This window comes from Eucalyptus grandis, chromosome 5 (assembly GCF_016545825.1).
Source record: "Eucalyptus grandis isolate ANBG69807.140 chromosome 5, ASM1654582v1, whole genome shotgun sequence".
Classification (NCBI taxonomy): Eukaryota; Viridiplantae; Streptophyta; class Magnoliopsida; order Myrtales; family Myrtaceae; genus Eucalyptus; species Eucalyptus grandis.
The window spans coordinates 12,343,350-12,403,287 of NC_052616.1; the positions used below are offsets into that span (position 1 = coordinate 12,343,350).

Sequence of the window (59,938 nt, forward strand, 5' to 3'; positions counted from 1 at the left end):
AAATCGATAAAACTCCTGCGATAGCTCATAAATCCCGTGACAAATTATCTTGGCGAGAATACAACACATTCCAAATACTCCCATAGTTCTCATTTTGTATCAATATGAGTTACAATGTCAACTACATTACTCTTTATAGAATTCAGCATTTGACCAAGAATACGTGTCAACACCATCTCAAGTTATATCATCTAGGCTTAAACTCGGTTAAGTGTCTATGTTGATTCTTGCCAATCAAAGTAAGTTTCGATTTTCTTCCATTGGTGGAAGTTAGCACTATCTGTGACTTCTTATCGATTACTTTGATTTAGATGAAAAGGAAATCACCTGGAGTCATCACAGTATTATTCTTCTCAGGATCTACTTCAATTATACTCTTCGAGCGATTGCCCATTTTCTAAATAATAATAAGCAAACTCTGACCTTAGCTTCTGTCAAACAACTCAGCCTCAATAATTTAATAACCCAATATTACCACACAAGATCTCCACAACCCACATAAAGTAATAGAGACTACCACCAATTCACAGACCCTCAAATTAACAAATTTATAATCTGAAAATGGTCAGTAAACTTCCCAGCCATCAAAGCCGAAGCAACACAGGGCCCGAAACTCCAGAAGATCAATGTAAAGGGACAAAAAAGAATTTCTCCTTTCAGTCAAAAAAAACACCTCAGAGTCCTTTCCTGCATGAGGGCACTAGTGCCTGTGCTTTGCGCTCCATTATATCTTGTCTGTCCTCATGCGAATCAAGCAAGTCAACAATCAAAATTTGCCCAGCAAGCTGTGTGAGACGTGATGGAACTGTGCGACCAAAATCTATGACCCAGCTGTGTGGGTCACGCGATGGAGCCATGAGATGGTGCCGCACCAGCTGCGTGAGGTAACGCACCAACCGTGCAAGCCGCGCGAGCGGTAGTAGGTCACGCGATGGGTTAAGCAAGCTGCACAGGTTGCACGACTCGTGCGAGGCATGCGAGCCGCGCAAACCGCGAGAGGGAGCCACACGAAAGGTCAAGAAAGAATCGTGCAAGAAAGAAGAAGGGAGACACTCGCGGTGACAAGCCACGGCCACGCGGCCGGCTATTCCGGCGAGTTGAGCGGCGGCGAGTGGCTACTCTGTCGACTAGAGTTAATCCCAAAGCTTTGATACCATGTGAGGAAAACGTACATGAGTATTATTTAATAAATTTTAATATATATACATCAAATAAATCTTAAAAGTAGTAAAGACCCATTTACCCTTCTTACTTCTAATAATTTTTAAGCATTTGGAGAGAAAACAGTAAAAAATAAATCCTATCAATATCACAATGGGAAAAAGTGAAATGGAAAGGGTCAATTTTGTAATTTTGGCTTGCATGTGCAATCCGCATTGCTTGGTTTGTTTCTCTGATGCTCACTAGGTAAATTTTGAAGGCTTCTGTTTAGCTGTATCTCTAGTTTGAACCTTTATGGAGAAAGCAAAAAGTGAGGGAGACCAAGAAAAATTACAGTAGTTGAAGGCCTGAAAATGATTGGCAATTTCCAAATTAGAGTTATTGCTGCTCTAGTAGCGGAGAAGAAAACAGCAAAGATACTTTGAATGTACTCGCAATTAGAGAAACAAATAAGTAGTTTGACTCTTCTCCTTTATCTAGTGACATTATTGCGAGAGATCAAATTTTATGGTGATAATTCCCAAGAATTTCCTTGTTATAGATGCCGGTTGCAAATGCTACATTCTAAATATCTTGGTGACTTGCAACCATTGCTCATGTAGCTGGTACTTTTGTTTTTGTCCACTAAGATCTGGTTACTCAATTTTACCATCCCTGTTACAGGTTTATGGAATGCTGATGGCTAGATCTACGTATGAAGGGCATTAAATCATCTAGCGAAAACAAACGTCCATTTGTCCTTACTAGAGCTGGATTCGTCGGTAGCCAGAGGTATGCAGCTACTTGGACTGGTGATAACATTTCAAACTGGGAGCACCTGCACATGAGCATCTCAATGGTACTTCAGCTGGTAAGTGAATTATGGAGGCTATGCTGCTTGTTTTTGCTTGAAGAAATTCCGTTTACTTTTGGTTTTCGCTGAACTTATTGCATTTTCCTGTCCAACTTTCATCTTTTATAACTTAAGATGGATTACTTCAAGGGGATGACAGTAGCAAATTTAGGTCTTTCCTTCCAAGATTGTGTACTCAAGGTGGAGCTCAAGTGTCTGTAAATATCAGGGTAATTATGATATTGTAACTGCAGTGTGCAGCATGGACATAGAAATTTGGTTTTCATCATCAATCACGTGGTAATCATTGTGCATATCATCAAAAAGAATGAGCAAGCGGTAACCTTAATTTCTATTTCCCTACGTAGGTGATGCTCCAATATTGGATAGGTATAGTTGTTGTATGGCATGCTGACACTTTGATTTAAATAAGTAAGCTTGCGGTTGACAAGGCATGACAAAGCAGTAACTCTAAATAATTGGGTTCTATTGTTTGTGGGCATTTCTTTGCAGACTTAATTCTCTAATGTATTTGAAGTTATTTAGACCCTTTGAAGCACCGGATCCTGGTTTCGTTTGCCCTTTCTTTGGTATGACTTTAATTGTGATATTCATCATATTTTGATTCCAAATTGACGGTTTACTATGAGCTTATCCATGCATTTATGCACTCTTTGAATAGGAATCCATTTTTTTGAAAGATCCTAGCTTTCATCCTCTGGTGGGTCTTGGACAACCCAAAGTTCTAGCTTTTATGTACAGATTTTGGACTCCGTCTACAAATTTGATGCGGTGTTTTGAGAATAATTCACATAATTCACAAATGTACAGATCATCCATCCTGACTAATTTTAATTTTGTTCAGGGTCTCAGTGGTCAACCACTTTCAGGACCTGATATCGGTGGATTCGTAGGAAATGCGACACCCAAGCTTTTTTGGAAGGTGGATGGGTATAGGTGCAATGTTTCCATTCTGTCGTGGACACTCTGAAATGGACACCAATGACCATGAGCCTTGGTCATTTGGTGAGGAGGTATGTGCTGCTTTTCCTTGGTGACGTGCTCATGTCATGTGCATGAACTTTGTCCTGATGATTTTTATTTCACTCATTCGAATTAAATTCTCTCAATAAAGCACTTCTGTCCGCTGACCTTGCTCCCAGTGTTTTGAAAGAAAAGGTTTCCTCTTCTGTTACTGATAGACCCGTCATCAGAAAGACTCCAAATTTCTTAAATGGCTATGAAACATGTGAAATAAATCATGTCTCTCAGTCCGTAGGGAACCTCTGGACCTTCCTTTCTTGTAAAATATATGAAATCATGACCAATTTAGCAAGCTGACTCTTTAGTATCAGATTCTCTACCTTCAGATTGCTGGAATGTATAGATTCCTCTAATTGTCGTTGGTGCTTATTTTGTAAATTCATTGGTTCCCTTGGAAGATTTTACAGAAATGATCTTTTACTTTCTTTTTTGTCTCTCTTGCACTAGTGTGAGGAAGTCTGTCGCCTGGCACTGAAGCGGCGCTACGCTTTCTTCCCCACATATATACTCTTTCTACATGGCTCATAAAACGGGCACTCTTGTGGCAAGTCCGACCTTTTTGCTGGTGCGTTAGCTTGGTGTTGGATAGCATTCTTGCCTTCGTACCCATGTATTACTGTTCTTATTTGCGTAGAGGATATCTAAGCTTAACAAGTTCTTGTGCAGATCCCAAAGATCCCAGGTTAAGGACACTGGAAAATTCATTTCTATTAGGGCCACTCTTGGTTTGTGCAAGGTTATCCTCTCTTCATTATAAAATTAAAAATTTGACCTTGCACATGTCATGAGGATACATGCAACGTGAGCTCCTCGCTGCTTCTCCATATTGTATTGCAGTTACTAGTGTCTTTTTCCCTTTTTTTTTGTCTTTGCTGATCTAGTTAGCATCTTCCTCAGAGTTTCAGAAAGAGAATATATTTTTCAACTTTTGAGATTACAACTTAAATATACTGTAGTCTAATCATGTCATTAGGTATAATTGCTGTCCACGCCTTATGTAGCGTGATCACATGACGTATGCATGTTTCTGCACTCATGCAATATGGTATTCTATCAATGTTCTCACTACTAGCGGACCTGGAGGGGCTGGTGGTGGCCCTCATCCCCTTAGGCTCAGTAGCCATCGCCGCTTACAAATTACATAGATTTCCTACATATCTATGTTATTAATGTTTGAGTGTACGTGTCCCACTGTGAGAGGAAAATCCCTATTAATGAGAGATTGATTGAGTTAACGTATCAGTACCTTCAATGTTATGTCTTACTTTTAAAGGTCTTCTGCATTTTGTAGCATTGTCATCATAAAGATATGCCATCTGGTAAGTTAATGGGAAAAGTGAGCAAAAGATGTGATGGTTATTAAATCTTGAGACTGTTCTTGTTAGTCCTCAAAATAAGAGATGATTCTTTGGATTCTTTTGCCTAAGTTTCTTGGCCTTATTGATGGTTCTGCAAGGGTTTAATAGATTGCGTTTAAAAAGGCTTTAAGCCGAACATAAATCCATATGCATCTGCTAATGTCATTTAATCTTGATCAGCTCTATGCCACATCAGGAATCAAATGACTTGCAGCATGTGTTGCCCAAGGGTATTTGGCTGACCTTTGATTTCGATGATGCACACCCGGTACCACAAGTTCTTAGTTTCTCTGTAATGCTCTTCATGATAATGGTTTGCCGGCAGTTAACGTTATTTTTGCTTTAACTTGATAGGATCTGCCCTTATTATTTCTACAAGGTGGTTCAATCATTCCTTTGGGTCCTCCCCACCAACATGTTGGTGAAGCTAATCTTTCAGATGACTTGACCTCCTTGTGGCTTTGAATGAGCACGGTATATCTCTTCCACTTGAATTTTCTTGTTTGACTTGAATTTTTCTTGGGTAGTGTTGTATTGATGGTTACAGGTCATGAACATATATAACTTGTGAAAATTCATCTTTGGAACACGTCAAGTTGCTGATTAGAAGTCTAATTATCATTGTCCATCGCTTTCAATTGAAAAATTTATTGTTTCCTCTATGGATTCTTATAATTATCATTATGTTGTTTGTTGAATGAACCGCTAATGCCAGATGTCTATTTAATAGATAATTTCTGGTTGCTCAAGCTTAGAACAACTTAAGCATGCCATTAACTCAATCTTGTTAAATGTACTTTGCTAAATTGTGTCCGATTGTTTTCTTTCCGTCTTTCCAATAAGTAAGCTCGTCTAATTCTGTATTTTCCTATCTCGTGAGTCTATGGCATGCTTCTTTGTCACACACTACTGTTGACGAGCATCGAAATTTTTTTTCCACAAAAGTTCTTAATCGATACTGTAAGTTGACAGCAAAGTGAGGCAATGGGTTTACATTTTTGTTGCTATTAGGCTTAAGTCAAAAAGCACTTGCAAGAGGATCTTTTTGTTAAGAAAAATTGGAAGGTTGAATATATGATAAATAGCATGTGACTACCGAGTGTTTCATCCATATCTTTCTTTTTTCCTGCTGTAAAGAAGACTGGTTTAATTTTATCCATATATTGGTATGTATCTTCTCTGCCAAACAGGGACCGCGAAGGGCATTCTTTATGAAGATGATGGTGATGGATATAAGTATTTGGAGGAGAATATCTGCTAACTCACTATATTGCAGAGCGTGAATCTTCGCTGGTTACCATAAGAGTGTACACAGAAGAAGGTTCATGGAAGAGGCCAAAACGTCGTCTGCATGTAATGTTGTTACTAGGTGGAGGGGCAATGGTAAATTCCTTTTCATAAGGAAGGGCGCTTGTTTTATCTGATTTAAGAATTTGTTATTAAGCACCACTGGACTTGTTATTTGGAAATTGTGAGCAAATATGATCATACACAGGTTGATGCGTGGGGCATGGATGGCGACACTATCCAAATTACATTGCCTTCAGAGGACGAAGTGTCTAAGATGGTAGCTGCAAGTGAGAAGAAATATAATGCACGCTTAGGTAATGCTAGTTTGCAAGTTGGAAACCCTATGATGTGTCTACGTCTCTGAGGATGAATTCGTTACTTTTTTTGGCAAAATGGAATCGTGTTCTGCTGTGAACGTGGCTGGACCTCTCTCATTATCAAGTTCTTATCAAACCAATTTCATAAGTTTATGTTCGTATCTATATTTGTTTTTGTCTTGATACTGCCTATTCCTTTTGCGATGATTAGAGCCGAAGATTAATATTCAATAGGCCACGTCTTCTTTTCACAGTTTTTTATCCTGGAAAAAATGCTGGTGAGATATCCCTAGCTGCAGCAATTTGTGGGTTTATTGGCTTTTTCCAATGGAAAACGGATACAAATTCCCATTTTCACATTGGTATAGTAAATATGCTATCCATAAGAATTGATTCAGTCTGTGAACATGTTAACAACATGGAACTTTAATGTTTGTTTATCAGATTTATAGTCATAAATGCAAATTTAAATCAAGAACCATGGTTTGGTAGAGATACTTTGTGCTCATTCATATCCACACACAGGAAAGTTGCCTCCTTAATGACTGCTTACACTTGTTTCAACTCTTATTGATTGCCATGCATCAACTTTAAAAAGTTTACATGGATGATATTTCCAGGACATCTTTTAGAAACTTTTTGCTGTGGGAAGGAGAGAATTGGTAAATCCATGAACTTTACTGCACATCCTGTAGCAGCTTTTCCAACTTTTTGCTGATATTCGAGGAAGGTGGCTCCTCCTTGACTGGGGATGTCATTCTTCCTCATGGATTATTATGGGCTCCGAAGAAGAATGTTTGAAAATCACTGCATTTGTTGATATCATATCACGACTTTGCCTATGTCTTCTGCATCTTCTCCATGTACCCTTATTGATGCAAGTGATTCTTGCATGCAGAGAGCTGTAAGCGCATTCCAGACGTTGAAGAGATCTCAAGCCATAAGGGTGTAGAACTTCGAGGACCCCTATTGAGCTAAAAAGTGGGGAATGGATAGCCAAAGTTGTTCCTTGGATTGGGGGAAGGATCATATCAATGGAGCATGTCCTTCAGGTGATTTGACTGGGTTCTTAACCATCCTGATACTACTACAACTATTTAAACGTTTTTGAATTCCAACTTTTGAAAGTGAAAGCTTGCTGATATATTAAAGAGTTCGTGCAGCGATAGTGCTGATTTTCCTTATCAGTAAGTTTAAACTAAATGTCGATTCTCTTCAGCAAAAACCAGTTCTGCAAAAGTTGAATTGTTTGGACATGGGTGATGCTTTTTGGTAGCTACATAGCTGACAATCAGATATACGAGAGGTTCAGTTCAATTCCACAGAGATTCCTTTTGCACTTGATCACAAGTATCGTTTTTTTTTCTTTGCTCAAGAAGTAAATTAATGTGCTTGAATAGATTTTGGGTTAGTATTGTCTACAAAAGTTTGCTTACTTTTGTCCCTCCTTCTTTATCAGGATATGTGTGATGCTGCTTCTCTGCATATGTGACAATTTAGCGCATAAGAAGTTCAATTCAAATAGAAATAGAATATTTAACTCTGGACTGGTAGGAGTTTCTTTTTCCTTTGATTGGTAGTAAATTAAGTTATTGGAGAGACTTATTGGCATTGCCCACAACATTTGCATAACTCCTATCACATCTATATCAACATGGATACATCTTGTCTTGCTCAATCTAAGAAGGGATGAACATGACAGCTTATCGTTAACTTACACTGGCCATGAAGCAGCTTGTCATAGACCAGATATTTCTTGATGTTATAGGCAATTCTGGATTGTGTCATGGCCATAATGATAATTATGCCAGCACTGGTAAGACAGCCACTTCAATTGGTATTTTCTCATGAAAAGCAAACATGAAGTAATCTAGCATCATTATAGTATGCAAAAGCTGAGACTTTGTTAATCATTGAGTTTTTTCCTATTTCATACTTGTATGATCTACACAATTGTGACCTGTATGCTGTCACTGCCACGACAATTATGACCATTACAGTTGATCCTCTATATCGCTCTATGCTGAGGAAGGTTGAGGTTGATTTTATGATTAGTAAAGCATGAAGGCAAATGCTATAAGATATGTGAAAACATATATAAGTTATCAGAATTTCAGATAGAACCTCGAATTTTATTTGGCTGTATGGCAGGTACACAATGGCTTCATAGCAGAATTGAAATAAATGGATATGAAGAGTATAGTGGAAGAGAGTATAGGTCTGCTGGATGTACTGAGGGCTATGCTGTCATCGAGTAAGTTTCTCAACTTCTGTCTCAGTTTTGGTGATTGCCTCTCTGCAGCATGAAGAAAATGAGCCAAATAGTTGTTTAAGATATTTCATGTATTAGGAGGAAGAAACAAGAGTTTAGATTATAGCAGTGTTGATTATTAGGAACAAATAGTTTGCTTGAATTAATGAAAGATTTAATTTCGTCTTTGTTTGGACTTATTATTCTGGGTCTGAGTATGTTATTGGACCATTAATTGCGAAGCATGAGCCAAACATGGCAGTTGCAGGGGTATTATTGCTGAATCTCGCAAATACTGAAGAATTTTGTTTGTCATATCTGTCAACGCATGTTCATCAAGTTTTCCTGAGGAGGTCCCAAGTTTAAATTTTTTGGGCCTCATTTGCCATCTTTATCATATATTTCACAAAGTCCAGCCTACGCATGAGGAAAGTATTTAAGTATTAGTCTACATTGTCAAGTAACTCATTAAAATTTTAGAAAGGGACCCAAGGTTTATCTTTCTTCTTTCCATCAATCGCTGCTTGTCATCAAGGGAATCGCTGTTCGTCCAGATCAAGTAAACTTGTCGTTTTCGTCGGTTTTTCGTTGTTATCAAGGAGTTGCTGCTCCTTTGTTCCTCTGAGTCGCTGTCTATTGACCACCCGTCTCAATCTGTTGCCATTGATCTTGTCTTTTCCAGTGAGCTGAAGTCTACAATCACAAACTTTTCTCAAGCCACTGTCACGAATCTGCACTGCTCCCCATCACTTCACAGGCTGTTCTTTGTCACTCTTCCTTGTCTTAATGGCTAGTGGAAACTCTCAATCAAGTCCCTTTGTTCTCTAGTATAGGGTTCCATCAAGTCCTTCATTCAGTAGCTGTCTCCTTTGTCGTCCTCTGTCGTTTCTGGTTTGTGTATCAGTCAAGCTTTACGCATTTGCTCCGGTTCATGTGCTTTTGTTTCTTTAATAGAGCTCTCTCACTTATAAAAAAAGACGAGTCAAGAAAAAGGCTTTATCCAGTAGCAACTCATCTTTAACAACTTCCTCAATTGTGGTCCTTTGAAATCTTAAGAAGCCTACTGTTGATGTTATTTATTGTGAGACTCATCTTCAATTGATAGCGTCATCGGCGAGTGAGGTTGTTGTCAAGTTTCAAGCAAAAGCTGTGAGCACCGGATATTAGCATACCTTCATTGAGCTGCCAAAGTCAAGTGTTGTGGGGTGATGGAGTTTAGCTTGCTGCAATTCAAGTCGAGTTTTCACACGTTTAACCTTTGTTATATGACAAAGAGAGGTTTCAATATTTTGATCTTAATTTGTTTCTTCAGCGCTTTCATCAAAAGTGGTGTTAACGTGGACTATATTCAGTTTGTCCTGTAAGGTCTGGACATAATTGTCATTATCTCAAATCCGGTTCGATATAATCAACATCCATTTTCTAGTTGAGGTCCAGTTTACACAGTGTTTTAGTCACAAACTTTGGATGAGAGTTGCAACTATCATATGCAAGGCGGATGCTCCAGCTTGAGGGAATTGTTGAAATACATTTATAATGTTAGGCTATTAGCTAGTAGTTAGTAGGTGGTCATATATAAGGAAATTAAGGTTTTGCTAGTGTCTCTATTGATCTATAAATAGAGCCATCTATTTACTTTGTTATTTAGTAATTGAGTAAAGGTGTAGTCTTTATTTATATTCTCCTTTTACTCTCTATTGAAGATTGTAGAATATATACACTTGTAACAGGGTTCTTTTTGTCACAACATGAGTTATACTACATCCTTTAATGGCTTTGGTACAATAGGAAGTGAATCAGAATTCTTCTAGTCTGTGTATGTCTGCATCAGTATTTTCAATAGGCCTCAGAATACTTCTTAGTAAATCCAGCAGTTTGCAAATTGGACCAGAGTAGAACTTGACTTTTCAATTACGTAGAAGCGTTTGACCACTTGTAATCTGCCGAATTATTTATTTATCAACATTGTTGTCTTTTGTTTTGCAAAACATAAGAATATTATTTTCTTGCACTAGATTTACCTCACGTGTGCTCATTACCTGTAGGAGAAATCTTGAGCACGCTGGAGAGGAGGAATCTCTTATGATGGAAGGTGAAATTGGTGGTGGACTGGCTATTCAACGACTCATATCTATCAGAAAGGACAACCTAAGGTGTTTCAAATTGACTCTAGCCTTGTAGCCAGGAAAGTTGGTGCTGGTTCTGGTGGATTTTCAAGGTCAGCCCAAACACAGTCTTGGAGAAAGTTACACAACTACAAAGGACTTCTGATAACAGGCCTTTATGAAATGAGCAATTATGTTAATGCTAAGAAAATGTTATGAAAAACTCATTGCTCGTCACTATTGAGAGTACATGCTTAAGTTGAGCCTGCATTTTTCTTACAGTGAATAAATATAATCAGAAAATTAAATGGAGATATCATTAGAGGACTGCATTTTATGCTTTTTGGTTTTTGTCGTCATATATTCACCCCATATTCACCCTTTTGCACCCTAAACTTTCAGATTGGTGATGATCACCTATAATGGTTGTTTATATTCTGCTGTAGGTTGGTCTGCTTGAGAGTACACCCCACATTCGCCCTGTTGCACCCTACAGAATCTTTTATCTCATTTACAGCTGTTGACGGTTCTAAGCACGAACTTTGGCCCGATTCTGGCGAGCAGACTTTTGAAGGGAATCTTCTACCTAAGGGTAATCGTTTTTTCTTACCTTTTCTTTTGGTTCTGCATTTTGTTATCTTCTGCAAAGGCCTGGGTAACTGGAGAGCTATACTCCATAATAAACCAAGATCGGTTGCATCACTCCACTTTTGAAACTCTTACACTGGGTTGTCAAAAACTTGCATGGGATTACAAATACCTTAGTAAACCAAGATCCAAGTGCATTGTTCAAGATTTTGGTACTTCTACCGTCTTGGATCACCCAAAGTTGGTTTGCATCGACTTTTTAACACTGGTATTAGTTTAACAGAAATATTCCAGAAACCATTGATGCTTTAAGTGATTAACAAGAAATAAAAGAGCTGAGTTAACAAAACTGAGCTAAGTATACTCCCCTCTTCAAGTACTACCAGCCCAGCCTCCAGCAAGCTGAGTCCACTTCCTCCAAATACCTTACTACTCATACCATCTGTTCCACACAGCTTCAGCATCAGTCGCTTCTATAGTAAACCCTTGTACAGAACCAGCTGCTCTATAAAACGGAACAGTGGTCTCCTATCAATGCCCCCATATAGTTAAGCCTCTCCCTCTCATATAAATTTGTAAACACACTCCGCTTACTAGAGATGAGATGATACAAAGACAGTTCAAAATACACTTGAGGTCTTTCTAAGTTCAGCACAAGTGGAAGTACAAGAATCAAGGTGTAGACTCTTCATATTGGTAGTATTCTCGTTATAGCCTATTCTCGTCTCCTGCTTCGAATTCCAGTCCTCAATTCTCGTTGACCCAAATGCCAGAGGTCCTTTAGCCAGCCATCAGTGTCATCCTTCTCCATCCTTGTGTATATCTTCATATGGCCTTGCATTAATCAATGTCAATTGATAGGTCCATGAATTTCCTTCCATGAAAGCACCTATCAGCTTTGATTCCTCTATATCCGATTTCATTCAATTAGCTACTGCATATCTGGACGTTCCATTTCATCAATAGGTTGAGTATGGCGATGTTCTTCACTTTCTTCAGATGCTTATACCTACATATGCTTAAAATCTTCATCAAGTGGATCTCCAATCACCATAGATAATTTCTGTACATCTTTTGAAGATCCATACATCTGCTTTGGCATAAATTCTAATTTTCTCACTCTTTTCCATGATAAATGAATATCTAGTTTTTAGGTTGGGTTAAATTATATCTGATTGAGTATAATTTCATCAATCAAGTGTCAGATCTTCAGATTGAATCATTCAAAACTCAATTCGAATTTTGAAGTTGCAGGTTTGTTAAGCACATTTTGCTCCTGGGATAGAATGTCCTACTTCTGTTGTTGGCAAACTTCCTTCCACTGTTTACAACACTTCTTGCTCTGTAACCCTTCCAGCTTCTATTTTCCTGTCCTCTGTGGAATATTTTCTTCTTTGACTACCTAACTTAGATGTCGTTAACTATAGCATTCACTCAAATGAACTTGATTAACCCAAATTTAGTTTGTTGTCATTAACGTATTTTTCTCCTAGTGTTCGAAAAATTCCTTTAAGGATGATGACCTTTTGGATAGAACAACCATTAATTGGTCATCGAACCAGCACCCAGTCGTTTTTGACGTTTTCTTTTTCCCTAACAAATGAGGATGTTCTTTATCTTGGTGCCTGACGGTCTTTTTTTTTTTTTTTCAGGTGAATGGTCGCTCTGGGACAAATGCCTTGGTGTGGGACTAGTCAATCGGTTCAATGTCAGTGAGGTCGTCAAGTGTTTGATCCACTGGGGAACCGAAACAGTTAATCTGGAACTGTGGTCGGAAGAGCGGCCCGTTTCAAAGAGTCCCCTTGAAGTTGTCCCATGAATATGAGGTTGTAAGAATGTCCTGAATTTTCCATATTCCACTGTGACGCTAAGAAAACTGAGAAGTCTGAATAAATATTTGAGCTTGCTCTGGTTGTCGTTTCGCATGTCTAGAAAATCATGTCGTCGCAGTGTTTTGACTGAACAACAGGAGCATTATCGCGAAGGAGAAAATGAATTTATGTGCGCTATGCTAAGGCTCCGTCTATCGCCTGTCTGTGGTCATTTTCACTGAATTCCAATCACAGGCTTGTCACAATTGCACAAATCTTGCTTTTCATCTATGACCATTGGATGGCCAAGTCTTGTTACCATCTCTGTTTATGCTTCCAAAAGTTTGCATCTTTTCGAGCAACATGTCAACTACAAATTCAGTGGAAAATCAGCAGAATCATCACAATTAGCCTAAAAAAAAGGAGAATATGCATCTTTGTTAACATGTGTCGATAAGCTTCACCAAAATATACATAAATCAGTTCAACAAATTTTATCATCAGCGAATCTACTCATTTCTGGTTTAGCCAATCTAAGCACTCAATCAGCTTTTGCCGTTGGTTATACTTTCAGTCGCCTAGCGAAGTTCCAGGGTCTTCACGGGCCCATCTTCAAAATGTCGGGCCGATTCCTTCCAATGAATGAGCTTCTATCGAAGAAGCTAATATACTGCTTTGTCGCAGGTGATCTCGACAAAAATCAAATGTGATCCTATTTTAAAAAAATTATTGTAGTATAAGCACCATAGCACAACACATGGCTTCTCTTCTGGTTTGACCCGCGTTGACGCTGGTTCATCTTGTCCTTTTATTTTGCTAAGCATGGTGGTGTGTGATTAGAGAAAAACATTTGCCCTATAACATAGGAAAAATGATATAAATGGTCCCCAGACTTCGATTCAATTAGCAATTTCATCTCTTAACTTTTAAGTTGTTCATATAGTTCATGAACTTTAGCTTAATATGCAATGTTGCCCTTGAACTTTTAATTTGTCTAATATGGTCTTTCAATCTATAGGATAGGTTCAATCTAGTCCATAAACTATATTAAAATATCCAATATTATCTTTTTCATTAATTCAAGTTTATGGTCAATATTGAAAATTTTAAATATAATTTAGTGACTAGATTGAATATGCACAAAAAGGTCAAATTAAAAGTATATGGAAAATATTACACATCAAGATAAAGTTCAAGATAGTATTGAACAAATTGAAACTTTAGGAATGACATTGCACAATATGCTAAAGTTCACGAATTATTTGTATATTTTCCCTATGACCTTCATGCAAAACAATAGTAGGGCCCGATGCTTATACTCTTACACTAAGATTGATCATATATCCTTGTGATTTTTCAACATCTCCCAGTCATGGGATATGTCTTGAAATTGAGGTAGTTGCCTATTGTTCATGGGAACTGCCACCACCATATTGAATCATTGCCGTCCCTATAACCATCTCGCCGTTTCGCATAGTACTTGCTTCAATTTAATTGAATCTATCCTTCCGTTTGAAGGAACTAACATAAATTTACATTTTGCTGTAAAGATGTTGCTAGATTTTGTAATATCTAAACCCATCCTAGTTGACACGATAGTAGTCAGTCAGTGACTGCTATTCTCCAATTCTCAAATTCTAAAAGGTTCGACTCTAAAATTGGCCATGCCTAAGAAGAGCACCCTGTATTGCACTTACCATTTGGGCTACCTTGGAGTTGCAGGAGAGAAGACATGGCTTGAACATTTTATCATTCGCTTCAAGCAGAAAGCTTCTCCCCAGACGAACTCCAATTCTTCGATCAACCGCAAACCAGTCCCTTTTCTATCTCATAAATCTGCCATTTGGAAAGTACCATCGTGAATTAGAACGGATGATCTTGGTCAAACACGAGTTCTTTATTCAGCAACAGCAAGATGGGGTTATTTTTTTTTTTTTTTGTCTAAAAGTGAATTTTTATTTATCATATACGCGGAGAACCGCGATGGCCCGCTACCGGGGCGTCGATACATAAAAGAGCCCATAGGCTTGAGGGAGGAGAGGCCCACCAATTCGGAGGAATGGTCTTCAGGCGTTGGTTACGTGCGGCCCAGTCCGCAGCTTGGTTCGCTGAGCGGGGACAGAAAGCAAGGCCCAGTCGCGGCATCTGCTGGAGAAGAAGTCGACAGCTCCTCACCGCCCCACGTGCGTTCACTTCAGTTTGCTGTTCATTCTTCAAGCTAGTTAACACGGTTTTACTGTCAGTTTCCAAGACAGCTTCGCAGAAGTGTTTCTCCTTTAAAAACTTTAGGGCTTCAAGGACCCTAGGGTTTCAACTTGCACGCTTGATTCCGCCCAGACGTTCTTCGAGAATCCATCTACTAGGGTGCCGAAGGAGTCCCGCACAACGCAGGCAACCGCTCCCTCCGTCGATCCTTCGCCTAACGATCCGTCAACGTTCAGCTTGAGGCAGCCGGGCTTTGGAGCTCGCCAGGTGGGTTCTTTCTCCGGTTCTTCGGTTTTCTTCACTAGTTCCTCTCCAGATCCCCATTTTTGGTAGCTGATTTGCTGAGATCTTGCTAGATCTATCACTTTGTTGGCATCCGGTTTGGTTCCTCGGAAGATGAAATCGTTTCGGCCCTTCCATACCTGCCATAGGAGAGTGCCGACTTTCTCTAGAGAGGGGAGGTGTGGGTCTTTGCTTGTAAATTTTGTCAGCCATTCATCTAAGCGTCTGATTTCATGTGCTTCGGTTTGCTGATTTGTTTCCATGTGATTCCATACCCCTGCAGCCCAAGGGCAGAGGAGGAGAGTATGTTCGGCCGTTTCCGTGGCTTTGCATAGGTCACATAGCGGGTCAGGTGAGATCTTTCTCTTCCAGAGATTCTCCTTAGTTGGTAGGGCGTTTTGACAAGCCCACCATATGAAAAACTTCACTTTCGGAGTGGTTTTCATGTGCCAAATTGCGTTCCATAATGCTGTTGGGGTTTGGTATGAGGAGGAGGGGTGTTGATTGGCTGTGTTTTCTGTGATGTTGTCTCTCAACAAATTGTACCCATTTTTGACTGTAAATGATCCATGTTGTGTGCCCGTCCATACTAGCTCATCAGTAAAAAAAGGACCATTTATTGGTATTGCAAGAATTTCCTGTGTAGTCTGAGTATCAAACAAATTTCTTACCAATGGTTCATTCCACATTTGTGTCCCCGGTAGTATTAACTCAGAGACTTGCTTGGGATCGTTTCTGTTTGCCGGTCCCCCTATTAAACCTCTTCTCAGCCACTTATCTGTTCTTATATTTACTGATTCTTCACAAGGGGGAAAAGGAATCGAAGTACAATTACCATGAGGTTCACGACGATGAACTCCTGTAGCCAGAATCATTTTGATGAACACAACAGTGGATTCTAAACATTGTAATGAGTACCGAAATTATTTAATAGTAAAAGACATAGTCCTCGAGCATATAACGAACTTTTGATCCTTCGCAGCACTTTAGGGCTTGCATGTTTATGTGTTTTTTTTTTTTTGTTTATGAACAAAAATTTTTTTTTGTTAGGGAAAAAAAAAGAAACGGCTTACGCGTTTGTTTGCGTTTTGTTCAAAATTTATTTTTTTCCTAGAACAAAATTGGAACAGAAATAAGAAACAAAAAAAAAGTTATTTTTTGTTCCAGAAAATAGAACAAATTTTCTATCTCCTCTCTTTTCTTCTTCTTTTTCTTTGGCCGGTCGCCGGCCTTGGCCATGCGGCGACCGGTCGTTGAGGGCGGCGATCTCGCGGAGCGTCGCCGGCCCTTGGAGAGGCTCGGCCTCGCCCAACCACGGCGAGGCTCGACCTCGCTAGGGGCCGGCGAGCCTCATCGTGGTGGGCAAGGCTGCTATCCCCGTTGTTGGTGTAGGCCTCGGCATGGCCGGCGATCGGCCAATAGAAAAAAAAATAAAGAAAATTAAAATTAAAAAATTAAAAGAAACAAAAAAAGAATATAAATTTACCAAACGTGTTTCTATTTATTTTTTTTTAATTTTCGGAACAAGTTTACTAAACGCGTCTTTCTGGTCAAAAATTGTTCTTGAATAGAAATAGTTTTTATATTTCCGTTCCCGGAACAATTTTTGAACATAAACTCAAACACAGCCTTAGTGACCTGGAATATTTCAATGATACCCTAGTAGAGCAGGAGCTTCCTTCAGCTCACGTCCCTGATAATGTATGTCCTGAAACAATTCATCCATTTCAACCAGTCAAGATCAGATTGAGTATACAGTCCGATTGATAAATCGCACAAGTGCTATAAAAATTTGAGAGGTGCTGTGAATGAGATCATTACCGATGCAAAGTGGTTCACATCCCGGTGATGTGCCTCATCAGCTCTCACCACGAGCACGACATCCCTCAGAGTGGATCCTTCGGGGAGCTGCCAATAGTCGATGGCGAGGGCCGGAGCCGGGACATTCTCGATATTTTCATTGTCCAACTCCTTCAGGAACTCGGTGTAGGAGTGTATGGCCTCTTCTTCAAGGTAGCCAACCACCCGGTGGGCAAATTTGGGAGAGATCAGATAGCCCAGGAAGTAGGCGTTGAAGAAGACGCCCTGGACTGCAAACACGAGGGCGCGCTCGTACCACCTTGGCTGCGAAACCTCCATGAAGGTCATGAGGTGCATGCGTTCATTCTCAGCTTCTTCTAGCAAGGCTTTGATCCAACCACCACTGTGCTCGAACCGCCTCAGCGATTTGCGGTGCAGAAGCAATCCTCCGACCATGCCGGGCACTGCTGCCACGGTCTCCAGCATCATCGCTCCGCAGCCATATCTTCTCTGTTCACAAGCTCAAAACTCTCGGGAGCGAATCGCGCGTTTAGCCTCTTACGCCCTTACATATCAAAGATAAAATTTAACATAAAAAAAAAAGGTCTAGCTCCCACGATGGACAGTGGCTGGAAAGAAGACAATTTACCCCTAATTACCAATTAGACACATAAACTCGTATTTTAAATTCATAAATAAGATGAAAAAAAGGAAATTACTTTGATATTTAATTTAAAAAGAAGTCCAACATCAACTTCACATGATTTTATAAAAATTCGAGGTGTTCTGTTAAAATAAAAATTAAATCTTTAAATTCAGAACCAAATATAAAAACCCCCTCGAAAAACAAAGAGAGAAAAAAAAAGTGGAAAAGAAAAGGCCGAAGGCACAATCAGCAATTTCAAACGCAACCTAAAACTTTTTGTCCAAGAAATCTCCGTCCATTTCAAAGAGCGAGGTCACCCTGACTCCTTCTGTCTCTACAGGTACAACTCCATATCAAACATCGACTAGTCCATGCACGATGGAACACCAACCAAGACCATGCGCGTTCTAAGTTATATGTTCTAATAGATCTCGACACGCCGAGGGCTGGTGTACGTGTAGATCGGCCAACGATACAACTATCCGATCTTTAGGATTAGATGGAGAACCAGGCGTCGAACCGCCAGATGTGCAGAACTCGCCGGATCATAAGCTGAAGCTGAGGACGTACCTGGAAGAATATGTCCGTGGGGTATCTCAAGGATTTGACCGTCCAGAAGGCCAACTTGTCCAGGAACGTCAGCGGCGCATGGTGCTTCTTCAGATCTATCGACAGGTCCGCCTTTTGTACGTCTCCGTCGGCTTCGTCCACCGTCAAAACACGCATCAGCAACAAAAGCAGACTCGACGCAAACAAGGCAAGACGAAATCGCCACAGAAAAAAAAACGTTGCACGTTACCCGAAAGCAAGTCCACCTCCACTTGGTGCCGTCGCCCCTGGTGACCTTCGAAGGCTCCACGCCCCAGTAAAATGTTGTGCAAGGTGGAAGTAGAGAGTGTGGATTTCTGAAGATGGTGCAGGTTGACTTATGATATCTTGTCCCGGTCTTATGATTGTCATTATTGAAATATATGAAAAAAAAGCAGTAAATTTTCATTATACAGCGAAATTTAAATTCCAATCCCTTGGTCGTGATTTTATTTATTTGTGTCAAAAGGCACTAATGAGTTGAGTCAAGAGGATCTGCTTACCAAGTAAGGCAATGCTGAATTACTTAATGTTTCTGCTCTTAGCTAGGGGATCTGGTGCAATCAATTAGTATCTCTGATTGAACCAATCAACCATTGAATTAGTTTCTCCATGTGCTTGGTGGCTGGCAAATCATTGCTAGATAGGCATATGAATGAGTTTGTTAAGTTGGGATTTTGTAACTCTTTGGCATGGTTGATGAGCTCTAGTGGTGGCAAATATATATATTTTTAATTATTTTTTACTTTTTTTTTTTTTTGGGGTTGAAGTGGTGGCAAAAGTTTAAAAACTGATGAAGCTGCTATCTGTTAAGGCTGATTTTATTTGGTCTCAGGTTGTAGAAGTTTTCTGTTAAACTTATTTGTTGGGGTTCCCCTACTTGTGTTAACTTGATAAACCTAACCAAATTGATAGTATTTGTTAAGGAAATAATTTTGTTATCAACAGTAAGACTATTATCCCTCTTTCTCGCACCTAATGAAAATTGTCATAGCTAATGAATTTTCTATGTATTTGCAGCTTGCATTTTTCCTTTATGTTTTTCTATAATGGAAATAATTTTCTAGCTTGATGTTAGCAATTAAATGAAACTCACTACTTAGCTTAGAGCCACATCTCTTAAATGAACTAAGTTCATGGTTTGGTTTGACTTTAAACCTTATTAAATTGATTATGGTGAAATTTCTAACTGAAATTCGTTGTTTTTTGCTTTTAATTTAAAGTATACTCCAAACAGACCCACGAACCATAAACATCCTTGTTAACAGGAAATGCGATATTCTATTTTTTCTTTTTTTTAAGTACAGTTGAAACAAATTGATATTAATGCAGTTCAACTCTATTTTTAGTGCCCGCTTTTTCTTGCTTACTCATGAGTGTTTGCGTTTTGCTCTTTTATCTGGAATGGAAGACATTGAAAGGACCAGAAGGAAAAAAAAGAAAAAGAAAAAAGAACCTGCTCGCAATGATTCTATTATCTGGCTAACTACAACGGAATGGAAGGAAATTCATTTACTTACTGGTGGACCCAAAGAAGGTATCTCCAAAGTCAGAGGTAAATGGATGGAAGTTGACTTGTGTCTGATAGATATAAATATAATCACAAGAGTATACTTAGTGAAAGTGGTAAGCAAGAAGCAAGAGAAAGAAAAAGGCTACTCAAGTCTATCACTCAATTTTATTTTCCCCCGCACAGTTTTCTCCATTATGCATCTAAACAAGGGAAGGAATTACAGATTTTGTCCAGTGTCTACGTTTTACCTTCCTATATTTAATTTTTTCCCCACAATACTTGACTTTCGCCGCATTATTGCTTTTCTGCGTACCTCGCCGCTTTTTTCTTATGCTTCATATCCAATTATCAGGGTTCTCGCTAGTATTTGCTCATGGAGAATTGGATCAGTTGCTCTTCAGGGATGGGTATATGATGCAATTGAATCACAGGGCCATGGCAAACATTTGCTGAACGCCTAAAATGTTCTGACGAGCAGCAGATGACCACCCAAGATTTGATACGGATACTACCTAAATATTCATCGAACCATCTGTGTTTGGATCTTGACATCCACAATTCTCCGTAGTTCACTTGTGTGCGTAGCTCCGTGATGGAACATCCCATCAAAAGTTGGATGTTCAGCCGATTTTGATCAGCACAACTGACATCCAGGTTGCCATAAAAATGAGAAGACTGCAGGCTGCTATGTAACTAGTCCAGATTACTTCCAGGTGATGGAAGTGAGGAGCTTCTTGCCTCCCTTGTTTCTGTCTCTTTTCCAGTATCCTTTATTGGAGGAGAAAAAGAGGTTTGCTGGATACGTTTGCTGTATTTTCCTCCACTGTGCAGACACAATATCTGCTTCTGTGAGCATTGCGGCGCGGTTTTATCCAGCGTTCGTTCTGGACATGCATTGAGTTTGTCCACAGCGAATATCCTGTACATCGCGCTTGTTTTCCGGACCTAGCTGCGACTCTGGTTTGATGACTTGGAGGTTGTATTTTCCCCGTTGTTTCCAACTAGTGCCGCTTCTCGGCTTCCCGGTAGTCATGTATTACCTTAAGATCTTCTCAACCCCTTGTTAGAAGGGGCGAGTGGATTTAATTCGGTACCTTGAAAGGTTTCATATTTAAGAGACCAAGCAGCGACTCTGCCATAACTCGGATGCGACGAACGGCGACATTCCCAAATGGGTCTCCCCCTTTGTAGTGGTTTTGTTAAGGTAGGGGCGGGCCGGGCGTTCAGCTTTCTGACTAGAAATGATGCTTGAATGAGAGCGGCTGATTGTCGAACGGCTGGTCTTGGCCCCTCCCCCTTTGATAAAAGTCTCTAAGTAGCACCGATATCCTCACATGAGATATGATACGTTGACATGCCGTTTTTTAAAAAATAAAAAATTTGGATACATTGGTATACAACTATTATATATTGTTGTGTATGTATATATGATAAATTATCATTTTTATGTTATTTTAATTAAATTAATTTGATTTAAATTCACAAATAAATAAATAATAAAAAAGAGCCTAGAATGAATTTACACTAAAATATTAATCCGCTATTTGTTAATATTATTCATTATTTCAATTTGACAAATTCAATTTCATTTCAATAATTTATAAAACTTGGAAGATAAAAACAAGCAATTTACATTTGAGATTTGTATGTCAGAGTGTGTTGGAAAGAAGAGGTAAAAAAAAATTGGGGGAATGAATTATGTGTTACGGAAACGAGAGTTGGAAGAGAACAAAAGACTATGTTTTTTTTTCTTACTTTTTCATTTATTATTTTTATCTTCTTTTTTTTTTTTTCAAATTTACATTTTGATACTTCATTTATTGAAAAATTTTAAAATTGATCCCGTGTGCCTCGGTATTATGTGTTGGAATTCTGGAATTGTATGTTGAAATTTCAAACTCAAGTATCGGGAGAGTTGATCATATATCAAATTTTCTTATATGTATTGATCAAGTGTTGAACATATCGAAGTGTTTAATATAATACAAAGACTTTTGGAAATGTCGATACTTCATAGGTTTTAAATTATTGCTCATGGAGTTGGTTGAATCAATAACATCGGCGAGATCGTTATTTAGAGCCAAGTTCACTCTTGTGATTTGCCACTGGCCGCCCTCATATACGCCTGTGGAATCTAATTGATCATATGGAATTAATCAGGGTCGGTGAAAGATTACATGAGCAAAATCAAATGATGGTCTATTCGGCCACTCTTTCTAGTGGATGAATGTATGGTTTGACTTTGAGATAGGTTGCTTTTGTTTATGTCGGCAAGCGCAGGCAACGTTAGCATCGTTACCGACTGATGGGGCCGCACACTGATGTGTCTTTTTTTGGCTCGTATCGAAAGGAGCATCACTTTAATAGAGAATCGATTTAGTATATGATGTTATGCACGTCCAACCAATGCGCGAAATCATCTATGACTATGACTCGTCTAAAATAATAATCACGAGATTCCCACAGTACAGAGAGGCGATATGGTTGGTTTGTGAGCACTTTATTGTCCAAAAACGATTGTCCCATTTCCTCTAATCAAAGAAATGCATGAAAAATTTGAGAATGAATGGTCTCACGGCACATTTGTAACTTTAAGATGTTTCGTCATATTAGGTATAACATTCAAGTGATTGTTTTGTTTTTGTCCCTACGGTGTTTTTGTTGTGTTTTCGTCCCTATGGTGTTTTATTATATCTATTATAGATGTGATGCATAGAACTGCCCAATGCCAAATGGGCAAAGCAATTACGTGGATGAAGGACGACTTTTGTAGGTCCAGCTATAGTCCCAAGTGGTTCGGAATCTCTCTCTTACTCACATATTTGAATTCTTTTGATCGTTTCTTAATTGCAAGAATTCTTTTTTTCCGAATAATTCCTACGCTATAGTCTCAAGTGGTTCGGAATCTCTCTCTTACTCACATATTTGAATTCTCCGATCGTTTTTCAATTGCAAGAAATCTTTTTTCCGAATACTTCCTACTTTACTCCAACTTGCATTCACGCTAGTGGTAATGGGTTCCTTCTAAAATATGCCGAATCAAATTGATAAGACTTCTTCTTTTTTATGAGAATTTTGATAGGACCATTGAGTTTTTTAGAATAATTAGTAGTTGTATTATAAATTTTCACTTAATTTTAGAGTTACAGATTTTGAGTTCAAATCTTAAGCAAAATATATATATATATATATTAAATATGAGGAAGAATATTAAAATATTTAAATATCAAATTGCCTCTTCCAAGAACTTTCATATATAAAAAATTAGATTAATTATGAGGAAAAATATTAAAATAATTAAATATCAAATTACGTATTTATTTAGTTTTAGTCGTTCCACAAAATCTAATATATCTCAAATGAGCAACTTCCAATTGGTAGTCAGAATGAAGCCCCGGAATGGGTGCTTGAAATTGTGGGTTCCACGAGTACAGGTGTCGCGTTTTCACCGTCTTCTTATTTGACACGCTAGAGCATGAGACGTACTTAATATGTTCTCCTGCACGAGACCTGTGACGACGAAATGGGCAAGTCCCAGTCCCACCACCAACTCAATCCCGCCACGTGTCCACCTCTCACCTCCCTCCATCTCCTCCATCATTCGAGCCCCTCACTTTTCACTCTCTCTCTCTCTCCCCTCAAAAAGGCAAAAGAGAGGACGAAAAGAAGAGAGAGACGGAGGAACCTCTCTCTCCATTTCCGCCTCCTAGAAAAAGCAAGCCAGTTGCTACTGCTGCTGCACGCGATTCGCAGCAAAAGGCAACTCAAGTCAAGTCGCGTCCCCGCACCTCCCCACCATTTTCTCTCTCTCATTTTAATTTATACATTTCCTTTTATTGCCAATTTATTTATTTATTTATTTATTAAATTTCTTTAAATACTCACTCCCCCGGTGGCGGACAAAATGGAGGACCTGCTACTGCTCAGTCGCACTAGCACCATCGTCGTCCCACTACGTGCAGCATCTTCTTCATCGTCGCTCCCGCCCCGTCGTCGCTCTCGCCTTCACGCGCCTCCATCGGGAGCCGCGTCGCTCGGCCGCTCGCGCTCCTTAAAGCGTCCTCTCCGTCCTCCGCCCGATCGCCTCTTCTCCGCCGCCGCAGCAGCAGCAGCAGCAGCTCCGTCGTCGTCGTCTCCGTTCAGTCCGTCCGTCCGTCCGTCCGTCCGTCCGTCCGCCCGCCTTCGCCTGCTCTCCGGTGCGTCGTCCGATCGTGCATGTTCTTTTCGGCGACCGATTTTGGTTTCTGCACGGCGAGTTCACGTCAACGGAGGGGAAAAGTGGAGTCGCGCGTCTTTCGTCGGGCATTTTGAGGTCCGTACTGGAGCGAGTGATCGAGCTTGCGATTCTCGTTGTGGCGCGCTTTTGATTGCTTGCGAGAGAGAATGGGTGAAGTCGAGAGGATTGCATGGATGCGCTGTGCTGCCTTTTCGGAGCATCGACGCTTTTTTTCTTAATCTGAAGTTGCGATGGGATTAGACGAGTAATTGGACGGTGACATGAAAATCTCCTCGCGATCACGACCGTGTGTTCGAAATTCGAGTTATGGCGAGATGAATCTGCGTGTAATTGGAGTCACGGGGGTAGGACCGTTGATGAAAGTAGGTACATGCGCGAAGTCCACGAGCTGGATTGCTGTTGTATTGGCTTCCTACTGCTTCAAATTTTTTTCCACGTCAGATTGGTTGTGCTGCGACAGATTTCGATACGCAACATGCGCGATGCTTCTCTGATGTGGAAGTCCCTGCATGTCACAAGCTCCCCTGCCTTTGTTATATACTTTCATATATAACATGCATGATGTTTCTCTGATGTGCACACGAGGTTTTAGATCTTGATTCTTACACTATAATCAGTACTCTTCGATGGCGTTTAGCATTTTTGGTTCTTGGCATTTGGAAAAATGATAAATTGGTGTAATGCCTGTGCGAATTTTTTTTTTTTTTTTGATCTAATACCTGTGCGAATTTGTGGCATGTAGAGACGGGTCGAGATTGAAAACTAAAATGACTATTCGAGAAGGTCAGGCGGTTGCTGCGGATGTCACTGCGGGAGATATGATCTTTGAGCCTATTTTGGAGGAAGGAGTTTTCCGCTTCGATTGTTCTGCAAACGACAGAGCCGCGGCATTTCCTAGCCTTTCTTTTGTCAACGGCAAGGATAGGGACACGCCAATAACAATTCATCATGTCCCATCTTATATCCCGACTTACCAATGTCTCTTTGGCCAGCAGATTGTCAAACTTGAGGTCAGTCACTGCATGCTCTTATTTCTTTCTCTTAAATTATTTGAATCACTTGTTGGTTTTGTTGTGCTCCCTGGACTGTGACATTTCCAATACTTTTAGGAGCTTCATCTGCTTGATTTCTGTTTTCCAAGTGTGTATGTATTTATCGAAGCCTTAATAACGTTATTTTACATATGATGTAGCTACCTGCTGGGACCAGTTTTTACGGGACTGGCGAAGTCAGTGGACAGCTTGAGCGCACTGGAAAAAGAGTTGGTTCTCTTTCCTTGACTTTGCATGCTAGCATATGTGTTTTCTCTCCTTGAATTCTCAATGATCTCTCTTGTTTTAGGTGTTTACATGGAACACAGACGCATGGGGTTATGGCCCCGGTACTACATCTTTGTACCAATCTCATCCTTGGGTGCTAGCTGTTCTTCCGAGTGGAGAGTCACTGGGGATTCTTGCTGACACGACACGTCGTTGTGAGGTGTTGTGAACTCATGACTGTGATCACATATTGGAGTAGTTTCTTGGAAGATCCGATTCAAACTTGTTTTAAGCTTACGAGTGATATTTTCTCATGGGCAGATTGATCTGAGAAACAAGTCAATAATACAGTTCACGGCTCCATCCTCATACCCTGTCATTACATTCGGTCCATTTGCTTCACCTGGCGCAGTTTTAACATCCTTGTCTCATGCAAGTGGTAATAATGCTGTGCATGTCAGCTTCTTTCCACATGTGTGCTATTCTGCTTAATTCTATTCTCCCAATCATTTTTAATGTGTGGCCACTTTTCGTAGATGCTACTCACTATGTTGGAAAGTGTGTCGATGAATGAGCCGACCTCAAAACAAATTTACCAAAAATCCCTAAGAACATGGAAGTCCATTTTGTTAGCTTACCGGATACTTCAGTTTAGAAGCAAGGTTTTTGTGCTTCCTATACTGCAAATTCTACTGCCTCTTTTATCTGGTCTTTTTCCTTTTGTGGACAAGTGATACTTCAAATTCTTAGAATCTTTTCTACAGATGCTCTCTAAACTTTGAGATCTTGATTTTGACATTTGATGCCAAAACACTCGAGGCATGTCTATTGCTTTTTTTGACCATTTGCTTTTTATTACAAATTTAGGCTTCACTTAATTGGTTTTCCTGAGGAGTATGCATGTTATGCTGTTAAAATTACAGACACAGAAAAGTTGAATGTATTAATTTTATCAGGATATCTTGCATAATTCTTATTACCATGAACTCTCTGTTTTTCCATCTTTAAATGAAGAAAAAGCTTCATGCTAATGAGTGAAGTTGTCAGAATAATTTTTTCTGTCATTCTATGACTTTTCTTTTCTCTGGAAACATCCATCTGTGGATTTTAAGTTTAGTACTAAATGGACTTTACAAGACCACCAGAATGATTAGACAATTTTCTTGATAGTCTGTTTATTACTATTATTGCTTGAATTAACAACATACCTTGCATATATTGTCAGGAACCGTGTTTATGCCACCAAAGTGGTCCTTAGGCTATCAACAATGCCGCTGGAGCTATGACTCTGATAACAGAGTTAGAGAGGTTGGCCCTTTTGATGCATCTTGCTTGATTCTACAATCTTTCTTCCTCAACCCTCGTTTCCTTCTACCTGATTTGATAACAATGATTAACTTTCACTGTATGCTGTCGGCATGTCATTCATGAGTTGATGCATGACAGTTCTTTAGCTCTAATTTTTGTCCACTTATTGCAGATCACAAGTACATTCAGAGAAAAGAAGATTCCTTGTGATGTCGTATGGATGGATATAGATTATATGGATGGGTTTCGCTGCTTCACTTTTGACAAGGCATGGACTCCTGTTTTGTTTTAACCCTGTTATTGCCTTGTTTAAAAAAAATTACAGACTACCTTCCTCTAAATAGGACTAATTTCACATCATCTACCTCACTTTCAATAGGTATGAAGCCACTTGCAACTTATGTCCGGATGAAAATTCACAGTTTTAGCCAATTTCAAAAAGAAGTCACATACATATCATGAAAATTCACTTAAAACAAAGCATAACTACATATCTACATCATGAAAGTTCACCTGAAGCGAAGCATATATCTACATCTACATGTAAGATGTGAGAATTTTGTCAAATATGAATGAAGATCTGTTTTCCATCTAGAAATAATCTGGAGGAAGATGGTGTTATTCATTTTGGAAGTGAGGTAGGTTGTGTGGAATATGTTGTCGATTAATTCACTTTGTAGGTACTGCAATGATCAATGTTCTTTTGATATTCTAATCTCAACCTTAGGTATGGTTCTTGATGCAGACTTGCCATGCATTTCTGTTTTGTCCATTGCTTCCATATGTTTAATCCACCAAGTCCTTTGAGATTGGTATTCACTTTATGTTCGAATCCTCCTAAGCGCATTCATGTCTAGGACTTTTTGCCTTGCTGACTTGTCTAATAGTAAAAGGACTTAGGTTCAATGCTTAGTCAACAGTAGACACCTCTACTAAATAAAGAGTGCTATTTTCAGCATGGAAACTGAGACAAAGTATTTATACTCAGGACCGCTTCTCTGATCCAAAATCTTTGGTAGATAGTCTCCACCGAGACGGGTTTAAAGCCATCTGGATGCTTGATCCTGGTATCAAACGCGAAGAGGGGTATTTTGTCTTTGACAGTGGTTGCAAAAGTGATGTCTGGATAAAAGCAGCAGATGGGACTCCATTTGTTGGTACTTTGCTGTCTTTTACTGTGGTTTTGGCTATCTTTGTCATTGTCTATTTGGTTTTGCTTTTTCCTTTTCATCTTTTTCTTTTTTGTAGCATTTGAAATGTAAGTAATCCCTAAGATCTTTCAAAACATACAAATGTAGACATTCTCATTCATTTTGAAGGTATATGTATGTATATAATCAAAATTCTGGAAGGCAGAAATTGATCAGACAATGCTGATTAACGTATATGTATGTATATAATCAAAATTCTGGAAGGCAGAAATTGATCAGACAATGCTGATTAACTGTTTGCTTGTCAGGGAGGTGTGGCCTGGTCCTTGTGTTTTCCCGACTTTACACAGTCAAAAGTCCGTCACTGGTGGGCTCAGTTAGTTCAGGATTTCATTTCTAATGGAGTTGATGGTATATGGAATGATATGAATGAACCGGCTGTCTTTAAGGTAACTAGTACTTTTAGTTTCTGTCATTTTCTCTTGTTGGACTATGGCTTACAACTTCTCTTTCAGTCTGTGACGAAGACCATGCCTGAGAGCAACATTCATAGGGGAGATGATGAACTTGGAGGTGTCCAGAATCACTCACACTATCATAATGTATGTTTTCCAACCTTTTGCTATTTGTAGTTTGTGTTTCATCTTTTTGAGTTATATAAAAATAGATATTAAGCAATTTTGTAATGTATCCACTGTGCTTGTACTGGAAAAGCAAGGGGGGTTAAGAGTTAAAGAATGAGTTGTTGATTTGGGGTCAAGTGCTAAATGCTTTCTATTGAACATAGTAGGATAAAATATGATAACTTCTGGCTTTCGACATTTTAGCACAAGTAATGTTATGCTTCAACTTTTGGTTAGTTTATCCTACCTGTACATTTGGCTTCATCCAAAATGAATGGTGAGGCTAGCAAAATAAGATTGTGCCTTGCTTTCCACCTCCTTGTCTGAGGATCTTCTCTGCCAAATTTGCATTGTGTGCTTTGAGAACCTTCTCTCCCATGACCTAAGTATTCTCTTCCATGTGTAAAATCACAATCAAACCATTAGATTTAAGAAAATTGAGACTGGGCCAATGGAAGAAGAGTTATATCTTTGTAAAGCATTAGCAACACCACCATTGCAAGTGTGAGATTTTGTGGAACCGCTGCCAAATATTCTAAAAGTTTAAGTTGTTAGATGAAGGCATGGTTTAATATTTAATTACTCTAACATCAAGATTGGGCAATAGTTTTATCTTTGATCATTTGGTACTTTCATCAAGTTGAGAGTATTTTGCTAATAGGGGTATATTTGTCTATTTACTTTATTATTTTATGTATGGGGGCAATAAGGACGTTGTAATTTTTGACCTTTTGACTTTACTATAAATAGATAGCTTGGGGTCAGATTGATCTAACTAAGCATTCAGTTTAGTTTTTGTCTTTCAACACATCATTTATAAGGGTTGCATGCCTTGTCCTTCATAAAACACATGCATGAGTGGGTTGAAATTCCCACACAAAAATCAGCGGTTCTGTAACTACGGTACCAACGGTGTGAAGAGATCAGCAAATAATCGTAACCTTTTCATTCATCAGTAAGTTTGCTGTCTGAAGGATATAAGGACTGAGGAAAATTATCATTTTCATAGCTCTAGAATAGACATATGTGGCTTGTGATCGCATTAAACAGCAGTCCAGTGATATGGAGATTGAAATCAAGTGATTTATTTGCAATAATCCGACAGTGGCATGAGTTACAAACTTTAACCTTAAACATGTAAGATTCGAAAAAGATCCACAGTATTGGAGATTGAAGAGTATAGAGGCTTTGGTTGGCTCATCTTTATCAAACAATAGCCTGTGCAGGTTATGAGATTGGATGAAGAACCAAACAGCTAATCAATAACTTCCAAGCATTTGGAGAGAAAACAGTAAAAAATTAATCCTTCAATATCACAAAGGGAAAAAGTGAAATGTAAAGGGTCCATTTTGTAATTTTGGCTTGCATGTGCAATCCACATTGCTCGGTTTGTTTCTCTGATGCTCACTAGGTAAATTTTGAAGGCTTCTGTTTAGCTATAGCTCTAGTTTGAACTTTTATGGAGAAAGCAAACAAGTGAGGGAGATCAAAGGAAAAATTACAGTAGTTCAAGGCCTGAAAATGATCGGCAATTTACCAAATTAGAGTTATTGCTGCTCTAGTGTAGCGGAGAAGAAGACAGAAAAGATACTTTGAATGTACTCGCAATTAGACAAACAAATAAGTAGTTTTACTCTTCTCCTTTATCTAGTGACATTATTGCGAGAGATCAAATTTTATGGTGATAATTCCCAAGAATTTCCTTGTTATAGACGCCGGTTGCAAATGGTACATTCTAAATATCTTGGTGACTTGTAACCATTGCTCATGTAGCTGGTACTTTTGTTTTTGTCCACTAAGATCTGGTTACTCAATTTTACCATCCCTGTTACAGGTTTATGGAATGCTGATGGCTAGATCTACGTATGAGGGCATGAAATCATCTAATGAAAACAAACGTCCTTTTGTCCTTACTAGAGCTGGATTTGTCGGTAGCCAGAGGTATGCAGCTACTTGGACTGGTGATAACCTTTCAAACTGGGAGCACCTGCACATGAGCATCTCAATGGTACTTCAGCTGGTAAGTGAATTATGGAGGCTATGCTGCTTGTTTTTGCTTGAAGAAATTCCGTTTACTTTTGGTTTTCGCTGAACTTATTGCATTTTCCTGTCCAACTATCATCTTTTATAACTTATGATGGATTACTTCAAGGGAATGACAGTAGCAAATTTAGGTCTTTCCTTCCAAGCTTGTGTACTCAAGGTGGAGCTCAAGTGTCTGTAAATATCAGGGTAATTATGATATTATAACTGCAGTGTGCAGCATGGACATAGAAATTTGGTTTTCATCATCAATCACGTGGTAATCATTGTGCATATCATCAAAGAGAATGAGTAAGCGGTAACCTTAATTTCTATTTCCCTACATAGGTGATGATCCAATATTGGTTAGGTATAGTTGTTGTATGCCATGCTGACACTTTGATTTAAATAAGTAAGCTTGCGGTTGACAAGGCATGCCAAAGCAGTAACTCTAAATAATTGAGTTCTATTGTTTGTGGGACTTTCTTTGCAGACTTAATTCTCTAATGTATTTGAAGTGATTTAGACCCTTTGAAGCACTGGATCCTGGTTTTGTTTGCCCTTTCTTTGCTATGACTTTAACTGCGATATTCATCATATTTTGATTCCAAATTGACAGTTTACTATGAGCTTATCCATGCGTTTATGCACTCTTTGAATAGGAATCCATTTTTTGGAAGATCCTAGCTTTCATGCTCTGGTGGGTCTTGGACAACCCAAAGTTCCTAGCTTTTATGTACAGATTTTGGACTCCCGTCTACAAATTTGATGCGGTGTTTTTGAGAATAATTCACATAATTCACATATGTACGGATCATCCATCCTGACTAATTTTAATTTTGTTCAGGGTCTCAGTGGTCAACCACTTTCAGGACCTGATATCGGTGGATTCGGAGGAAATGCGACACCCAAGCTTTTTGGAAGGTGGATGGGTATAGGTGCAATGTTTCCATTCTGTCGTGGACACTCTGAAATGGACACCAATGACCATGAGCCTTGGTCATTTGGTGAGGAGGTTTGTGCTGCTTTTCTTGGTGACATGCTCATGTCATGTGCGTGAACTTTGTCCTGATGATTTTTATTTCACTCATTCGAATTAAATTCTCTCAAATCTAAAGCACTTCTGTCCGCTTCTGTTACTGATAGACCTGTCATCAGAAAGACTCCAAATTTCTTAAATGGCCATGAAACATGTGAAATAAATCATGTCTCTCAGGCCTTAGAGAACCTCTGGACCTTCCTTTCTAGTAAAATATATGAAATCATGACTAATTTAGCATGCTGACTCTTTAGTATCAGATTCTCTACCTTCAGATTGCTGGAATGTATAGATTTCTCTAATTGTCGTTGGCGCTTATTTTGTAAATTCATTGGTTCCCTTGGAAGATTTTACAGAATTGATCTTTTACTTTCTTTTTTGTCTCTCTTGCACTAGTGTGAGGAAGTCTGCCGCCTGGCACTGAAGCGGCGCTACCGCTTTCTTCCCCACATATATACTCTTTTCTACATGGCTCATAAAACGGGCACTCTTGTGGCAAGTCCGACCTTTTTCGCTGGTGGGTTAGCACAGTGTTAGATAGCATTCTTGCCTTCATACCACATGTATTACTGTTCTTATTTGCATAGGTATCTAAGCTTAACAAGTTCTTGTGCAGATCCCAAAGATCCCAGGTTAAGGACACTGGAAAATTCATTTTTATTAGGGCCACTCTTGGTTTGTGCAAGGTTATCCTCTCTTCACTATAAAATTAAAAATTTGACCTTGCACGTGTCATGAGGATACATGCAACGTGAGCTCCTTGCTGCTTCTCCATATTGTATTGCAGTTACTAGCGTCTTTCCCTTTTTCTTTTGTCTTTGCTGATCTAGTTAGTATCTTCCTCGGAGTTTCAGAAAGAGAATATATTTTTTCAACTTTTGAGATTACAACTTAAATATACTGTAGTCTAATCATGTCATTAGGTATAATTGCTGTCCACGCCTTATTTAGCGTGATCACATGACGTATGCATGTTTCTGCACTTATGCGATATGGTATTCTATCAATGTTCTCACTACTAGCGGACCTGGAGGGGCTGGTGGTGGCCCTCATCCCCTTAGGCTCAGTAGCCATCGCCGCTTACAAATTACATAGATTTCCTACATATCTATGTTATTAATGTTTGAGTGGACATGGCCCACTGTGAGAGGAAAATCCCTATTAATGAGAGATTGATTGAGTTAACGTATCAGTACCTTCAATGTTATGTCTTACTTTTAAAGGCCTTCTGCATTTTGTAGCATTGTCATCATAAAGATATGCCATCTGGTAAGTTAATGGGAATAGTGAGCAAAAGATGTGATGGTTATTAAATCTTGATACTGTCCTTGTTAGTCCTCAAAATAACAGATGATTCTTTGGATTCTTTTGCCTAAGTTTCTTGGCCTTATTGATGGTTCTGCAAGGGTTTAATAAATTGCGTTTAAAAAGGCTTTAAGCCGAACATAAATCCATATGCATCTGCTAATGTCATTTAATCTTGATCAGCTCTATGCCACATCAGGAATCAAATGACTTGCAGCATGTGTTGCCCAAGGGTATTTGGCTGACCTTTGATTTCGATGATGCACACCCGGTACCACAAGTTCTTAGTTTCTCTGTAATGCTCTTCATGATAATGGTTTGCCAGCAGTTAATGTTATTTTGCTTTAACTTGATAGGATCTGCCCTTATTATTTCTACAAGGTGGTTCAATCATTCCTTTGGGTCCTCCCCACCAACATGTTGGTGAAGCTAATCTTTCAGATGACTTGACACTCCTTGTGGCTTTGAATGAGCACGGTATATCTCTTCCACTTGAATTTTCTTGGGTAGCGTTGCATTGATGGTTTTGATTATAGACAGGTCATGAACATATATAATTTGTGAAAATTCATCTTTGGAACGCGTAAAGTTGCTGATTAGAAGTCTAATTATCATTGTCCATCGCTTTCAATTGGAAAAATTTACTGTTTCCTCTATGGATTCTTATAATTTATCATTATGTTGTTTGTTGACAGAATCGCTAATGCCAGATGTCTATTTAATAGATAATTTCCGGTTGCTCAAGCTTAGAACAACTTAAGCATGTCATTAAGTGAATTAATTTTCAATCTTGTTAGATGTACTTGCTAAATTGTGTCCGATTGTTTTCTTTCTGTCTTTCCAATAATTAAGTGTGTCTAATTCTGTATTTTCCTATCTCGTGAGTCCATGGCATGCTTCTTTGTCACACACTACTGTTGACCAGCATCGAAATTTTTTCCACAAAAGTTCTTAATCAATACTGTAAGTTGACAGCAAAGTGAGGCAATCGGTTTACATTTTTGTTGCTATTAGGCTTAAGTCAAAAAGCACTTGCAAGAGGATCTTTTTGTTAAGAAAAATTGGAAGGTTGAATATATGATCATGTGACTACCGAGTGTTTCATCCATACCTTTCTTTTTTCCTGCTGTAAAGAAGACTGGTTTAATTTCATCCATATTTTGATTTGTATCTTTTCTGCCAAACAGGGACCGCAAAGGGCATTCTTTTTGAAGATGATGGTGATGGATATAAGTATTTGGAGGGAGAATATCTGCTAACTCACTATATTGCAGAACGTGAATCTTCACTGGTTACCATAAGAGTGTACACAGAAGAAGGTTCATGGAAGAGGCCAAAACGTCGTCTGCATGTAATGTTGTTACTAGGTGGAGGGGCAATGGTAAATTCCTTTTCATAAGAAAGGGCGCTTGTTTTATCTGATTTAAGAATTTGTTATTAAGCACCACTGGAGTTGTTATTTGGAAATTGTGAGCAAATATGATCATACACAGGTTGATGCGTGGGGCATGGATGGCGACACTATCCAAATAACATTGCCTTCAGAGGACGAAGTGTCTAAGATGGTAGCTGCAAGTGAGAAGAAATATAATGCACGCTTAGGTAATGCTAGTTTGCAAGTTGGAAACCCTATGATGTGTCTACGTCTCTGAGGATGAATTTGTTACTTTTTTTGGCAAAATGGAATCGTGTTCTGCTGTGAACGTGGCTGGACCTCTCTCATTATCAAGTTCTTATCAAACCAATTTCATAAGTTTATGTCCATATCTATATTTGTTTTTTGTCTTGATACTACCTATTCCTTTTGTGATAATTAGAGCCGAAGATTAATATTCATTAGGCCATGTCTTCTTTTCACAGTTTTTTATCCTGGAAAAAATGCTGGTGAGATATCCCTAGCTGCAGCAATTTGTGGGTTAATTGGCTTTTTTGATGGAAAACGGATACAAATTCCCATTTTCATTGTTATAGTAAATATGCTATCCATGAGAATTGATTCATTCTGTGAACATGTTAACAACATGGAACTTTAATGTTTGTTTATCAGATTTATAGTCATAAATGCAAAGTGAAATCACGAACCATGGTTTGGTAGAGATACTTTGTGCTCATTCATATCTACACAGAGGAAAGTTGCCTCCTTAATGACTGCTTACACTTGTTTCAACTCTTATTGATTGCCATGCATCAACTTTAAAAAGTTTACATGGATGATATTTCCAGGACATCTTTTAAAAACTTTTTGCTGTGGGAAGGAGAGAGTTGGTAAATCCATGAACATTACTGCACATCCTGTAGCAGCTTTTCCAACTTTTTGCTGATATTCGAGGAAGGTGGCTCCTCCTTGACTGGGGATGTCATTCTTCCTCTTGGATTATTATGGGCTCCAAAGAAGAATGTTTGAAAATCACTGCCTTTGTTGATATCATGCTGCGACTTTGCCTATGTCTTCTGCATCTTCTCCATGTACCCTTATTGATGCAAGTGATTCTTGCATGCAGAGAGCTGTAAGCGCATTCCAGACGTTGAAGAGATCTCAAGCCATAAGGGTGTAGAACTTGCGAGGACCCCTATTGAGCTAAAAAGTGGGGAATGGATAGCCAAAGTTGTTCCTTGGATTGGGGGAAGGATCATATCAATGGAGCATGTCCCTTCAGGTGATTTGACTGGGTTCTTAACCATCCTGATACTACTACAACTATTTAAACGTTTTTGAATTCCAACTTTTGAAAGTGAAAGCTTGCTGATATATTAAAGAGTTCGTGCAGCGATAGTGCTGATTTTCCTTATCAGTAAGTTTAAACTAAATGTCGATTCTCTTCAGCAAAAACCAGTTCTGCAAAAGTTGAAATGTTTGGACATGGGTGATGCTTTTTGTAGCTACATAGCTGACAATCGGATATATGAGAGGTTCAGTTCAATTCCGCAGAGATTCCTTTTGCACTTGATCACAAGTATCGTTTTTTTTTTCTTTGCTCAAGAAGTAAATTAATGTGCTTGAATAGATTTTGGGTTAGTATTGTCTACAAAGCTTTGCTTACTTTGGTCCCTCCTTTTTTATCGGGATATGTGTGATGCTTCTTCTCTGCATATGTGACAATTTAGCGCATAAGAAGTTCAATTCAAATAGAAATAGAATTATTTAACTATGGAGTGGTAGGTGTTTCTTTTTCCTTTGATTGGTAGTAAATTGAGTTATTGGAGAGACTTATTGGCATTGCCCACAACATTTGTATAACTCCTATCACATCTATATCAACATGGATACATCTTGTCTTGCTCAATCTAAGAAGGGATGAACATGACAGCTTATCGTTAACTTACACTGGCCATGAAGCAGCTTGTCATAGACCAGATATTTCTTGATGTTATAGGCAATTCCGGATTGTGTCATGGCCATAATGATAATTATGCCATCACTGGTAAGACAGCCACTTCAATTGGTATTTTCTCATGAAAAGCAAACATGAAGTAATCTAGCATCATTATAGTATGCAAAAGCTGAGACTCTGTTAATCATTGAGTTTTTTCCTATTTCATACTTGTATGATCTACACAACTGTGACCTGTATGCTGTCGCTGCCACGACAATTATGACAATTGATCCTCTATTTTGCTCTACACTGAGGAAGGTTGAGGTTGATTTGATGATTAATAAAGCATGAAGGCAAATGCTATAAGATATGTGAAAACATATATAAGTTATCAGAATTTAAGATAGAACCTCAAATTTTATTTGGCTGTATGGCAGGTACACAATGGCTTCATAGCAGAATTGAAATCAATGGATATGAAGAGTATAGTGGAAGAGAGTATAGGTCTGCTGGATGTACTGAGAACTATACTGTCATCGAGTAAGTTTCTCAACTTCAGTCTCAGTTTTGGTGATTGCCTCTCTGCAGCATGAAGAAAATGAGCCAAATGGTTGTTTAAGATATTTCATGTATTAGGAGGAAGAAACAAGAGTTTGGATTATAGCGGTATCGATTATTAGGAACAAATAGTTTGCTTGAGTTAATGAAAGATTTAATTTCGTCTTTGTTTGGACTTATTATTCTGGGTCTGAGTATGTTATTGGACCATTAGTTGCGAAGCATGAGCCAAACATGGCAGTTGCAAGGGTATTATTGCTGAATCTCGCAAATACTGAAGAATTTTGTTAGTCAAATCTATCAACGCATGTTCATCAAGTTTTCCTGAGGAGGTCCTGAGTTTAAATCTTTTCGGGCCTTATTTGCCCTCTTTATCATATATTTCACAAAGTCCAGTCTATGCATGAGGGAAAGTATTTAAATATTAGTCTACATCTTCAAGTAACTCATTAAATTTTAGAAAGGGACCCAAGGTTTATCTTTCTTCTTTCCATCAATCGCTGCTTGTCATCAAGGGGAATTGCTGTTCATTCAGATCAAGTAAACTTGTTGTTTTTGTTGGCTTTTTCGTTGCCATCAAGGAGTTGCTGCAACTTTGTTCCTCTGAGTCGCTGTCTATTGACCACCCGTCTCAATCTGTCACCATTGATCTTGTCTTTTCCAGTGAGCTGAAGTCTACCATCGCAAACTTTTCTCAAGCCACTGTCACGAGTCTGCATTGCTCCCCATCACTTCACAAGCTGTTCTTTGTCACTCTTCCTTGTCTTCATGGCTAGTGGAAACTCGCAATCAAGTCCCTTTTTTCTCTAATATAGGGTTCCGTCAAGTCCTTCATTCCAGTAGCTGTCTTCGTCTCCTTTGTTGTCCTCTGTCGTTTCTGGTTTGTGTATCAGTCAAACTTTACGCATTTGCTCCGGTTCATGTGCTTTTGTTTCTTTAACAGAGCTCTCTCACTTATAAAAAGAGATGAGTCAAGAAAAAGGCTTTATCCAGTAGCAACTCATCTTTAATAACTTCCCCAATTGTCGTCCTTTAAAATTTTAAGAAGCCTACTGTAGATGTTTATTGTGAGACTCATCTTCATTTGATAGCATCATTGACGGGTGAGATTTTTGTCAAGTTTCCAAGCAAAAGCTGTGAGCACCGGATACCAGCATACCTTCATTGAGCTGCCAAAGTCAAGCGTTGTGGGGTGATGGAGTTTAGTTTGCTGCAATTCAAGTCGAGTTTTCACACATTTAACCTTTGTTATATGAGAAATAGAGGTTTCAATTTTTTGATCTTAATTTGTTTCTTCGGCGCTTTCATCAAAAGTGGTGTTAACGTGGACTATATTCAGTTTGTCCTGTAAGGTCTGGACATAATTGTCATTACCTCAAATCCAGTTCGATATAATCAACATCCATTTTCTAGTCGAGGTCCAGTTTACGCAGTGTTTTAGTCACAAACTTTGGATGAGAGTTGCAACTATCATATGCAAGGCGGATGCTCCAGCTTGAGGGGAATTGTTGAAATGCATTTATAATGTTAGGCTATTAGCTAGTAGTTAGTAGGTGATCATATATAAGGAAATTAAGGTTTTGCTAGTGTCTCTATTGATCTATAAATAGAGCCATCTATTTACTTTGTTATTTAGTAATTGAGTAAAGGTGTAGTCTTTATTTATTTTCTCTTTTACTCTCTATTGAAGATTGTAGAATATATACACTTGTAACAGGGGTTCTTTTTGTCACAACATGAGTTATACTACATCCTTTAATGGCTTTGGTACAATAGGAAGTGAATCAGAATTCTTCTAGTCTGTGTATGTCTGTATCAGTATTTTCAATAGGCCTCAGAATACTTCTTAGTAATTCCAGCAGTTTGCAAATTGGACCAGAGTAGAACTTGACTTTTCAATTACGTAGAAGTGTTTGACCACTTGTAATGTGCTGAATTATTTATTTATCAACATTGTTGTCTTTTGTTTTGCAAAACATAAGAATTTTATTTTCTTGCACTAGATTTACCTCGCATGTGCTCTGCATTCCCTGTAGGAGAAATCTTGAGCATGCTGGAGAGGAGGAATCTCTTATGATGGAAGGTGAAATTGGTGGTGGACTGGCTATTCAACGACTCATATCTATCAGAAAGGACAACCCTAAGGTGTTTCGAATTGACTCTAGCCTTGTAGCCAGGAAAGTTGGTGCTGGTTCTGGTGGATTTTCAAGGTCAGCCCAAACAGAGTCTTGGAGAAAGTTACACAACTACAAAGGACTTCTGATAACAGGCCTTTATGAAATGAGCAATTATGTTAATGCTAAGAAAATGTTATGAAAAACTCATTGCTCGTCACTATTGAGAGTACATGCTTAAAGTTGAGCCTGCATTTTTCTTACAGTGAATAAATATAATCAGAAAATTAAATGGAGATATCATTAGAGAACTGCATTTTATGCTTTTTGTATTTTATCGTCAGATATTCACCCCATATTCACCCTTTTGCACCCTAAACTTTTAGATTGGTGATGATCACCTATAATGGTTGTTTATATTCTGCTGTAGGTTGGTCTGCTTGAGAGTACACCCCACATTCACCCTGTTGCACCCTACAGAATCTTTTATCTCATTTACAGCTGTGGATGGTTCTAAGCATGAACTTTGGCCCGATTCTGGGGAGCAGACTTTTGAAGGGAATCTTCTACCTAATGGTAATTGTTTTTTCTTACCTTTTCTTGTGGTTCTGCATTTTGTTATCTGCTGCGAAGGCCTGGGTAACTGGAGAGCTATACTCCATAATAAACCAAGATGCGGTCGCATCACTCCACTTTTTGGAACTCTTACACTGGGTTGTCAAAAACTTGCACGGGATTACAAATACCTTAGTAAACCAAGATCCAAGTGCATTGTTCAAGATTTTGGTACTTCTACCATCTTGGATCACCCAAAGTTGGTTTGCATTGACTTTTTAACACTCTGGTATCAGTTTAACAGAAATATTCCAGAAACCGTTGATGCTTTAAGTGGTCAACAAGAAATAAAAGAGCTGAGGTAACAAAATTGAGCTAAGTATACTCCTCTCTTCAAGTACTACCAGCCCAGCCTCCAACCAAGGCTGAGTCCACTTCCTCCAAATATCTTACTACAGCATCAGTCGCTTCTATAGTAAACCCTTGTACAGAAGCTGCTGCTCCTATAAAACGGAACAATGGTCTCCTATCAATGGCCCCATATAGTTAAGCCTCTCCCTCTCATATAAATTTGTAAACACACTCTGCAGCTCTTACTAGAGATGAGATGATATAAAGACAGTTCAAAGTACACTTGAGGTTTTTCTAAGTTCAGCACAAGTGGAAGTACAAGAATCAAGGTGTAGGCTCTTCATATTGGTAGTATTCTCGTTATTCTTGTCTCCTTCGAATTCCAGTCCTCAATTCTCGTTGACCCAAATGCCAGAGGTCCCTTAGCCAGCCATCATTGTCTTCCTTCTCCATCCTTGTGTGTATCTTCATATGGCCTTGCATTAATCAATGTCAATTGATAGGTCCATGAGATTTCCTTCCATGAAAGCACCTATCAGCTTTGATTCCTCAATATCCGATTTCATTCAATTAGCTACTGCATATCTGGACGTTCCATTTCATCAATAGGTTGAGAATGGGGATATTCTTCACTTTCTTCAGATGGTTGTATCTACATATGCTTAAAATCTTCATCGAGTGGATCTCCAATCACCATAGATAATTTCTGTGCATCTTTTGAGAGATCCATACATCTGCTTTGGCATAAATTCTAATTTTCTTAGTCTTTTCCATGATAAATGAATATCTAGTTTTAGGTTAGGTTAAATTATATCTGATTGAGTATAATTTCATCAATCAAGTGTCAGATCTTCAGATTGAATCATTCAAAACTCAATTCGAATTTTGAAGTTGCAGGTTTGTTAAGCACATCTTGCTCCTGGGATAGAATGTCCTACTTCTGTTGTCGGCAAACTTCCTTCCACTGTTTACACTACTTCTTGCTCTGTAACACTTCCAGCTTTTATTTTCCTGTCCTCTGTGGAATCTTTTCTTCTTTGATTACCTAACCTAGATGTCGTTAACTATAGCATCCACTCAAATGAACTTGATTAACCCATATTTAGTTTGATTAACCCATATTTAGTTTGTTGTCATTAACGTATTTTTCTCCTAGTGTTCGAAAAATTCCTTAAGAATGATGACCTTTTGGAAAAACCATTAATTGGTCATCGAACCAGCACCCAGTCACTTCTGACGTTTTTTTTTCCCTAACAAATGAGGATGTTCTTCATCTTGGTGCCTGACGGTCTTATTTTTTCAGGTGAATGGTCGCTTTGGGACAAATGCCTTGGTGTGGGACTAGTCAATCGGTTCAATGTCAATGAGGTCTTCAAGTGTTTGATCCACTGGGGAACCGGAACGGTTAATCTGGAGCTGTGGTCAGAAGAGCGGCCCGTTTCCAAAGAGTCCCCTTTGAAGGTGTCCCATGAATATGAGGTTGTAAGAATGTCCTGAATTTTCCATATTCCACTGTGACGCTAAGAAAACTGAGAAGTCTGAATAAATATTTGAGCTTGCTCTGGTTGTTGATTCGCACGTCTAGAAAATTATGTTGTCGCAGTGTTTTGACTGAACAACAGGAGCATTATCGCGAAGGTGAAAGTGAATTTATGTGTGCTATGCTAAGGCTCCGTCTATCGCCTGTCTGTGGTCATTTTCACTGAATTCCAATCACAGGCTTGTCACAATTGTACAAATCTTGCTTTTCATCTATGACCATTGGATGGCCAAGTCTTGTTATCATGACTGTTTATGCTTCCAAAATTTTGCATCTTTTCGAGCAACATGTAAACTACAAATTCAGTGGAAAATCAGCAGAATCATCATAATTAGCCAAAAAGAGAGAGAGAGTATGTATCTTTGTTAACGTGTCACTAAGTTTCACCAAAACATACATAAATCAGTTAAACAAGTTTTTTTTTTGAGGAGTATGTATCTTTGATTTTTAACAGTGTGAAATCACTAAAAGCTTCACCAAAACATACAGGTAAATCAGTTAAACTGGGCAAAATTATATCAGCAACAAATCTACTCATTTCAGGTTTGGCCAATCTAAGCACTACTCAGCTTTTGCCGTTGGTTATACTTTCAGTCGACTAGCGAAGTTCCAGGGTCTTACGGGCCCATCTTCAAAATGTCGGGCCGATTCATACCAATGAATGAGCTTCTATCGAAGAAGCTAATATGCTGCTTTGTTGCAGGTGATCTCGACAAAAATCAAATGTGATCCTATTTTTAAAAATTTATTGTAGTATAAGCACCGTAGCACAACACATGGCTTCTCTTCTGGTTTGACTCGCGTTGATGCTGGTTCATCCTGCCCTTTTATTTTGCAAAGCAGGGTGGTGTGTGGTTAGAGAAAAACATTTGTCCTATAACATAGGAAAAATAATACAAACAGTCCCCAAAATTTGATTCAATTAGCAATTTCGTCTCTTAACTTTGAAGTTGTTCTAATTCATGAACTTTAGCTTAATTTGCAATGTTGCCCTTGAACTTTTAATTTGTCTAATGTAGTCACTCAATTTATGGCATAGGTTCAATATAGTTCTTGTACTATATAAAAATATTCAATATCATTATTTTATTAATTCAAGTTATAGTCAATATTGAAAATTTTAATATAATTTAGTGACTAGACTGAATATGCACAAAAAGTTCAAATTAAAAGTACATGGATGATAAAATATGTTGGGATAAAGTTCAAGAATAGCATTGAACAAATTGACACTTTAGGAATGACATTACACAATATGCTAAAGTTCACGAATTATTTGTATAAATTTTCCTATAACCTTCATGCAAAACAATAGTGGGGGCCAGTACTTATTCTCTTACACTAAGATCCATCATATATCCTTGTGATTTTTCAACATCTCCCAATCATGGGAGATGTCTTGAAATTGAGGTAGTTACCTACCTGTTCATGGGAACTACCACCACCATATTGAATGATCGCCGTCACTATAACCATCTCGCCGTTTCGCTTAGTACTTACTTTGATTTAATTAAATCTATCCTTCCGTTTGAAGGAACTAACATAAATTTACATTTTGCTATAAAGATGTTGCTAGATTTTGTAATTTCTAAACCCATCCTAGTTGACACGATAGGAGTTGGTCAGTGACTGCTATTCTCCGATTCTCAAATTCTAAAAGGATCGACTCTAAAATTGGCCCTGCCTAAGAGTAGCACCCTGTATTGCAATTACCGTTTGGGCTACCTTGGAGTTGCAGGAGAGAAGACATGGCTTGAACATTTTATCATTCGCTTCAAGCAGAAAGCTTCTCCCCAGACGAACTCCGATTCTTCGATCGACCGCAAACCAGTTCCTTTTCTATCTCAAAAATCTGCCATTTGGAAAGTACCATCGTGAATTAGAAGGGATGATCTTGGTCAAACATAAGTTCTTTATTCAGCAACAGCAAGATGGGGTTATTTCACAAGGGGGAAAAGGAATCGAAGTACAATTACCATGAGGTTCACGACGATGAACTCCTGTAGCCAGAATCATTTTAATGAACACAACAGTGGATTATAAACACTGTAATGAGTACCGAAATTATTTCATAGTAAAAGACATAGTCCTCGAGCATATAACGAACATTTCATCCTTCACAGCACTTCAGTGACCTGCAATATTCAGTGATACCCGAGTGGAGCAGGAGCTTCCTTCAGCTCACGTCCCTGATAATGTATGTCCTGCAACAATTCATCCATTTAAACCAGTCAGGATCAGATCGAGTATACAGTCCGATTGTTAAATCGCACAAGTGCTATAAAAATTTGAGACGTGCTGTGAATGAGATCATTACCGATGCAAAGTGGTTCACATCCCGGTGATGTGCCTCATCAGCTCTCACCACGAGCACGACATCCCTCAGAGTGGACCCTTCGGGGAGCTGCCAATAGTCGATAGCGATGGCCGGAGCAGGGACATTCTCGATACTTCCATTGTCCAACTCCTTCAGGAACTCGGTGTAGGAGTGTATGGCCTCTTCTTCAAGGTAGCCAACCACCCGATGGGCAAATTTGGGAGAGATCAGATAGCCCAGGAAGTAGGCGTTGAAGAAGACGCCCTGGACTGCAAACACGAGGGCGCGCTCGTACCATCTTGGCTGCGAAACCTCCATGAAGGTCATGAGGTGCATGCGCTCATTCTCAGCTTCTTCTAGCAAGGCTTTGATCCAACCACCACTGTGCTCGAACCGCCTCAGCGATTTGCAGTGCAGAAGCAGTCCTCCGACCATGCCGGGCACCGCTGCCACGGTCTCCAGCATCATCGCTCGGCAGCCATATCTTCTCTGTTCACAAGAAATAAATGTTCATGTCAAAACTCTCGGGAGCGAATCGCGCGTTTAGCCTCTTACGCCCTTACATATCAAAGATAAAATTTAACATAAAAAAAAAAAAAAAAAAAAAAGGTCTAGCTCCCACGATGGACAGTGGCTGGAAAGAAGACAATTTACCCCTAATTACCAATTAGACGCATAAACTCGTATTTTAAATTCATATATAAGATGAAAAAGAAAAAGAATAATATTATAGTTTATTCTAACTAATAGAATAGTTTCATTAACTAGTATATCAAAATACGACCAAAAAAAAACTAATATATTAAAATACGACAAAAAAAAAAAACTACTATATTAAAATTATAATAAATAATTTTTTAATATAAAAATCGATTTCCATTTCTAATTTTTTTGAATATTCGAATTTTGAATCCGAAGAAATAAAAAGAAATAAAAAAATGCGAATTTTTTTTTTTATTTTGTTTGAATTCCTTTTTTTCGTTATAAAAAATTCATCCGAAGGCAGGTGAAAGAGAAAAAGTTTTATTTGTTTTGTATAAGAGCACTATCTATTTATAACTATTCTATCTATATCGAAAAAAGAATCGAACTAAGGTTAATGGAAATAGGATTCATACTTTGATATTTAATTTAAAAAAAGTCCAACATCAACTTCACATGATTTTATAAAAATTCGAGGTGTTCTGTTAAAATAAAAATTAAATCTTTAAATTCAGAACCAAATATAAAAACCCCCTCGAAAAACAAAGAAAGAAAAAAATGGAAAAGAAAAGGCCGAAAGCACAATCAGCAATTTCAAACGCAACCTAAAACTTTTTGTCCAAGAAATCTCCGTCCATTTCAAAGAGCGAGGTCACCCTGACTCCTTCTATCTCTACAGGTACAACTCCACATCAAACGTCGACTAGTCCATGCTCGATGGAACACCAACCAAGATCATGCGCGTTCTAAGTTATATGTTCTAATAGATCTCGACACGCCTGGGCTGGTGTACGTGTAGATCGGCCAACGATACAACTTTCCGATCTTTAGGATTAGATGGAGAACCAGGCGTTGAACCGCCAGATGTGCGGAAGTCGCCGGATCATAAACTGAACATGAGGACGTACCTGGAAAATATGTCCGTGGGGTATCTCATGGACTTGACCGTCCAGAAGGCCAACTTGTCCAGGAACGTCAGCGGCGCATGGTGCTTCTTCAGATCTATCGACAGGTCCGCCTTGTACGTCTCCGTCGGCTTCATCGTCCATCCCCACCGTGAAAACACGCATCAGCAACAAAAGTGGACTCGACGCAAACAAGGTAAGACGAGATCGCCACAGAAAAAAAGTTCACGTTACCCGAAAGCAAGTCCACCTCCACTCGGTGCCGTCGCCCCTGGTGACCTTCGAAGGCTCCACGCCCCAGTAACTCGCGATCGCCTTCCCGCCGGCGGCCGCGCGCTTGTCCTCCTCCGCCGTCTGCTGCTGCTGCTGCTGCTGAGGCCGCGCCTCCTTCTCTCCGAGAGCCAGGGTGCTCTCGCGGCGCATCCCGATCGCCGGAGCCCTGAGCCACGCGGTCGCCGCCGCTCCGCCGCGAGCGGGGCCGGAGTAGAGTACTTCGCTCCCTGCGCCGCCGCGGCCGCCTCGCCGGCGAAGCCGCGTGCGGCGACGACGGAGGCCGTCGCGAGCGTCCTCCGGCCCAGCGCGGCGATGGCGGCGCCGGCGAGGAGCTTGCCGCCGTGGTGCCGTCCGATCATCATCGTGATCAGCGAAGGAGGAGGAGGAGGATCGACCGTTACGCGAGAGTTTGGGAAAGGGAGAGATTCGGTTTCCGCGTTTCGTCGAGGGGTTTTGGGGTTTATGAGTTCAACGTCGAAGACGTGACAGGGAGGTTTTAGGTGGCGGTCCTCCTTTTATATGGTGACGGCTCGGGGGGGTACTTTCGTAAATGGACTCCAGCGAGGCTGGCCCGCCCGCGCTTCGCGCTGTTTCGCTCGCGCGAGTTGGGATTGGCGGTGGGGCTGCCTACGTGGACGGCGCGTCATGCGGCGCGTGTCGGGCGGTGATTGGGTTGTCGTACCTGGATTGCCGATTGTGGGGGCCACGGAGGGAAGGTTCCATGATGATGGCGGCCCCCATACGTGGGGAGCAAGGCAAGCCAAACCAAGCCAGCGAGGACTTTTTCTTCGGGACCGTTTCAGAATTTAGATTTATATGGAAAGTATGCCGTTCTGACCGAAATGCCCTCCCTTAATAAATTAATATGGCATGCATATTGGCGCTATCCAGGTATGTGCATTCCGTTCAAGAATCGGATTGAACTGAATTGAATAGATTTATGATTGATCGGTTTGACTAATTGAAAAACCGAATCAACAAACTTGCCAGAACTTTTTAATTTTTAATTTTTAATTTTTTATGTTGAAATGAGCCCTAATTAATAAATTATCCCTTCTTTTTTTTTTTTTTTAATGTTGAGAAGCTCCTATTTATAGGGAATATAAGAAACAAAAAGAAAAAGAATCACCATTTCCAAGACTCAGTGGGCTGGTTCTCAATTATGCAAATTAGGAACCAAACCTATTTGATCTGGTTTCATATCAGGAATTGTCACACTAGGAAACCGATCACGCTTGTTGGCTGGTGGCGTGTGTACATGGACCGTTTCCTAGGTTCAGCGGGCAATTTCGTAATTGACTGCGGAGAGGGGCATAAATTGAAAGAGATTCTAAAAAAAGGCAATTTGGGAGTCAGCAAGGGTTTACCTTAATTAGAATTAATTAATTAAGGATTTAATTAATGGAAGAGGTTGCGTCGTAGGAACGGAATTAAAGACGTGTGGTCCGCAAACGTTGGACGTGTTCGACTTTTCCTCGTGTGCCCTCAAAAAGGGACAAAAAAAGATCGCTCCTCCATTGGCCGTGATCACGTAAGCGCTTACATTTTGCGCGCCTAGTAGCGGATTAGTAGAATTGATTTTGCCACTTGTGCCTTTTGTAATGAAGTCCCTGACTCCATTGAGCACTTGTTTTTTGAGTGCCACGTGTCGGCGTCCATCGCTTATTTTTGGGCTACTCGTTGTAATCTCCTTGGCGTCCTAGGCCTTGGAAAGATAACCTCTTATGGGCTGTGTCGTTCCTCAAGGGCAAAGACTTTTATCATAGCATAGCTCGCCACTCCTTTGCAGCTATGTGTTATATCATTTGGAAGAAAAGGAATGCTATTATCTTTCGTGGAGAATCGGTGGTTCTTGCTGCTATGAAGAATCATATCATCAAGAATGTCAAAGATAAAGCTACCACTTTCTCTATTGTTCCTGCCACCCCGAGGAATAGAAGGCTTCAGAGAAGTTGGGGTTTCGACCCTGCCATATTCGATGTTTGTGAGGAAAATGCTTAATTTCCCTGATTATGATCTCCCTTGCTTCGATCCGGTGCGTTGCTGGCGACTGTGGCTTTCTTTTGCCGGCTAACGGTCTCCTTTTGTACTAGCACTCTCGTGCTTCTTGTTGACCTTTCAGTCCTTCTTTTTGGTTGTTGTTCTTTTTGTTCCCTCTTGTTTGATTCGGCTCCCTTCCACTCTCTTTCTTTTGTTGAGAGTGTATAGGAGCCGTTTCTTCTTCCTTGTAATTTTGTTCCAAGCTATAATACCTTTTACCTTTACCAAAAAAAAAAACTTCTAGTGTTCAACCAAGAATAAAAAATAAAATGAATTCGTTTTAAGTAAATTTATCATATATATATATCAATTTAAAACTTTTAGAACTTGTTTGTGATAAATTTATCATAAGTTTACTTGTTTGCAATTTTCGTAATATTAATTTAAATAAATTTGGACTTTTTTTGTCTAATAACTAAAGGAAGAGTCAACTTTGACCACTTCTAGTCGTTGTCGACTACTCGATCTTATCGAATTTGGAGATAATACCATTTCATGAGCACTAGAAATTGACCAAGAGTTCGTGTGATCTTTAAAAACTCGAATATACAACATTTTGTAAAATAACACGAGTGATCATTATTAGAAAAAATATTTTTCAATATTTGAAATATAATTTCATTTTTAAATTCTTAAGGGAAGCCAAAGAAAAGTGTTCTTTTGAAGCCGACTTTGAATGGAATTTTGGAGCAGTTAGGAAAACCTTCATGAAAATATGCGGAAGTACATGAATGTACTTTTTTTGGGGTCGGATCCATGAATGTACTTCATGATCGTACATAAGGTGCATGAACGAATGTACAACTTCAAAGATCTCTCGCAAAAGAATTTGAGCTCCTTTTGAATTTTCGTTGAAAGGTATTCACTAGAAGCAGGGCTTGGACATTGATCACTATCAGATCAATTAGATCGCAAAACCATATAATACAACTTTAATCAATGGTTAGAATGTGACATTGGATCCGGACTAAATCGGCTGTTTGACCAATGAGATTGATCGGGTGCTCTAAAAGGCTTCAATACGTACATGCTTGCATTCAATATGTAGGCTTAAATGCCTCTTTTTTTCTTTTACATTACCAGAGATTTTACATTATAACAAATAGTGATAGACGATGGTCTACAATCAATTAATGGAACTTCTCATATAAATGTATTTTGTATGAATCAATGATATCCGATTGGAGCAGGGGCCACCTTCAGCTCATGTCCTTGGCATTGTATGTCCTGCAAAATTCAATTAATAAAATCTTCTGTAAGTCCCTAAACAACAATTCTTAAAGAATTAGGATACAATGTGACGTGTCGCAGTCAATTGAGATGTATTAGACACAAAATACAACGAAGTATGTACTTAAAAGTTACAACGAAGATGGATCGATAATTATTTTGCACATGTCAATTTGATAATTAATGGCACTATGCTATGTCAACTGATAATGCGACGTGTGATAATAACTTACTATATTATCTCGTGTTATGGTCACTGCACATGTTTTGACCCTAAAATCAATCTTTTGCGATAATGTGCTGGGACTAAACCTAGGCTGCTGATTGGAATTCATACAATGCACTCGTCCAAAAAACGTGCAAATCGAACAGGGTAAAAGGCCTTACCGATGCATAGTGGTTGAGGTCCCGGTGATGAGCCTCGTCGGCTCTGATCACCACGATCACATCCCTCAGCGTCGAGTCCTTGGGCAACCTCCAGTAATCGATGGCGATCGCCGGCGCGGGCCTGTTCTCGAAACTGCCGTTGTCCAAGTCCTTGAGGAACTCGGTGTAAGAGATCACAGCCTCTTCCTCCAAGTACCCAACAATCCTGTGCGCCAGCTTTGGAGACGCAACATAGGCCAAGAAGTAGGCGTTGAAGAAGACGCCCTGGACGGCGAACACGAGCGCGCGCTCGTACCACGCGGGGTCCGCGATCTCGCAGAAGGTCATGAGGTGCATCCGCTCGTTCTCGGCCTCCTCCAGGAGCGCCTTGATCCACCCGCCGCTGTGCTCGAACCGCCGGAGGGACTTGCAGTGCAGGAGCATACCGCCGACCATGCCCGGTACAGCGGCCACTGTCTCCAGCAGCATCGCGTGGCACATGTGCCGCCTCTGCAGAAGATCAAATTGACTCAGAACTAGGAAAACAGAACGCCACAGAACCGGGACCGTTCGCTTGTTCCACAGAAGCTTCACCAACATAAATTCATGCAGGCTAAGAACAAATCAAGTATAGTTGATTTGGGAATTTCGGTCACGTGAATGAGCATCGATCAAACCACAAGAACTCATGATGGGTTCACCAGATTTACGTGTCGGGCGTCCAAATTGTTCTTCTGAAAGATTTCCTAAGCAGTCAGAACTTGGGAAGTGCTAACCTGAAAGAAGAGGCCAACAGGGATTTTGAGAGTCTGAACTGTCCAGTAAGCAAACTTGTCCATCAGATTGTTTGGTTTATGGTGCTTCTCCACATCAATGGAAACATCTGCTGTGTAAGCCTCCCATGGCTGTCCAAGAAAAGAAGAAGAAGAAGAAGAAGTTGAAATAAGCAAATCACGCGTTGACCCAGATAAGAACTTACAGCACAGAAATCTGACCGACCACACAAAGTTCCATCAAACCCTAGACAGGGGATGTTTTTATAAGACAATTGCATACCCTGAAGCAGTTCCATTTCCAGGCCGAACCGTCCTCTTTGGTGATCCTCGCCGGAGCGATCCCCCAGTAGCTAGTAATGGCCTTGGTGTTCGCCCCCTTCTCATCATTTGCGGCATCGGTGGCCAGACTGCTCTTGTACCGGACCCCCCCGACCGGACCTGCATGCCTCAAGTTAGCTGTTGCCTCGAGCATGAGACCCCGGCAGGCCGATGTCGAGAGCACCCTCTGGCCAAAATGCCTGAGCAGCAGTCCGGACATTTTGGTGGCGGCCCCGGTGTTCATCAGGTGTGGTGGGACTTAAGAGAAATGGGAGATGTTCGATGCAGAAGATGGAAAGAAAGAGAGCTGTTGAAGATGGTTTGTCGTGGGTTGAAAACGTGTCTGTTGTCTTTCTGTGGTAGGTGTTACTATGAATTCCTGGGTTCAAGGAAGGTTTGTATTTATACGAGGGGACCTTTTGCAGATGCCGGGAGGCTCTGATCGGTTGTCTTTGCATCCTTCGAAAGTCGAAGGAAAGAGCAGAGGCGGAGACGAGAGAGATTGAAACGAGTCAGTTTGAATGGTCAGCGTCCTGATTTGACACGAAATCAGCGAAGTTCACGGAACGTTTGCGTTGACTGGTCGAAAGACTTGACCCCAGAAAATTATGCATTCTCGAGGAGGAAACTAGGGAGTGCTTTCCCTAGTTTGCAACTGCAATTAAAACGTTGAAATAATTATGAAAAGGAAAAAGAATTGATCAGATGGATTGTGAGCGATTGCTTTCGTTGGTGGCGTGAGATGATAATTCACTTGAACCTCCGGAAAAAAAATATTTGAAAATATATTTACTGGAAACTTTTTGTTACTATTCGAATTCTCGTATTTTCCTTCTCTACTTGTTTTCCTATTGAGAATGAGTTCCGCGTAGCCGGCATTTCTACTCTAGCTATCGGCCTGTATTGATCCGATTCGGATGAGATCAGTTTGCAAAAGATCCATTCTTTGAATTTTTGCCGCTCTATACTCATTGGAACCTTGGAGATTACTTGGTCCATTGTCTAGCATAATAATATTCAAGTGATGATATAATCATCATCTCTCTAGAACAATCTCGGAGCAATTATAAATTCCTTAAGTGGGGTTTCTATGTGATCCCTAGAAAATTTATTTGCGATTTTTAGAACGTTTCGCCACGATTTTATCTATTTAAAGACATTAGATTTTTGTCAACATCTGTAGACATAATTAGGCGCTTGATTGATTAAGCATCATTAGTATTTCTAAATGTTAAATTTATATCTTGAATTTAAATTTGGAAAATGATTTATTATACCGAATTTTGTTGATAGAGATTTTCAAAATAGAAGAAATTTGCTGGACTCTTGAAGATTTACAAAAGAGGAAATAAAAGACAAAAGAAGAATTTCGTTTTGGGCACACAACTTTCACGCCTGGATTTTCTTCTTTTAGCAGATGGAAACAAAGGAAGAAAAAAAAGAGTGGGAAACTCCTGCATGTAAGCCTCTGCACGTGAAACAAAGCGTAGGTGGGCCTAGGTCAAAGTTTAACCTGGGCAAACGTATAAAAGCAAGAAAATTGCAGGTTTTCTTTTCCTTTTACAAACGAAGCCGCCGAACAACAAGCCGCCGAAACCTACATAGAGTCGGACGTTCACACTGCTTGGGAAAGAGCCGCATGTTCCCTTGAAGCCACACGAAGCCGTATTGTTTCAAGCTTGAACGCATGATAATTTTATGCCGAGAGTTTATGTTAAGTAAATTGTTTATTTATAAATACTTTGGATTTAGTGTTAAATTTAGGTGTGAGAAACACTTGAACGTATAATGATTGTAAACACTGATTTTCTGACCGATTATAATAGATTATTTATTGTTGGCTCTCTCCCCTAGATATAGGTACCGATACTCGGACTAAATCATGTAAATTCTAGTGTCCTTATTTTTCTTGTTTATTTCTTTGATGGTTTCGCGTTGACGTAAATTATAAGATTTTGTCGTTTTCACGTATTATATTATAACACTAAATGTTAACTTATGGTGGGATTAGGAACATGAGGTCGTGTGAGGAAGCTGCTTCGAATAGGTCAACCTGCTTCGCTTTTGACCCACTTGAATGTGAACACTCAAAAAGTTATCCCTTGGACTTTGCCATAACATAATGCGAACATAGAATTGATTAGGGTCCGTTTGGAATCAGCTTTGGAAGGAGCTTTGGCCATCAAAAGCCCCTTGGGCCAAAATAAAGTGTTTGGGAAAAAACTTTCCAAGTATCTTCAAGGCAAAGCCAACATTTTGAAGGCTGAAAGCCCAAGGCAGGTCTCCACCTGCCTTGGGCTTTCGGCATTTTCGGCATGCCACGCCCGCACTGTTCACTTTTTTTTTTCCGAAATTATCCTCATGAATTTTTTGATTTTCCGGGTGCGTGCCCTTGTCAAGCACTGTTCATCTTCTCCGGGCGTAGAGAGACGCCGCGACCTAGGCGGTCTTCGTTGGAGATTCGGGCGACCTCCGCGAGTCGCAGATCTGGTGGCCAAACGCACGCGGTCGCCGGCGACCGTCGCCTGCCGCACCGCGACCTTCGCACGGAGCTCGTCGGGGCCGCGCGACCCATAGTTGCGTGTCGAGTCGCGATCGGATCTGTGTCGGAGGCTCAGCGCGACCAGATCCCAGTCGCGCCTCGCCGCCCCGGATCTGGTCGCGGCGGCGCCGTGCGACCTCCCGCGACCTCGCCGCCCCATCCGGGCGGCGAGGTCGCGCGACCCCACCGCGACCCGAGATCCGAGCGGCGAGGTCCTCCCGCAACCGACGCTCCGGATCGAGGTCGCGGAGGTCGAGGCGGCGTCGCGCGACCTCACCGCCCCATTCGGGGTCGCCGAGGTTGAGGCGGCGTCGCGCGACCTCGCCACCCAGATCCGGGGAGTCGCGGAGGTCGCGGCGCCGTCACGACCTCACCGCCTCGATCCGGGGTCGGCGGAGGTCGTCTGAGGTCGCGGAGGTTGCCGGCGGTCGTTGCCCTTGCCGGTCAATATTTTAAAATTTTTCTTTTGTCAATTTTTTTTTTTTATCACAAAGATCATTTGTAAATGCAATTCCCCAAACACTATTTTGTTCAAAGTACTTCACAAAGGGGCTTTCAAAGTACAATTTACCAAACACGGTTGCATTTTAAAAAACACCTTTAGCTCCAAGGTCTTTGCATTTTCCTAAGGACTTTCTCCAAAAATAGTTCCCAAACGCACCCTATATAGCTTGACCATAAGATGATGTGAACATCAAAAGCTTGGAACCTTCTTAGGACTTGCTATTACTTGTGTTGAAATATAATGTGGAAATGACAGGGTCTTACAATTTACGTTAACGCGAAATCACTATAGAAATAAACGAGAAATAATAAAAACAGGAAATTTACGTGATTCGGTCCAAATATTGGTATCTACATCCACGGGGTGAGCCAGCTATAAATAATCAACTATAATTGAAGAATTAGAATTTACAATCGCTCACACCCTCGAGTGTTTTTCACACTTAAATTTAACCCAAAATTCAAAGTGTTTATAAATAAACAACTCACTTGAATATAAACTCCCAGTACAAAAATTACCGCGTGTTCAAACTCGAAACAAAAACGTGCGCGGCTCACTACAATTTCACCTGTGCGGCTTGCGGCTCCTTTTTCTTTCTCTGCTTTTGTAGGCTTCGGCGGCTTCACTCTTCCACGTGGGGACTCCTTTTCCCTTTCATATACGTGTGCCCCACCTCTTTATGTTTCACGTGCAGAGGCTTCAGCTTCATGCCAAAGGGTTCTGATACGTGTGTGCGCGTGTGCCCCCACCTCCTTCTGTTTCATTTGCAGTGATCAAATAATAAAAAAATTTATTCAAGCGAATTGCATTTTACAAACGTTCAAATTTGTACATAATTTAATAATTTGAAGCCGAGGGAATGGATAACCCAGGAAACCATAATTTAATAATTTGAAGCCGAGGGAATGGATAACCCAGGAGGAACTAAAGAAAGAAGTAAAGGCATGAGCCGGGGGAAGAATTTAGTTGACTTGATATCATTTTTTAACGCCCACCACACGCACGCCGATTAAGTCAGTCAAATAACGCCGTTGGGATTTGAACTTGTCACCTTTCGTGGGAGGCACAAAGCTCAAACCAACTATGCCATTGCAGTGGGTGGTTGATATGCTTTTTTTCATTGTAAATATTTCTTAAATTGTCCTTCCATGAAACAATATATGATATATTATCGGGACATCCTATATAAAGACAGTGAAATTAGCCTCTATACTTTGAAATCATGGGTATACTTGTGAATATATTATTTCATCAAATCCCCCTTTAGCCCTTAATGACATTATTAGATAGGAAATGCGAAGCCGCCCATGCTCCTCTTGCTTCTGGAAAGAGAGGCAGTCCCTATATTACCGCATAGTGGGAACGTGGGATGCTTTTCTATTAACTTCAGACAAGGTTTCCGGTTGCAATTTACTGAGGCTGTTGAGAAATTATTTAATGAATATGGTGCAAGCATGTATCCAATTGAATCTATCATCATTTTTGGTGGGACTAAGGGTGCGTTTGAAAAGGCTTTTGCGGAAAGTCTTTGGGAAGTGCAAACGCCATTGAGTTAAAGGTGTTTTTCAAAAATGCAAATTGTGTTTGGTAAATTGTATTGTAAAAGTCCATTGTAAAGTATTTTGAGTAAAATGGTGTTTGGAAGAATTATATTTGCAAAAAGCTTTTGTTATTCATAAGAAAAAAAAAAAAAAGGAGAGTTGGTCAGCCAAGAGCAAGTAGTCGCCGGCGAGGAGTAGGCAGCTCAACGAAGGGCAGGTAGTCCGATGCATGCCGTTCGGCAGAGGTAGGCGAGTCTGGTGAGGGTTGTGCGACCCTGCGGCGAGCATCACGACGATCGGATATGATCGCCGTGCCGCTCGTTGAAGGGCCACAAGCGACCGGATCTAAGGTTGTGACCCATCTAGTTGTAGATTTGGTTGTCGCTCGAGCCTCCGGCACTAGATTTGGTCGCAACCAAACTTGCGACTAGATGGGTCGTGCGGAGGTCACGGTGTGGCAAATGAAGGTCGCCGGCAATCGCATCTAGTCGCAACTAGATCTGCGACCTTCGTGAGTGAATGCTTTTGTTGGTGGTTTGACGTGATAATTCACTTGAACTTCCAAAAAAAAAAAAAAATTGGAAATATATTTACTGGAAACTTGTCGTTACTATTCGAAATCTCATATTTTCCTTCTCTACTTGTTTTTCTATTGAGAATGAGTTTCGCGTAGCCGTCGTTTCTACTCTAGCTATCGGCTTGGATTGATCCGATCCGCATGAGATCAGTTCACGAAAGATCCATTCTTTGAATTTTTGCCACTCTATAGTCATCGGGACCTTGGATAATACCTGGTTCATCGTCTAGCATAATAATATCCAAGTGATGATATAATCGTCATCTCTCTAGAACGATCTCAGACTAATTCTAAATCCATGAAGGGGTTTTCTACGTGATCTCTAAAAAATTTATTTGCGATTTCTAGAACGTTTCACCACGATTTCATCCATTCAAAGACGTTAGATTTTTGTCAACATCTGTAGACATAATTAGGCGTGTGATTGATTAAGCAGTCATTAATATTTCTAAATGTTAATTTATGGAAGGATTAGGAACAGGAGGACTTGTGAAGAAGCTGCTTCAAGTAGGTCAACCTGCTTCGCCTTCGACCCACTTGAATGTGAACACTCAAAAAGTTATCCTTTGGACTTTTCCATAAGATAATGTGAACATAGAATTGATTATAGCTTGACCATAAGATGATGTGAACATCAAAAACTTGGAACCTTATTAGGACTTGCCATTACTTGGAGCTGAGGGAATGAAAACGACGTCGCATGTGCGAAAAATGAATGTTGCTTGTATGCAAAATTGAGTGAACAATGGTCCTTGTTTGCACTCCACTAATAAGAGTCTCGATTGAAAGAGATCTCCTATGAAGAGACGGAGGAAAACACGCTAAAGAAAGAAGTACTCTTAGGCATGAACCGTGATAGAGAACTATTAGTTGATATGCTTTTTTTTTCATTGTAATTTTTTTTTTTAAAAATTGTCCTTTCACGAAACAAGATATATCTATAATATATTATCGGGACATGCTATTTAAAGACGGTGAAATTAGCTCCTAGACTTTGAAATCATGGGTATACCTGTCAATATAATATTTCATTAAACCGACTTCAGACAAGGTTTCCGGCTGCAGAGTAGTGAGATTGTGAGAAATTATTTAATGAATATGGTGCAAGCATGTATCCAATTGAATCTGGATCATCATTTTTAGTGGGACTAAATGTGAGCACCAGGTTGGCTCTAGATAGGTTGGGCCCAAAGGTTAGGCCAAATCTGATGCCTGAGCCTGTCTATAATAAAAAAATTTACACTGAAATTCTCGGGATGGGCCAAGCTTGTAGAGTTGGAGGTATCGGGCTTACTCGTGAAACAACGTGGCCCAACTCCAAACCCGCCCATTCACCTCTCAGCCCCTCGCCCGCTCGTCAATCACCTCTTGATGAGACTCACAAGGACCCAGCGTTCTGATAGTTTGTGTTCGTGTTCAACTCGGTTTAGTAGATATACCATGCAAAAATTTGTCGAAACTATGATACAGGACATCTCGATTGGAAGCCTCAACATAAATTGTACCAAGGCAACTTCCCAAATTCAAAATGTCAAGTTATATTGGAAGTCCCAAATTCGAGCCATATTGAACTACGAAAAATCCACCCAATGTCAATGAATAAAGAGAAGAAGAGCCAAAATCAGATTTTGTCAGATGGGGGGTTCGAGTCGTCAAAGGTGGGGAAGAACTTGTTCTGCAACAGAAACTGGGAAATATTCAAAGGACATTTCAAAGAGTTGAATTGAAAATTAGTAAAATAGAGCCAGGCATCATCACAAAAGTCAGCTACATAACATTATTGTAATATAATGGCCAAAGACGGTCTCCAGGGCAGAGCAAAGGGCCCTTGTGCGTGCTCTACCGATCGCCGCTTCCTCGTGGGCCAAGTCAAAGATCCAGACAAGAAGCTTTCCCCTCTCGTCAGCAGCAGCAGCAACTGGGAAATTGGGAATTATTTTCTCCGTATTATGCCGCAGGATCGCACGTAGGAAATTCAAGAAATGAAAGAAGTGAATCCATTACAGGGTTTGTTCGTTTCGCGGAAAATGACTTACAGAAAAATTTTCGAATTTTCAGGTGTTCATTTCACGAAAAATGAATTAGTCGAGGAAAATGTTTCCATCATTGAAAAAAACAACCTTTAAAGTGAGGAAAACGATTTCTACTTTTAAAAAGTGGAAAACATTTTCCATGATTTCTTCCAGGAGAATTACCAAAAAAGTCACTAAACTTATTGTAATTGTGCAATTCGAGTCCTAAACTTTTTTAGCCAATTTAGTCCAAACCTTTTATAGTTATGTCAATTAGTCCATTCAGGCCAAAATTGGCCGGTCGGCCCGACATGGCATTTAAAATATTTTTAATATTTTTGGAATTTTAATTCTTTTTTTCTTTTTTTCCATCATCTTCTTCACCTCTGGCTGGCGGGCCGGCGGGCGAGGCCCGTGAGGCTCGCCCCCGGCCGGGAGGCAGGGCGGCGGGCGAGGCCTTGATCTGCGAGTTAGCCTCGCATGCGCCGTTAGCGCGGGCGAGGCCCGGTCAGCGAGCTCGGCCTCGCCAGAGCCCGCGCGAGGGCAAGGCCCACCGGATCGCGAGCTCGGCCTCGCCAAGGCAGGGCGGAGACGGGGAGGGAGAGAGAGAGACTGGAAGAGAAGAAAGCGGCGGAGCGGGGAGGCGGTCGGCCGGGCGGGGAGAGGGAATCGGGGGAGGCGGAGCCGACTTGGGGGCAGCCGGACGCCCTCGAGCGCGACGAAGGCGAGTCCCTCCGCCGAATTCCCCCTGATTCGCCCCACTAGAGCGAACGGCTCGCTTGATTCCGACCGCCGTGAAGCTCTTAGTGCGTCGTAGAACAGCGTCAATGGCGACGTCCGCTTAGGAGTGATGCGGCGAGCTTCGGCGTCCCTCGGACCGGCCCTCGGATCGGGCGTCCGTCGTCTCCTCGGCTCGGCTTCGCCTCCCCCGATTCCCTCTCTGCCCAGGTCGACCGCCTCCGCCTCCGCCCTAGCCTTGGCGGGCCAAGCTCGTCGGATGCAGCGAGGCCTCACCCTCGCCGGCCGGCGGCTGACCTCGCTAGATACGGTGGGGCCTCGCCCTGCCGACCCTTGCCTCCGGCGGGGGCGAGCCTCGCCATTGGCCGGCGGGCGACCTCGCTGTCGGCCCTCACCTCTGTGGCCCAGGTGGCCGGGAGCGAAGAAGATGATGGAAAAAAAAAAGAAAAAAAAAAAATTAAAAAATTCCAAAAAATATTAAAAATTCGAAAAAAAATAAAAAATATTTAAAAATGCCACATTAGCATTCGTCGGTCACGTCGGCGCCGGCCAATTTTTGGCGGGATGGGATTGACACCCTGGCTTGTAAAAGGTTTAGGACTAAATTGGCCAAAAAAAAAAAAAGTTTGAGAATTGGCACAATTGCAATAGGTTTAGGACTTTTGGTAATTCTCCCATTTCTTCCCTCTTACTACTTTTTATCAATACATTTTCGTTTTATTTTTATGCTTTTTATTTTAAATCGAGTTTTAATTTCTTTTCTTTTCTTTCTTTCATTTTCATTTTATTCTTTGGCGGTGGCCGACGACCGACCACAAGCCGGTGGCCAGCGACCTTGTCGGCACAGGCGAGCTCACGGCTCGCTAGATCCGGCGAGTTGGGCGGGGCTCGGGCCTCGCCGCTCGCCGTGAGCTCGTCCCGGATCTGGCGGCGGGCTCGCGGCTCGCCGGATCCGGCAAGTTGGGCGGGGCTCGAGCCTCGCCCAGGAGCTCGCCGCGAGCTTACCCCGGATTTGGCGGCGGAGCTCGCGGCTCGCCCGGGCTCGGCGAGTTGGGCGGGGCTCGGGCTTCGCCGACCTTTGCTGCGGGGGCTCACGGCAGCCGCGAGCTCGGGTGAGATCGGGCGGAGCCTCAAGCTTGCCGGATCGGCCGGGTCTTGATTGCCACTTAGGGACAAAAGCGGCCATCGTCGGGCGGGGAAGGAGGTAGCGGCGGCGGAAGGAGGAGGAAGAAGGGAGGCTGCGGCGGAGGAAGGAGGAGGAAGAAGGAGGAGGAAGGAGGAAGGAGAAAGGAAAGAAAAGAACAAAAAGAAAATGAAAAAGAAAAGAAAGGAAAAAATAATAAAAATTCCGATTTTTTTAAAATATAAATAATTAAAAATTTATTTTTAAAAAAAATAAAAAAATAAAATTGATTTTTGGTCAATTAAAAATATTAAAATTCCCAACAATTAAATGAGCTAACGAACGGTGGAAAATATTTTTCACTCAAATTTTAGGTTTTAGCCGAACACTGGAAAATAGAGTCATTTTCCTTCAAGGAAATTTTTTTCGGAAATATGATGTTTTCCGCGAAACGAACGGACCCTTAATATTTTAATTAGGTGGATACCATGTTAGAAAGTGCAATAATTTTTTTTTGAGAAAATCAACCAGTTTCTCTTTTGAACATTTGAATGAGTAGCTTTTGTAGGTCATAGAGATGATTATGACTTTGCCATAAGATAATTTGAACATCAAAAGCTTCAAACCTTCCTATGGCTCTATTACTTGGAGGGTGTAGAAACCACGTCGCGTACGTGGAAAATGGACTTTCACTATATTGAGTGTAGTCCTTGACACAATTGGGGTCTCCCAAGAAAAAAGCCATATTTTGCTCCGTGCCTTTTTGACCTATTATAGACATGAATATCAGCCACATACAAACTTAA

At 40.3% G+C, this 59,938-nt stretch overlaps 4 protein-coding genes, 2 long non-coding RNA genes and 1 pseudogene across 6 annotated transcripts; 4 read left to right on the forward strand and 3 right to left on the reverse strand.

Moving 5' to 3' along the window:
- The first annotated feature begins 860 nt into the window (after nt 1-860).
- LOC120293630 lies at nt 861-13,046 on the forward strand (annotated as a pseudogene).
- A 1,647-nt stretch (nt 13,047-14,693) lies between these two features.
- Nucleotides 14,694-15,564, forward strand: LOC120294116. The gene is made up of 3 exons (XR_005551599.1): nt 14,694-15,229; nt 15,319-15,423; nt 15,528-15,564. It is a non-coding gene; the product is annotated as an uncharacterized LOC120294116 (long non-coding RNA).
- Nucleotides 15,565-16,886: 1,322 nt separating this feature from the next.
- Nucleotides 16,887-18,416, reverse strand: LOC120293631 (ubiquinol oxidase 1a, mitochondrial-like). Its single transcript, XM_039313327.1, has 3 exons — nt 18,261-18,416; nt 17,066-17,554; nt 16,887-16,952 (listed from the first exon to the last, which is right to left on the reverse strand). The coding sequence occupies exons 1-3, from the start codon at nt 18,414-18,416 to the stop codon at nt 16,893-16,895; spliced, it is 705 nt and encodes a 234-aa protein (XP_039169261.1). The 3' UTR covers nt 16,887-16,892.
- Nucleotides 18,417-19,460: 1,044 nt separating this feature from the next.
- Nucleotides 19,461-20,792, forward strand: LOC120294117. Its single transcript, XR_005551600.1, has 2 exons — nt 19,461-19,833; nt 20,144-20,792. It is a non-coding gene; the product is annotated as an uncharacterized LOC120294117 (long non-coding RNA).
- Nucleotides 20,793-23,479: 2,687 nt separating this feature from the next.
- LOC104444215 (alpha-glucosidase 2) lies at nt 23,480-41,295 on the forward strand. Its single transcript, XM_039314071.1, is given in 24 exon segments — nt 23,480-23,932; nt 24,769-25,038; nt 25,221-25,289; nt 25,370-25,507; nt 25,609-25,726; nt 26,513-26,595; nt 26,768-26,863; nt 27,584-27,762; nt 28,055-28,074; nt 28,077-28,195; nt 28,262-28,348; nt 30,204-30,389; nt 31,239-31,406; nt 31,827-31,947; nt 32,047-32,116; nt 32,919-33,006; nt 33,092-33,212; nt 33,923-34,116; nt 34,229-34,337; nt 35,237-35,392; nt 36,487-36,589; nt 38,644-38,817; nt 39,152-39,297; nt 40,931-41,295. Coding segments are annotated over 24 exon segments (3,246 nt in total). The 5' UTR covers nt 23,480-23,695; the 3' UTR covers nt 41,125-41,295.
- A 1,764-nt stretch (nt 41,296-43,059) lies between these two features.
- LOC104444217 (ubiquinol oxidase 1, mitochondrial) lies at nt 43,060-45,618 on the reverse strand. Its single transcript, XM_010057863.3, has 4 exons — nt 45,326-45,618; nt 45,095-45,222; nt 43,485-43,973; nt 43,060-43,371 (listed from the first exon to the last, which is right to left on the reverse strand). The coding sequence occupies exons 3-4, from the start codon at nt 43,950-43,952 to the stop codon at nt 43,312-43,314; spliced, it is 528 nt and encodes a 175-aa protein (XP_010056165.2). The 5' UTR covers nt 43,953-43,973; nt 45,095-45,222; nt 45,326-45,618; the 3' UTR covers nt 43,060-43,311.
- A 2,798-nt stretch (nt 45,619-48,416) lies between these two features.
- On the reverse strand, nt 48,417-50,567 carry LOC104444218 (ubiquinol oxidase 3, mitochondrial). The gene is made up of 4 exons (XM_010057865.3): nt 50,057-50,567; nt 49,777-49,905; nt 49,022-49,510; nt 48,417-48,631 (listed from the first exon to the last, which is right to left on the reverse strand). The coding sequence occupies exons 1-4, from the start codon at nt 50,336-50,338 to the stop codon at nt 48,572-48,574; spliced, it is 960 nt and encodes a 319-aa protein (XP_010056167.2). The 5' UTR covers nt 50,339-50,567; the 3' UTR covers nt 48,417-48,571.
- Between the last annotated feature and the right edge of the window lie 9,371 nt (nt 50,568-59,938).

Excerpts from the sequence above, each read along its gene's own strand:
- LOC120293631 (XM_039313327.1), bottom strand. The coding sequence starts at position 18,416 with ATGCGTGTTTTGACGGTGGACGAAGCCGACGGAGACGTACAAAAGGCG. Across the intron at positions 17,555-18,260 it reads CCACGGACATATTCTTCCAG|AGAAGATATGGCTGCGGAGC; the intron begins GTACGTCCTCAG and ends GCTTGTGAACAG. Across the intron at positions 16,953-17,065 it reads ATGTGAACCACTTTGCATCG|GACATACATTATCAGGGACG; the intron begins GTAATGATCTCA and ends GAATTGTTTCAG.
- LOC104444217 (XM_010057863.3), bottom strand. The coding sequence starts at position 43,952 with ATGATGCTGGAGACCGTGGCAGCGGTGCCCGGCATGGTCGGAGGACTG. Across the intron at positions 43,372-43,484 it reads ATGTGAACCACTTTGCATCG|GACATACATTATCAGGGACG; the intron begins GTAATGATCTCA and ends GAATTGTTGCAG.
- LOC104444218 (XM_010057865.3), bottom strand. The coding sequence starts at position 50,338 with ATGAACACCGGGGCCGCCACCAAAATGTCCGGACTGCTGCTCAGGCAT. Across the intron at positions 49,906-50,056 it reads GGAAATGGAACTGCTTCAGG|CCATGGGAGGCTTACACAGC; the intron begins GTATGCAATTGT and ends TTTCTTGGACAG. Across the intron at positions 48,632-49,021 it reads ACCTCAACCACTATGCATCG|GACATACAATGCCAAGGACA; the intron begins GTAAGGCCTTTT and ends TGAATTTTGCAG.